Here is a 72,089-nt window from a genome sequence, read left to right as displayed (position 1 = left end):
TCTGTGTCACACATTACAACCATGGACTATCCAGAATAATTTCTTAAATAACCAAAATGATTCTGCATCGATTCTGAATGAGGCTGATGAAATGCATCTTTAGCATTGTTTATACGGATTATTAGTGAAATACCCAATTATCTTATTAACTATCATGTGATAAAGATTTTATAAGTCATTAAAACAAATTATTTCAATTCAGGTGAGATTTTTACCACTGCAGTAAAGAAATAAAACATAAAATACACTGATACCCATCCAATTTAAACCTTTACCATCAAATCGTTGTTTAAACGATTGTAAAATATCTCAATAACCCTAAATGCTAAACGAATGCTACAATGGTGATCATGACTTTCTCGTAAAGAAATCTTGTCTATAGCGCGTTGCAATATACTATAGTGAAGCCCAAATAAGCTTAAGACCAAGATTATACGATAATACGAAAGTAGATCAATTGTACAAGAGGTTTTAAGATAGCATAAGTGTCTAATTGTGGAAGATGTTTACAGTACATATTGTAGTAGTTGTATTAAGATGCTTATATTAAGATTCTGAGATAGTAATAGATTACGCCAATTATGTTAGTACTATGAAAATCTGTATTGAGACCCTTTAATTAGAAGCGCGAATTATGAATTGATAAAGCAATAGTAAATTTAGATATCAACTGTAACTTGATTGCAGTTAGATCGTCATTAGCAGTTGCGAAATGAACCTTTTCCTTTGTTATAAAGTGAAGTTAACAAGAAACTGTAGTTCTTGTTATATTTTTGACAAGACACTTTATCAAATATACATATTATTTTAACCTTATCAGATTAGGACAATTTATCTACTTAAAATACGCTGATATGAGAATATATGCAGTCTTCAGATACCTTTAATCTCCGAATAAGTAACCTTATATCTGTGGCTCGAACTTTAATAATACGAATTTGATGACAAATCAGAATCAACTATCCGCAGTGTAACGGTTAGCAGTAATAATGATTATATGAAAGAAAGTATACAATCTATCGCGATGTTACCTAGGGCATTGGAACAGTTACGCCTGTATTAAAGTAAAAATATATGATAGATATTACCCATTACTGATTAGATTAATATAAACTATTTGACAGCATTCACCTAAGCAGTTATTTTTTGTTAAAAGGCTACATTTAATAGCTCTTGCTGCAAAATTTTTGCACGTAAAGAGATTATTCCAGGAAATAAACAAGGCCATAATATTTTTCTAGATATGCGGTTGTCTCGGATAAACTTAGTGATATACTGATTTCACAGCAAGAGTTTTATTACCATATTCAATCTTACTTCAAACATTTTTATTTGATTCCGGCCTGTTAACAAAGTTTAGTTCTGTGTCATGTATCTGCTTCTGTAGTGAAGTCCCAAATAAGCTTAAGACTAAGATTATGGAAAATAGATAAATTGTACGCCAGGTTGTGAGACTGCATACGTGTCTAATTATGGAAGATGTTTACAGTACGTATTGTAGTAATTGTATTGAGATGCTTATATTAAAAATCTAAGATAATAATAGATAGCGTTAATTATGTGTAAATGAAGTCATTTCTTAAGTAACTCAAAGTACCTTAATATGTCTAATAATGCAACGGTACTGGATCTAAAATGTGGTTGATGTTGGTATTCTAAACTCACAAAAATTTCGTGATCAACCAGCTTATAAGTATCCAAATCTTGTTATCTCAGGAAGTATTACAATAAATATGAGATGTTTAGTATGTTCAAGCGTCCTTTTCTTTGCAATATAAAATTAAAATCTTGTTTTAAATTAATATTAGCCATAATAAAACTTAGAAGAAATAATATTAAGCAGAATAAAAATGTTTACAGTACTGTTTTAGCAGTAATGATGATAAGCGAATTTCACGTGATTTTTAAGACTATTATATGATTATATTAGAAGTAGACGCGTTTATATTGTGAATACAAAATTTTATATTCCAACTTTTTAAACGTTCAAGATATTTGCCCTTCATCAGTAGACCTTTGAATAAACGTATTTCAAGATAAGAAAATATGAATAAAGTTTAAATTTGGGTAAAATGAGCAGATATCATGAAGTAGCTAATCTAATTGTGGGCGTACCTGTAGCGTAGCTACGTTAGATTGATAGTTCAAACATCTAAATACTCTTTTAGCCAGTCTTTTATTCGCTACAACGTATATGAAGGGATTATAAATAGGCGGTAGCAGTATAAGAACACGAAATATTTGTGTTATTCTATTTAATAACAAATAACCTTCTTCTTGATTATTAGATGATGTAGCATTGCCATAAACGATATAACTTAGATTCAGCAGCCAAGGTAGTGAGGAAAACATAAAACATATAGTGCCTAATATTAGCATATTGACAATACGTTTAACGTGATATTGACTCGTAGATACGTTTTTTCCAAACACAGTTGAGGTTTGATGCATTTTTTTGAGGACTACAATAATTCTAGAATAGCAGTAAATCATGATACATAGTGGGATAAGATAAACAACGAAATTTAATATGGATACATATGCAATAATATAGCTCTGTCTATGACTAACTTGGAGCATACATCTATGTCGGTCGTATTCATTGACGTCCGCAATATATATAGCAGGAATGGAGATCAGAATTGCAAATAGCCATAATGGGATCAGTATTGCTCGCAGCTTACGACGACTCAAACTATAAAATCTGGCTCGATTTCGAATGTAACTATATCGTTCCAGACTTATTAGTGTTAACAATTCTATAGACATTGTATAACCAATCAGCCAAAGGAAAAACGTGATTTTGCAAACTTTAATCATGATGGTCTGGGGCCATCCGTGATGCTAAAACTACAATGATAATAATAATGTATTGAATACCCTGAAAAATATCGGATAACACCAGATTTCCAATTAACCATTGTATATTAGATTGTTGTTTACGATACGTTAAAATGAAAATAATGACGAAAATGTTTAACAGTATTCCAAGAATTGACAAAGCCGGAACGGCAATAAGAAATAGTATGTATGAAACGGTATAACGAGCAGTAACACTATGATTGACTCTGGAATCCATGGGAAGTTACGCTGTTATTGTAGAGCATCTAGAGAAATCAATTAAAAAAAATACAAAAATTTTATGGATAAGTTGATAATGTGTATCTCAGGTCATTAATTAATGCACTAATCTTTAATATATAAATTTAAATACCTTAAAACTGTAATAATCTTATAATGGAGTTACATGGTATCTACTTACTGTATGTTGATAGTAATCTTTAATTTCGCTGTCGATAGTTAAGAGAAATTTAAAATTCAGAAATTGCTCTTCTAGTTAGTAAATATTTACGATTTATGGCGCTATGTAAGAATAACCTAGAATTAGCTTTCTAATATTACAGAAAGTAAACACGATTCCTTGATTTATGCAATGTAGTGTGCATTTTAAACATTGCGTGGTACACTCAAGTATACACTGAATTCTTAAAAGCAATATAATAATAAATTGGTGAAGAGCTTACAATAAAAAACGTCAATTTGCAATAAATTTGATATGCAGATAAGTTATTCTGAAACAATTACAAAATTTATAATACAATACGTGATTACACGGTCATAACGAACTTTGATGAAGTAGATACCTTGAAAACAATCCATTCTATTCAGTAGAGTATGTTGATCGTAGAGGTTAAAATTACTAAATCTAAAGCGAAAGCAAAGGGTGGGTACCATGAATTTTTAAATGGATTGTTATTCGATTTCAGTACAGGACGAAATTATGGACTTTGGTAACATCAAACCGGGCTTTTCAAAACTTGGAATGATTAAATACTGAATAGCCTAGACAAAATTTAAAAACATGAATATGCAAAAAAGCTGCATAATCCTTTCGATTATTTTATTCTTTTCTCTGGAAATTGTTAGATAATTAAAAATACTAGATTACGGATTATAAGAAAATTAAACTCGACTTTTTATGCAAAAATCACCTATTAATAATTATGATAATTCTGCTTTCTGTTTAATCAGTAATGTCTGTGATTACGCGAAATTGAGTTAAAATATATACTAAATTCTATAATTCTTAATTAAATAATATGCACTTTTAAATTAGCCTACCAAATATTATGATTCCTATTCTTTTTTAGCCTTTCAGACATTGATAATTAATCTTGTTTATAAATTTAGATTGCATCTAGCGTATTAATTGTGAAGTGAACTTTTCTATGACAAGTAAATTTTTCAATTAGAAAATCCGGACGTTTTTCGTTCTGTCACGTCAGTTTGATTATGACATCGCTTGTTACCATTTATTAAAGCTATAGAACTAAGAACCTAAGCGGTATCTATTCAGTTGTGATATATACCAATCACGAAATTCCAAATTTTAGAAAAATAAGGGCTTTATTGAATCTTATACAAAGATTAACTACACAGCTCTACTCTAGCCGAATACTACTTCTAAAGACTTCTACAACGAACTAACAGAATAATCTAAAGTTGCATGCTTTTATACTTTTCGTAGCATTCGCAGCTACAATCCGCATGGCAACCTTTTACCTTATTTTACAGATAGTTAAATTATTCTTAGTAAGACTATTCTACTGCGGACCATCATTAATCCAATATGGATACGACTACAGTACTTACGTAGACATTATTCACACCAGCCAAAGTACAATGAATTAACCATATCCTAATATATGATTTACAGTTCTATTTCTACCTATAGCCATATTAGTAACTCAACAGCTTACTGTATATAGTCATCTGTACTCTAGCATAGAGTCTCTACCACTACAGTCTATAGTTACAGCTACCAAATATCTCTTAGGATAAATATCTACCGTACATTATACTACACATGGCTAACAGTCTACAATCACAATACTAAGTTACATTACATCAGTAAAGCTTATAATGAACAGATACAAAATTTTAGATAATTTTGTCGAGTTATTCTTAAAAACACTGTTCGTTAATAACGGGGCAATCAATGATAATCATTGAATTAAAAGTTACCGAAATAATAATGCGGCTATGTTATGATAGCATGAGTTTTCCTTACTTAATAATTAATTTATAGTCTTGCATAGCAAAAGATAGAATTAAGCCTACAATAACTATATGTAATGCAAATATTAATTTTGCACAGCATCATCAGCGTAAAAGAGGTTTTGGTAAATTTAAATCGAATCAAATACTAGTCTTAATTATATCAATGATGGCGTTATAAGTAATGGCTCTTAGTTTAAATAGCAAAGTTAATTGATTGCAAGTTCTTGAATCTTGGTACTAATTACCGATTTTTATTACAACTTTTCTTCACTATTCCCAAAATATCTCCATTACATTAGGTCATTTTTAAAATGTTTAGTTTTAAGAACATTTAAGTACGCATAATCATTAGTTTCGTTGAGTTAACCGTTGCAGAATACTGTTTTTAGCTGAATACAAGGACGATATAGAGTATCAAATTTTATTTCAGTTGGATTAATTATAATTATATTAATTGATCGTAAATGTAGGATAATTTAATTGGAAAAAACTTATACGAGAAATCACTCTTGATAAGTTCAACATAATCACGACCAGTCTTACTGATAGAAATATATCAGGCATTAATAAAAAATGGTAACTGTCGTTACACAACAATCATATTTCGGTCATAATTAAAATATGATTATGATAGGGTTATTTATTCACAATGGCAGTTCCAAGAAAAAATTTTTGGGCTTATGGCAGAACCATGGAGATGAAATATTGCCATCTTAGACATCTAGACTATTGTCAAATCTAGTCGTTGATTTATTATCCTTCGATGTCGATATTCGTTTATGTCATTGTACTATAGAACTATGATTGTGAGACGCATTTCATCCACATTTATGTAATTATACAAAATTCAATCGACTTTACCATTATTCTACCAAAACATAAATTGACACAGATATTTTATATAGATATTGGTAGTTTCGTATTTAATAAAATTAAAAAAACAATGAGAATTGCGTATTAAAAATTCCTAAAATATCGCTTTGAGACCCTTAAAAGAGTCAGTACAGGTTTTTTAACAGTGTAAAGACATAAAAAGCGAAATTTGAGGATTTTATTTAGATCGATGAATTTAATTTAATTATTGCATAGGCAAATGAAGTAAAGTTACCAAAACTTCAATATGCGATCTCAGCTTACATCCTTTGCTTCAATTAAATCTAAAAGCAAAGTTATCTTATGACTCCGTTTTATCTTACGGATACGATGTATAGGAAACGCTTACATGCCAGGAAGGAGTCGTTGCAAAAAAATAATGGTTCTTCATTGCCTCTTCACGGAATTTGAGTTTGTAGACTTGAATGCATCTAAATTAGTAAGAAAAAACTGATAATATCTAAGCCTATAACTAGCTTTTGAATCTAGACAAGTTTATTAAACTGAATATGATACTGCGATATATTTTAGTTTGCTCACACTTAGATATATTCACATTAGCTTATTCGTATATGTTTAAGAGTAAACAGGGGTAGATTGATCAAAAAATAGAAACTGTTTATCCATATGATCATTGGTAATATGGCTTTTTGATCTTTGCTGTACTTGCTTTCGTAAATGAAGTTATTCGGTTTCGGTAATCATACCTTCTTTAAAATTCTTTAATAGTAAAAAATTCAAATTGATCCCTTTTTAATATTTTCTTCGGATTTCTATATAAAGCTTTGTCTTTAAATTCTTCATATTTCATTGATGTGGCTTCAATTTTTTTTGACAGAAAATTATGTCTGCTCCATGCATGTGCATGGTTAGAAAATCTAGCATTGCAATTTGGGAGGCTTTTTGTATGACTGAAAGTCTTCATTTTTATCAGATTTTTATTCAGATTTGTAAACTTAATCTGGGTATACAGGTTTATGTTTCTATTTCATTTGCTTGGGATGCAAACAATACCTATACGTATTCGTATCCTTTTAAATTATTCATTTAACTTCTTATCGTATATAACGTATACTTTAATAGCTTAAAAGTGTCTAAACCGACTTATATTGCTAATAATGTTAAATATAATCACGAAATATCCAATCTCCTTGATGATACGGTAATAATTATGATAGATATTTACGTAACAGACAATTACTCAAAATTTATCTTTACTTGTAAATGAATTAAGAGCATGAGATCATTAACATGTCTAAATATGATCAGTTAAAACATGTGATTATTCAGGTAAACTGAATCAATTTTATTAATGAACAATGTGTAATAGAATTAGTCGTAGCTTTGTCCTTAACTAACTACAAGATGAGATAGTGAGATATCAACGCAATCAACATAATGAAATTTTATAAATGGGGAATAAAGTAAATTGATAGAAATTTTTACGTAGATATGTAGCGTAGAATGTAACGAGCACAACGAATAGACCAGTAGACAAACAGTAGAGAAATTCTAAAATATTTTAACAACGGCTAAGCAAAATCATTCGTATTGGATTCCGATAGTTTAATTTAAAATCTACTATTCCGTACTTATCTAAAACACTGCCGTTGACTAATTAGCAGAAAGGATTGGATGAAACTTTCTTTCAATTTATGCTTTACTAAATGAGAATGTAATAAGTTGAAACAATATACGAGTAGGTACGTAATGCTTAATGCTTGCATATACTGTAATGCTTTAGTATTGGGAGTATAGACTACCTTTAAGAAAAAAGATTATATAAAATGAAAGAAATAATGCTGTATAATGATTTTGTAAGCCAAAGCATAAACTTCTAATCCAAAATATGCTCATGCATGTTATACATGACAAGTGGAGATTCGAATACGAGTAGAACGAGAAGGTATACAAGTTTACATTGCAGGCTAATATAAGAGTATCACTGATGAATTATCCAATTTGTTGTACTGTTGAACAGACTTGAAATAATAAAGATCACAGGACATACTCATATTGCTACTAAGATTTATCCGTTAATTTAGAATAATCAAAAAATGGATCATTCATCAATAGACCACTTGCTCTTCCTTTGCCCGGTATTATGTGAATAGATTAACCAAGGGTACATTTATATTCCTACTAAAAATTTGCCCACTAATTTAGAATAATAATAAAATGGACGAATTGTGAACAAAACGAAAATCTCTTTCCATTCCAAGTTGTCATTAGAATCGGTTCGATATATGAAGATTTTAGTTAAACAGGACGAACAAATACTATCTTACGCTTCGTAAACCAACGCTTTAATTCTTGATGAATTGTTGGATTAGTCAAGAAATAGATTAGTGAGTTTGTAACAGGCAATAAAGAGAATAAAACCTTGATGATGATTGCAGCCGCAGCTAAAAGATTATTTTCGCTGTGATAGAAATCATTAGGACTGATGTCGTTATAGGCAATAACCACTAGGCTTACAATCCAAGGTAAGGATGACAACATAAAATTAGCCGTTACTAGAATCAGCATTCGCATAATTTTCTTCTTCAGTAATTGATTCACTGTTAATTTCCGATTAAGCTGAAGAGCTATTTTTGTATCTCGCCTAAATTTTCGTATTATACAAGTATAGCAAATACTTATAATTACTAATGGCAAAAAATACACCGCAACGGTAATGATAGTAAAATAAATGTCCGCAAAGGTAGGATATAGATCTACTTCTACTTGACAATCAAAGTAATAGATTGGATCCACATCGGCTAATAATGTGATAGGCAATGAGATAATAAAGCAAGCTATCCATAAACTTAGAATAATATAATTTAACCGTCTACCAGCTAGTCGTAATTTAATTGGCTGGATAATTGCTCGATAGCGTTCGATACTAATCAGTGTTAGCATGGCAGCAGATAGAGAATAACCCACTAGCCACCAATAAAAGGCAAGTCGACATATCATCATGATCGATTGATGCGGCCAGTTAAGTGGTGCTAAATACATTAAAGCAAATCCAATGACGATAGGTTGGCCAGAAGATAGAATATCGGCTATGGCTAAATGAAGTATCAAAAAACTAGGTGTATTTTTTAATTTAGAGTTTCGATAGACAATCTTAATTACTAAAATGTTAGTAAATAATCCAATAATACCAAGTGTGGTAAAAACACTAACGTGAAAATTATAAAATTCCAGAATATTTTGACTGTCATTTTGAGATAAATTAGCTGATCGTAAATCACGACTGTTAAAAACGGCCGGCATAGCAAAATAAATATTATCAATCCGATTTAAAAAAAAATGGACCTCGTAAGTCAAATAAATTTTCCAGTGAAATAAAAAACAGCACAAGAAAGAATTTCCCAATATTCGACTGCTAAAATTAGTTGCAATAGTTTGTGATGGCTTTCTATTACAATTCAGCCTTATAATGACAGTTTAATTGATTCAGTTACACCTTTTAAGATAGCGTAATGGAAAAATTCTTTTTGCATAAATCAGTTATTTATTTGCTAGTCTTTTCTTAACAGCTAATTTCCTTGGAGTATTTGGATGAGACAACGAAATATACTTGGATAATAAAATAAATTAAAAGTGTATTAGATTATTTCTTAGTACTAATATAAATTGCTTTAATTATGATGTAAGCTAAAGCAGTTACTGAAATGTATAGTAGACGTAGTGTTCTTAAATTTCATTAAATTGAAGCCGGAAAGATAAATTTTTGAACGCATTATTGTATACCTTTAAATAAATTCAATCGATTTAATACGTTCATTAGTCTATTTATTTAACTAAACACAAAATTACCAGATTAAATTGCCTGTGTAACAATAACTTAGAATGCAATGTTCCTTTTGTCTTTCTTATGATATCAACAAAGAATAATGCTGTGAAACGATAGAAATCAAAACACTATCTAACTAGAACATTATTAAATATAAATATATTGGCTAAAGAATTTAAGTAATAAATCTGATTTTCGTTGATATAAGTACTTTTTGGAAGCATTTTATACCCTTGTATATTCTAGAGTCTCTATTTCTTTTCAAGGCCACCAACAGAGATACTAGGTTATGAAAAGACGATATCAGTTATGACATTAAATAATTCCGAGATTTGATGAATCTACTATTTTATATAATAAACATGCTTTAGAAAATATTTATAGGTTTGATTTATTCTAGCAACATTCTTACAATCCCATTCATAACTTTCGTCACGTATATGCGTATAACCAAATATTAACAAAATTGAACTTACATGCTAATTATATGACGTCAGTAACATCTTCTCTTCTTGTTATAATAGAGTTCCTGTATCTATTATACTCCGTACATTAAAAAACGAACTGGATAAAAACGTAGTTTTTAAAATCATTACTTAAAATTGCCATCCTACAATAAGCAAATGAGAAACGTAATTGAAAAGTATATTTTATTCCGAAACTAAAATATGATGTGTTTAATGGCCAGTTTTTTAATACGTAGTCCAGTTTTCATGCACACTTAGTTAAATCTGATCTAGTTTTATCACCTTTTAATAAACTGTAGTAAGATGCACCAAATGCTAAGGTGCTCTTTAAATTTCACCACAAAGAAAAACTATCATATGGTATATAGTTGAAAGTCTATTTTTGCAGCGTTTCCATCATAAACTAAAAAATGATTTTTTTTCAAAGAATTGTTTACAATACAAGGCTAGAGTTGGCAAGGCTTTGCTTTATATCTTTTCTAGCCTCATTCTTCAGTAAAAAAGACTGTAGAAGATATTTACCAGAAAATTTTCTTGCTAAAATTGATCCGATAGGAATACAACTCTAACAGTTATAAGTGAAATTTATTCTCGAAGAATATTTTCTACCGTACGCTAACTTAAGCTTTTTCTCAAGGGTCTATTTCAATATACTGTAAGCTGCAATATTGACATTTTCTTTATTATCTCGAATCTACTATTTTTATGCATTAACATACTGTAAGTAGTGAACCGGTTTATAATGTATTCTTTCGAAGTCATTAGCTAGAACTGCTATCGTATACATGATTGAAAGTATTTTGAAAGATATCTGTTAGTTATAAAGTAATATATCGTCTGTATCAGTCTACTGTTGGCATCTCATTACTTTCTATTTAATCCAGCCTTCTTTAATAGCAGATCGAAAATTAATTTATATTCCTTTTAATTGAATAGTGATCAATCAGACGTGAAATATATCACCTTAGGGGTCACGAGTTATAAATTTTGCCTTTTGTATTTATAGTTATATGTCTAAGAACTACCGAAACTTGAATGCTGCTTTATTAGATCTCATTAGATCCTAACAAAACTTCTATTCTTATAAACTGCCCACGTATGGGCTATGAAGTTTACTCTACGTATCTAGCTTAAACTGAAATTAAATTCTAATTTCGCATTTATCATTTTAAAATAATCTTGCAAGCATCATTTCATCCATCGTAACTGTATCGTGTATTATAATGAGTTTCCTTTATTCTATATCATGCACAACCGAGCAAATACTATTATTTATATAGTATTAGCCTACCTGGTAGGACTCAGACAAATCTCTAAAATTATGCAGCTATCTATAATTGTTCTCTTGGTGTTACAGTGTTATATACTGTATTACAGTAGAAATATCTATGTTAGGATAATTCTATTAGACTATCCTTATTTAGTTGACTTCTAATTTGGATATACTGTGTTTTAATATAGCACTAACTTTTTATGACAGTAACACTTATACACATACTGAAATTAATAGTTATAATAGGGAATGCAAATCATCTACTTACAGTTCGAATCATTGTGATTGTAATTTACTTATGGTAGATTGCAAATTATCGTGGAAATGTTCCGTGATAGGATATATCGTAATCTGACTATTCTGTATTAGTCATTACATGTCTATATTCGTAAATACTGTTGTCTGCATTAAGGGAGCAGTAGCTAAACTTAATATCTAATTCAGTAAATGATTCCGAGGTTAATTGTATTAACTGCGACTCATGAACTATTGAGGAATAGTATATAAATGCAGTATATCGTGAAATAAAGAGAATTCTCCAACTTAGTGTTTAACGTAAAATACGAGGCGTTTAAGTCTTTGTGTAGTCTGCTAGTAGAGCAAAAGTGTTTGTGATAGTGCAGATATCGTTCCTTGATACGTGGTTCAAGGAATTGATTTATTGATCTATATTGCGTTATCTTGTTGCAAAGCTGTTTTCTGACACTTGGGAAGAAATATTTTAATTTATTTTGCAACTACGTCATATTCACGATTTTGTGACTTTTTATCAAAATGAATAATGCATGAAATACATAACCGATATATAAAAATTGCAAATCAATATTGAAGACATAAAATATTCGGATGAAGCCAAGCTGGGATATACTCCATTTATTACATTTGCACACGTTTACTTGCTCGGACTTTCTAATCACAAGTTTTAGAACAATGATATGGCTATAAATTGATGATTTTGCAGTTTCTTTCGAGCCGTAAAACTAATGCTTGTCACACTTGACCTTGCGTTCTAAATGAACACTATGCACTATTATTTTTTACAATTGCGACGTGGCTTTAATTAAACCCAATTTAAAATATAATTTCAAATTTTTAATCATCTGTCGTAAAATATTACATTTAACACTTTATAGATGCGAGCAAATAAATTGAATGTTATTTTAATACCATAATTAATAGACAATAAAAAGTGGTGACCGGTAATAGCTTATTATAGCTTTTTGTTTTATAAGAAAGCTGACTGGCAACACATATCCAGCTGGAACCAATTATCTAAGACTTTATAAAGTTCTTTAGTTGAGTAATTGATGGCAAACAGATGAAAATCTAATTACTTGCGTCAAATTAACGCTGTTACTTCTAGGAATTCAACCAGTCCAAAACTACCCTTCCAGACAACAATTAAATAATACTCAAAGGTTATAGATTACGTTGATTGAATTTATACGTATAATTTCCGGATATTTATAATCGTATAAGTATTTAATACATAAAAATGATTATGCAACAATTTGAAGTACACGTAAAATGGCTGTTTAATAAAATCACAGTATTTGGAAGACAAATCGATTGAAAACAATAGAATTCAAATCTATGCACCTGTTCAGTGTTTTGAAAAGACAGAAAATGTTACAAAATAAATAAAAAGTAATAAACTTGATGCTGAAAAATATTATTATGTCAATATATCAATATGTACACTAAAAAGTGAAGCGATTGTTGCCAATTGCGCTATTGGCTGGTATTAATACTGAGAGGAACTATTGATACTCATGCTGTTGGTGCTATAATCCACAAAAAATCATGCTACGACAGAAGTTAAGTTGATGATTCACTTTATTTAGTGTTTACGATATCACAGCGAAAGTCCAGCCCGATGTAGGACTTCTACGAGAAGTTGAGACTTGGGATGATCGCTAGCAACAAACTTGAGTTCGCCTAGTAAACTCTGACCTCTTTTACACGGAGTCATTGTGGTTTATAAGCTATATTGAATAAATATCTAACCACTGTTCAACCAACATATGACTAGAACCGTATTTAAAATCACAGCAGCCATTTGTTAGCATAAATTGGTCTTCAGTTAATACTATTCCGGATGATTGTAGCTAGAAATTCTGAATCTGCTATCATTTAATGATTTTTACATTGAACTAAAATATTTCTTATCGTAATTCATAATCAATTTTGCCTATCTTGTTGTTTTCAATGCTGCATGTCTCGGTGCTCGCACCGCATCAACTAATGTTATATATGAAGATTGTTAGTAATTATTTACATATCTAATTTATAAATGAGCTAAAAAAACAGATCGTGTTCCAATCATGGCTAATCTTGTGTTCTATAAGTGCTCTAATGTATTTTAAATAGATAAAACGTAAAAGAGCTTATTACTTTTTATAATAAACATAGTTCAATTTGATCTTAGAAACGATTGGTGCCTGCGCTTAACCTCCGTTAAAAGCAGTTTTTGTGTTACAAAAAAGTTAAAACACTAGCGTATTACCATAGATTTTGAATTCTACTTTACTTTTGGTGATCAAGAGTACCATACTTACTGATGTTCATGGTATCCTATAGTCATAAATAGAAAATTTTTACAACACTTTCGAGAAGGTTGATAAAGTAGTTTAACGTTGCTTTTTTATTGATATTTGAAAGAAGTAACGGTCTTTCTCACGTAAAATCAATAAATATTATAGACATGTTACGGCCAAAACCGGAAGTCCGGCCAATACGCGTAATGGCCGGGCAGTATGCAATGGCCAACTTCGGGTTTTGGCCGTAACGACATATTTATAACATGGTATGATTCTGTCCTTAATTTATCAGATTGATTGGCTTTAATTAAACCTACTGTAACCATACTTTATTTTAGACTAAAATGGATTCATGGATGGTACTGATAGTAATCTTGCTTGACCACTATTGTACTAGTTCTATTAAACTAAACGATTTATCGTGTTTTACTTTTGTGACTTAACAAGGATCTTAAGATAAACATTCATTCCTTCATGAATAATTCAAGACAGAAATGTGTTAAAATAAGCTTCACTTTACTTCAACTGTTCCAATAGTAAATATGGTTATCACGCCTATTGTTACGCAATTTGCATGCGTTTATGTTCTGTACTCATGCGGTCTTACCTTACGATTATAGCATATATACCATGGAAATACACGGTACGGTATAAAGTTACTGAGCCTCTGTTAAATGAGCACATTATCGTAAACCGTCAGTAAAGCGACGGGAGTTTGCACTAGTTATATTTCAAATAAATTACCGTCATAAATGATCAAGGACAGTAAAATTTCTAAAAATTTTACAAATGCCGTATGGGACCATGTGAAAATACTGCTATTATGAGCAATTTCTGATCAATTTCAAAAACGAAAAATGAGGTGATCATAATTTGTGCCGAAAGTTTTTTCAAGCAAGGAAGACTTATGATAACTCTGAACTTAGAAAATTATAAAAAAGTATTAGTTTCGACTTATGCTTGGGTTAGTAATAAATACCGGTACCTATGATTATACTTATAAAATTTCATACCTGCAGTTTAGATTGAATAATAGATTTTCAAATATCTAATTTCATTTACACCATTAAACCGACAATCCTTACAAAAACATAAGCAAAAGACGGATCTGTTTGCTTATAACTTACTGTACTGATTGTATTGGTTAAATAGTGGAATTATGGAAATTACAAGAAAGTAATACAAAAAGTACTTTATCAGTTTTTCACTATGCATATCTTGAATCTGTTAGCAGGCTATAATGCAATGAACAATTCATACTTCATATAGCTAGTTACAATATTCATTTACAAATAATTTACAGTAAAAGCAATTATTAACAGTTGTAGAATAAAATGTGTCGCTGTGTCAATCAAAACTTTCAAAACATTTTGATCAGCGTAAATTTGATTGTAAATTATATTGCATTGATATTCACAAGCTAATCTCTCAACTTACGTGCCTACAGTTATTCATCATACTGAATTTTTGAAATTAGATAGCAATGTAGCCATTTTTATCTATTACCAATTTACTGCCATACACAATCTTATTAGCAATTATTACTATCAAGCAATGAAAAGGATTTATTAGTCCATTATAACATTTAGATTATAATTACGGTAGAAACCGATTTATCATCAGTTAAGTAATTGATAAAAAGGTAAAATCTACAATTTAGCAATAAATTCTTAGTATTTTGGATAACACCTATTTATTCACCAAAAATAATAATTACATATTGCTGAGTGAACGATAAATATTATACTTCTTAATGATGACTAGAACTGATTACGTACTCATAAAGTTTTAATCACCCTTTATGTTAAAATTTAAAGCTACTACAAGAACTGTAGTCTTTGGATAAAATCTGCCGCCCTTTTTAATCTTGACTGCATGAAGTTCTCGTCATAAAGCACTTCAGATTGATTAATAATAAATAAACTATGAGATAGATCAATACTTCATTCTACCAAGTATTAAACAAAAACTGATCTATTAAATTACATTATCCTATTTAACCAAATTTCAAATTGCAAATTACCAATCCTTATTAGAATCATATTATAGCTCCCGGTGGCATGATATTTTATTTTTACTATACGCTGAATCAACAGCTATTGCTTTAGGGTACTAAATTGGTATAATTTATATTAAATAAGAACCGTAATAAACTAGTGAATGCATCATATATTAGCTAGTAAAAAAAACGTTATGTTAATTTTTTGTGGTATGAGTATGATCTTAATCCAAGCCAAATGCAGGCGAAGCTTATAGCTTGGAATAAATCTTGAAATTATGACACCAATACCTCATGCTTTGCTACGTGAACATGCTACTGAGTTGATTTATTGTTTTATTGATTACCTTTTCAATTTAAAACTAAACAAATTTGCGATTTAAAGTACATTTGGTATGACTTTTATCGATCTGATTTACCTATAGAGAATATTATAAGCAATAAATAAATTATAAATATGAACAGTAGGAACAGTAAAGTTGCACTTATGCAAGCACGAATTTCCACCAACTTCATCTTTGGCTACTCCTACAAATTTTTCTAGCTAATTAAACCTTCAAGAAGTATAGTAAGACATTAATACACCTTAACATATACACTGAATACAGTAGTTTAGCTGATGTTGGAATTAAGTTTGAAAATCAAAAGTACAGAGGGATAAATAAAACTACGATACTCTAAATAGATGATATTTGTACCAGCAGGAAATCATCTTATTTTAGCTTGGCAATCTAATACCCAGATAGGGTACAAATCAATATTAAAATGATTGTCATTGATTTAAGAAAATATGCAAAATAGGAGTGCCAATAGTCGCCATAATTGATCTAATTAGATCGTGTAAATAAATGAAAATGAACTACAGAGACGTGATACGACGATAAAACAGTAAATTAATAAGATGAGAAATTTTTGTGAAATTATTAAAGCTAGTTCTAACCCATGAAATAGCATAACGAGAAAATTAGAGATTTCACCAAGACAAAACTCATCTATTAACGTAAACACAACGATATTTTCGGTAATAATAATTAGTGACATCAGTTTGACTTACAGAATACATCACTTTCCTGAATATTATATAAGAATTAGAATATTATATTAGAATTAACTTAAATGTTCCTCGGTTCGTTTAACTTTTCACAAAGGATCCAGTGAAATATCCAATGCGAAAAAGTTTTATCATAATTGCTAAATAAAAAGTTATGGACATGATTATTTATTAGAATACATAGAAATTTACGATCATTATGCATAACTTAAATTTTAGTTCAGTCATTAAGCCAGTATTTTTGTATCTTTAATATAGAAGCGTTACAAAAGAGAATATTTTTGATTGTTGCCTAAATTGGCGATATTTGAAATAACAGTAAAATTTTATATCAAACTTCAAATACCATCTCATTCATATTTAATGCCTTGTACACAGGTATTAAATATTTAAATTCATTACTATTTAATTAGATTATTTATGCAATAATACCCAAAGTTATGAATAACTTTCCCTTAATAAGTAAACACGCAAGTTAGATTCCTATCGGCTTCAATATATCAGTATTAATTGATAGAATAGGTAGAATGGAATGCACAAGACTAAAAAAATTTTTTGCGTTCATATTGTACATAACTCTTAAATGCGATAGTTTACTGCAAGTTTGTTATTCTAGAATATATTAGCAATTCTTTTGTCTTTCAAGATTATTATCTTAATATTTAATATGAAGGTCAAATTTTCAGAAACAAAATTTTAAACCCCATTTACAAGTTTTCTGTGCCTACTTGACTTCGGCATAATAAATATGGTATCTTATGCATACCAAAGATATTAATAAAATCCATTAAAAAATCTTTCTTTTACATTTTTAAATATTTTGCGAGACATCCATTACGGATATTACCTAATCATTTTTACTCTTCATGGAGATATAAGCAACTTTTCACCTTAAGTATAAATCGCTTCAAGATATATCTTAGCAACGGATCTTCTACTATGACTGGGTCATGTAATTTTGTTACGAATACTGACCTGACAAAGTAACTGTCATCTCCTTGCATAAATAATTTCAAGACCTATTAACGGAGTTATAATCATTTAAAGTTCTAATTTAGCTATAATTTTGCACATTAAAAATTAACTTTTAAGTAGTCGTTTTCCCTTTGAAAAAACGTTGTATTCAAGTCATGTCTTAGTATTGCATCTACAATCAGTATGAATTTAATTCAGATAAAAATGCTGAATATGGTGATTTCTTCTTGAATTATTTCATTTTGTAGCCATTCTGAAGTTAGTCAAAGCTATCGCAATAAATAGCCTTAAAGTTACTGTTTGAGTTACGATCTAAGTCTAACCTTTCACACCTGAATGGAGTTATTGAAATTAATTGTAGCTATGAAAGTTTTATTCGATCTATTAGCATTCATATCTTTTACTTTAAACATATACTTTTCATAACATCAATTAGGCATAAGCGTTTATCTATCTTTTTTTCCCTATCAATCTGACTATGAATTCGCCTAGCTAATTACTAAGAAAGCTTAGTTGTTTAACAATAAAATTGCCCGCCCAAATCTAGCGCTGCAATGAAAGAGTAAGATATGAAGGAAGTAGAAATTGAAGATTTTAAAATAAGTCGCGAGAGAATCATTCATAATTAAAAGACTATCTACGTATACAGAAATATAAATATCACCTATAAATAAATTACGATATACACATTGGCCGTATGCCATAGGCAGTTCTTTTAATCAATCTGTAATGCTATCACAGTATAATTATACTAGCTAATTCACCCGTTTTAGTATATTTATTCCTACTATGACGTATCGATAGCTGTTTCAAAGTTTAACTATCGCGTTATATATCCACTTCATAGTTCTATTATCTTTCTATTTACTAACAAAAGAAAATTCCATCATAATTGATAGCGATAAATATCTAGAGTCCGAAAGCTGACTAGTTATGCTAAAATTAGTAGGTAGCAGGGAACACTAACTTAAAGGCATCGAAAAAACAGAACGTAATATTTATTTTCCGGTTTTCCTTTGAGGCTATTTACTGCTCAGAGGACAAGAACGTCAATATCGGTTTGATTTCTCTAAAGTAACTTAATAATAGCCGGATTTTAAGCTTTAACCGTAACAAATGCGCATACTTTTCAATAATCTTTGTTCCCGCAACCAAAATCAATATGATGACTGAAGTTGTTATGAAAATGCTGACAAATCTATCATTATCGCTGATCAATTAGAATAAGTATAATAATTGAATATTTACTATTTACGTAGAGAAAGAGACTAATGCGTAGATCACCAATTGCGTAAGTATATTTGTTCTAGATTATTCTCGGGCTAGAATTTTCTTATCAGACTTTTCTTATCCGAAATTTTTTTAATACTTGCTGAGTTCGATGGATTTATTACGATTAAACAATACAATATCTTCAGAAAGACTCGCTGTCCAAAATTTACTTCACATAGTAAGCTATGTTTCAGGAGCTTTAGCGATTTTTGCGAATATATTGGTCATCGCAGTAGTTGCAGCAGAACATCATGTGTCCAAGTACGCCTTAATTATACAATTGGCCATTGCAGATGTTTTAATGGCATTTCCACAATTGATCTCTTTCATTTTCATGATGGCATCGTCATCTTCAATTCATATTCCTTTATCCAAGGCTGTTCTTCTGTGCAAAATCGCCTTAACATGGTGGGGATTCGCTTATATATTGTCCGTCTTTACCTTGACATTAATTAGTATTGAACGCTATCGTATGCTATTACTGAGTGCACCATCCTATTCCGTGGGACGCCGTCTAACAATAGCTATCTGTGCAATATGGGCAATTGATATTCTCCTGATTATTCCACTAATTCCAATGATTAATATTGATCCGGTGTATGGATACAAGTGTAATTTGCGGTTTCAATACGGTCGTCTTTCCGAATCTATTTATTTTACAATTTTAGCCACAATGTGCTATATTTTACCTGGGTTTACCATTGCATTCTGCTACAGTAAATGCATCGCAATATTAAATAAAATTATGCACTTAACTATTTTACAATCTCATTCACTAACTGTACGTCAGGCTGAGATACAAAAAGTTACAAAAATGTTAATTACAATAACCATTTATTTCATTATTATGTCTACCCCATGGATTATCAATTTGATTGTTAACGTCTATCCGGGTTATGACTTAGTACAACCTTTATATACAAGTCCGTCTATTATCGCCACCGTTATGTCTATTTTGTCTACATCACTATTTTCCACAGCTCCACTTGGAAATGCTATAATTTATGCTACGATGAGCCCAGTATTTCGTAGAGTATTTCTGCGCTGGTGCAGTCGAAATAATTTGCGTGTTGGCACCGAAAGGAGAGTAGTTAAAGTTGGTAATTTTAATTAATAATTGTTCTAGATTATGTATATTCTTGACTGGTCCTTTACAGTGTAGGTGGAACTACTACAACATCATAACTTAAACGATTGAATAGGCTAATATATTACATTTTATGAATTTATCACCCTTTTGCTTGATAATAAAATCTACTATTGTTCGCTTCCACTGATACAGCTTGATGCCGGTAAAATTTATACATTTATCTATCAAATAAAACATTAACGATAAATCAATGAAAATGGATCAAACTGAATCTTGTAGATTTTTCTTAAAAAACTCAAATGTTAAAGTAATCAAAAAAAGAATGATTTGATTTAATTATTGAAATGTTTGAATTTCTACTTTTAAATATACCCAAAGGTACTAGAATCGTATCAGTCATTTTTCATCATTTATGGTATGATTTAATTGTGTTCGTAGGTATTTTCTCTCTTCTAGCTAAATGTGTTAGTTCAATCCCTACCCTAAAGCAGTCACTCAATTTGTCTACCAAACGTATTGCCTATAAATAGTTTATTACTTCAATTTATTGTCGAATATTACAGTAACAAATTTAGGGCACGCAATTAAATACAGCTAGATCTCAAAGTGACCTCCCTTCTAAAGACACGTCGTATTCACGTATGGTTACGGCTATCGCCTCTAAAAATTGTCTACTAGTAGCATTTGACTATCCTAGCGCCTAAATATAATCCTTGATACTATTAGTCTGCTTAGGTCTAGCGCCGCCGTCTTACCCTTGATTATCGGATCTCGCTATAAAAACTGTTTTCCCACAAGCTATTAGAATGATTTATTGTCTCAGCTATGTTACCACATAATAAATTCGATAATAAATCTATTGTAATACTACAATTCTTGTTTGTTTCATAAATCTCATCTTTAGTTAATATGGACTAAATTTCGAACGCAATATTAGATTTTACCTAGCTATTACTTTTAAACTCAAATTTAATCTACTCTTACTTTCTCCTTTGTTTTTCAACAAGAAAAAATAATTTTTGCCCGTTAAATAAATGTTTGTTACAGTTTATCTTTATCGATGTATTTGGTAAATATCGAAAAATCGTAGGTTTTGATTTTTTTCTTGTTATAATGATTGTAAACTAAGTATAGGTATGTGATAAAACAATTTTGGCGTATTAAATCTTATAAGATTCGACTGATATTAACTCAGAACTTTTTTTTTCCTTACCACCACTACAGTGATGTACTTGCACTAATCTTTCTTTCAGTTACTTCCGCTTCATACACGGACAAATAAAAAATTTATAATAATTAGTAGCATCCATTGGTAATTCAATTTTAAATTAAAAATAGTCGTTTGCTACCATACACAACCTTGGGCGAAATAGATACAATATCTTCTTCTTAACAAGTAAAAAACGCTTTCGAAGCTTTTCGCTAAATCAGAAGCTAACTTTCTCTATTATGACGACCACACTAAGATTGTTAAATAGGATGAAAGATTTCAAGGAGTGATACATTAGCACCTATACTAGATGTTTACTATACCTTTATACCTATTTTACAGCGATTTTTATGTTCAAAATCAGAAAATGTCATTCACGTGATTCTAATCATTCATAATCTCTTATATTGCTTGATTTTCATCGATATCTTGCACGCAAAAGGGCGTTAAAAGTCATCACTGCCGGATAATAACAGTTCTTTCTATTTTGAATACCGCCAAAACTTATAGCTTGTATAAGGATTTCGGAATGATGAGTGGCAATTGTACTAGACAATGCAAAGATGATTTAAATGAATTTCTAGTTAAAACTGTTTGTTTTCATGACCAAATATAAATGTCAATATTTTCTCTGGTTTACCTCATTCTAAATCTAGAAAAATGTGGAGCAGGTGTTATTACGTTTTGTGAACTCTTCCATTAGGTCATGCTCCTAATTATTTTGATATTGATAATACCGATATTGTAGACAATGATAAAATTCTTACTATTAGAGAACATTTTTTAGATCAGCAATAACATCGATATCCTACCAAGTAGCTGTAAGTTCCACAGTTTCTATGCAAAAATCGAAGTAAATTATTTCAATTCCGTATGGATAGATATCCAAATTGATCTATCAAATATCTTACCTAGAAAATTTTCCATTGGAGCAAGTTTTCAATCAGAGCTGTTAATACTTAGCATCAAATAACCTCAATAACATGACTGTAAATAAAAATTTTAACGCTATAACGAATTGTAGTCCTATCAACCAAACTGTTAGAACTTCTTCCTTTAGTAATTTTGTACAAATCGTACAATGGTTAACTGTAATAGCCGATCTTCTTAGTGTCTTTGGTTGTGCCTTAATTCTTTACATCATCATTTATAAAATTCAAAGGAAATCACCTACCTTTTTCCTTATTGCCAATTTAGCTAGTACGTTTCTAATCTTTTCATGCACCTCTCTCGAATCGCAAGTGGCAACCTTGCTGCTTTACGATTATCAATACAAGAAGCCTGACTTAATCATTTTGACTGTTCATTGCTGCTTAAGTCGATCTTTATTAGCACTTTGTTATACGACTTCCATGGTCCTGTTGCTAATAACATGCTACGAACGTTATCGTGCTATAATTTATCCCACCAAAACAAATTTATCACGTAAAAGACGGCGGCGAACATTCATCATAGCCTGGCTTGTAAGTGCAATTATCACATCTCCTCAATTATTCCTTATTACAGTCCATCCTTTCTATCCTTACTACTGCGAACTAAGATCGGATTATAAATTATTTTACAGCTTTTATTATCCATTTCTAGCCATTACTTGTTATTTTATACCTGATCTAATTTTAATATGCTGTTATGTACGTTTAATCGTTCGCTTAAATTCGATCGTACAAGTTGTTGGTAGTTTATCTATTCCACCTGCTGGCCAATATGAAAAGCGAAAAAGACAAGTCATTAAAATGTTAACAGCAACAACATTAGCTAGTACTCTCCTATCGGTGCTATGGGCAATCGTCTTATTTTTACTCGGTTATTGTGAAGGCAATGTGTATATGACGTTTAATTCGTTCCCGCACTTCGTGGTCTTCTACACTATGGCTCAATTATTTTACGGAATGACTCCTCTAGCTAATGTTATACTTTGGTTTCACTATAATGACGAATTAAATCATCAAATGAACCAACTATTTCAATCTATGGTCAAAATTTGCACTTTACCGACGGAAAATCGAGTTGCGCCTGTGTTGGTACAAAGTAGCCTAGTTACCCGTTCAAGTAATAATAATGATCCATTTACACCGTTGCACGAGCTGTAATAATATTTGTCTGGTTACGTGGATACTCACTTTAACAAATAGCAAAAACAGAAACGTTTACCAATATGCAGTAATTTGCAATTATGGTGCTGGATATAATAGGCTTTTTCTTATCCGATAATCATTTAGTTGGCACAATCTTGTCAGTTTAGCGATTTTCTGCGAGAATAACACTGGAAATAACTTCTCACTCAGTTACTCTGGGTCTCTGACTTAAAGCAAGAAATAGCAGTAGCAATCTTCGTTTCAGTACGGTATAAATGAAATTATCATTTGTGTATGTCTTGGAATCATTAATTGCCTATGATATTGAAATATCGTGAGTTAATTTAATTAGCAAAAGGATTGAAAAACTTCAGACTCTTTTGACAGTGATGGATTTAATATTAGCGTAATGGTTTGTAGGCATGAGTAATCGAATAAGAATAAACCAATATCTATAATAAAAAAAGATTTATGAGGGCAGATTTTTTACGTTAAATCTTAGCTTTTACTTGCTAAAATCATATATTTAGAATTACAGAATATGTTGATCCTCTCTGAGTAGATTTACTCGTATATCACCTTCATTTCTTTTCATAGTAGGATTATGACCATCAAACGTAGTTATATTTACGGTACCTGCAGATAATCACTTCTAAAGTTAAGCCAGTTATGTTTATCCTTGGATTAATTAAAGTTTTCAGGCTTAAGATCGTGTTGTATATGAGATAGGAAAATATTGAGAAAGTCGTTTTCACTAAATGAAATATTTAATGTCATGCATTGCATATTTTAATGTAAAAGATAGAATAAAGTTTTTCTCCTCCTATTTCTAGTTGTCTAAAATAAAAGTTTTATGCACTATTAGTTTCTGTTGCTGACACATAGCTCTATATTCACCAAAAAATCAATCTCTCACTTTTAAAAGATTAAGATACCAAATAAAAATCGAAACTATTACAATTATTAGAAATGTAAATAATAATCGGTTGCCATTTTGAGACTTGAATTAGGTGTTAGAATCAGAATTTATCCAGATTTCGCAATCAATTCGCAGTCGTACTATCGAAAATGTAATAAAGCATCACTTTCATAAATAATACTGATTATCTATAGTATTAGTAGCAGTTATCGCCTTGGATAATAATAAAATAATCATGTTTTCATAATTCTGCCTTATGCACACCTCGGTATAATCGGGGATACAGATATCGATGATGATCATATAGCATTGCCGACCAAGTGTAGGTATAAACTGATATGTTATAGTAAAACGGCATTTTCTACCCTAAGCATATATGAAAGCAAATGGTGAAATGTGAATTTCACTAATAAAATCTGTATGACTGTTATTAAAAAGTAAATATTCATCATTACGAAATGATTAAATTTTATGGGATTGTCGCTCAACAGAAAAATTCTTATGCCACGAACAACCCTACAGTACTTGTCAGTCAAATGATGCATGAAGTACACGGTATAAGTTACTGAACCTCTGACAGGTCTACGACAAATGGTAATATACTATCTGTTAAATGAGCACATTATCGTAAACCGTCAGCAAAGCGACGGGAGTTTGCACTAGTATCATTCTATTTCACTTTCTTGCGTACATATAGTGGCCCAAATTGGCAATAAGTACGCGAAATCGCTGCTGCATTTAGAAATATTTATGGCTCTAGCAAAATTCTTATTTATGACAAATTATACTTTGACGCCAATTTAGGGCCATACTAGAATTATTGCAAATATCTAAAATGTTATTTTAGGAAGCTGCATTTACTAATTAAACTTCTTTCATTCAATTCATATTTTCTCACCATTTATACTAGTATAAACAAAAGTAATAATTCGTAAGATTTCAACATTTATCAGTATCTTGAGTAACAATACCTTCATCTATTTCCTGGTTTGAATGGAGGCATAATGTATTACATAAAGAATGTTTTTAATATCTGTTTTTTCCGGTGCTTTATGAAATCAAAGCTATTATCTTTCAAATCAGCGTCCAATGTTATATATGGTAATGTAAAAACCGGAACTAGTATGACGTGTCATTGATTCGGCAACTTTCCAAAGAAAGAATAGCGCTCATTTTTGGGATTATTTAATCGTGTTTTTGGGTACTCAACTATAGAATGTTGATAAATTCGAATATGCGTAGATAAAGATAACAACCAAAAGATTAGCCAGACACCAGTTTAACAGTAAAATTTCTAGCCTACTCGTCCATAACTATCGTAAGAATACGATGTATGCAGAATGGAATGCGCTGCCATCCATTTACGAAGGCTAAATTGTATATCTATTTATCTTACTATCGACGATAAAGTAGCAAATTGTACAAGAGTTTTCATAATTTTAAATATTTATTACATTGTTGCAGGGCTCTGATAAGATTCACTTACTGTTATTGGCTCGCAAAATAATATCAATACAAGTTAAGATGAGCTATTTTCAGAATTAAGTCTGAAATTAGAGTTACAAGTAGTTGCCTTGCTGAAAGAAATAATCTCATTGTGAAAAATTCAATGATATATCATCGATACATAAAATATATTCATCGGCAACGATTTGCTCGTAACGTATCATAAATCAGCTACAAAATATCGCTTTCTGGGAGACTTAGCGATATATCTGAAGTTTATTATGTAGGTAAACAGATATCGTAGTAATTAATCGTAAATAGTAAGCTAATTCTTTTAAATTTTAAGAAGAAACGTAAGCATTCTGAAAAGATTTCTAAATTATCAGCATAACTCTATTCTATGATCAAAAATTAAGTGAATTATATCTTCTTCGTAGGTCATATGAGAATCATTTGGCAATCTAATAATGTACATTGTTATGTTTCACAAGAACAATCCAAGAGTTCACACGATAGTTACTTACTTAATTCCTTATTTCTAGCTTAGCAAGTTCTTTATATGCTAACTCATAAGTCTCTCATAGCACAGAACTCTTCTAAGAACATAATAATTTCCATTTTATGTACACTAAGCAAGAATGTACTGTATTGCAGATTAATTTATGATAACAGCATAAAACCGCAAGTATGTCAATACTAGATAAGATGATGTCCTTACTTATTATAAGAGTACGTGCTACAGTTGGCTAACAACTATAACATACTATTAACTATGTATGCTCACAGAATCGTGAAACATATAATTATAATTTATGACCGAAATCGGACAAAATCGCAATGTATTTATTAAAAATAGCTACTAAATGGAAATATCTAAGACATCACCAAATCGAGCCTTAAAAATATTGCATTTTTACCGTCAAATGATGGCTTTTTTGTATGAAGTGATACCTGCTGGTTATAGGCATCATCAATACCGTTCCAAATTAATAGCTATCAAATCCATTAGCATCGATGACATTGCTTTATCGCATTTATAACTAATATTCGAAAGCTAATAGTTGTTTCATTCTGAAGTTTCATTTTAACTAGAAATTGATAAATCGTAGCTGCATCTAATATCCTCCTAGAAGTTCCAGTCAACTTACTTTAAATCTGATAGTTAAGGAAGCAATTGAATGATTTCGCAACTGAACATCACATGGAAATGAAAATTGCAATTTTTTGAAGTAGTATTGATACAGTATTGTTTACTATATAGATTGAATTAGATAAATATTATTCCAATCACTAGATAAAAACCGCATAAATCGCAGATTACGATCATCAAGGATTTACTTTTGAGTTGTCTATTTATTGAGCCGTTATTAATTTACAAAGCAAATTTTTATCGTTATCTCATAAAACCGATACTATACAGTATTTCAATGGCTATTTTAGCTAACAAGACACTGGAAAGATGAAAAGATAAATAAGTAACTGGCTCTTTTAATGTAATATAATATTTTTAAGAATACAGGTAATAATCTCCCTTAAATCTTATTAGTTATCATTGATTACTGTTAACTAAAATAATAAAACCTTATTGGTTTAATACACATTTTAAGCTTCTGCCAAATCCAAATAGAATAATGATCTGTTAGTTGCTGGTAAATAATCTTACCTAAACTTACATGAATCAATCAAATTATAGCCTAACAAGTCAATTACCATGTAGGCCGGAGGAAAGCACTAGGAACCAGACCAATTATACCATCTTTCAATCCAATCCACCAATTTTCGTCTAATTTATGGCCAATTGAAATAATTTCGTTCTTAACAAATGTTAATTCAGTATCATCGCGGCCTGCATGGTCATATTCAGCCTTGTATCGATTTTTGGCACCTAATCCTTCTGATAAAAATGTTCCATCTTGATGGAGAGTCGCTAGATTAATGAAATACATAACAGTTTCTGCTTTAAATTAATATGAACCTTTCGAATGGTGTCAACTCATTTTAAATAGTTCTGTACATTTTAGATACACTGAGCTAAATTTTGTGTAAACAGAATTTGATAAATTATTTTACCACTTCATATTTAAAACGTGTAAATAGATCTTAGTAAAATGAACTGATTAATGCTATCTTATGACAGATTTAGCTTTAAATTTCAAATTGAGCATAATATAAATTTGTTAATTTAAAAATAAATTCTGTCACATATTTATGCTAAATTAACTCATTGGTCGACTTTCGATCCTTTCGAATCTGATAAGTGACCATGTATTGTTTTTTTCTTATCGTCGAAATTATATTATATCGCTAATTTTATACGCTAATACTTATAAAGATCTCTTCTATACAGGAGAGATACCAACAATTATTAATTAAACACACAAATCAAGAATTCCATTGCAGCCTCTAAATCGAATATGTTACAATTTGAGTTACCTTGGATGTTGCTAGCATTGGAACTTCTTTGGCTGGATCCGCTATCACGACTTACTAATAGTTATCAGCACATAAATGACACCATCAAATTATGCGTACGTTTTAACGAAGGATATTGCGTTAAATTAAAATTGACTTCATTAAATAGCATAAAATTTACGCTTTGTGTTTTTATTTAAAATAAAAAGAGTGAAAAAATATCATTGATTACTAGCTTAAAGAAAAAAATTCGTTAAAAAGAATAGTAAGCTATTTGAAAAGTAATACATCGATCCATTATCTACTGACTTTTAACGTAAGAGTTTTCTTAGTAGCTATACTTTAGAATAACAGTAGTTCAAATACTGTATTCAAATAGTAATAGTTATGTATTGTCAACTGAATTTTAGCGCAATAACCGTAATGTAGCCAAATATTACTTAGAAACAATTTTCTCAAATAGGGTGATAGTGATTGGTCTTAACTGACTAAATTTTTGCTTTTATTGATACTTAATTACTGGAGGCCATTATCAGTATAAGTTATTAAAATACAACAATCGATAACTGAAGTGATTTTCTCGATCATCTCGTTTCAATCCCTTTTTATATTATAATGATATGTAGTTATCATATACCATACAATGATTGGCTTCTAATAATCAGTATATACCGATACGAAAAATTCTAAAGCTTAGTAACCTTCAATCTCAGTCACATATGTGGTGCTGTGGATACTGTTTAACATTGAATTCATAACGAATACTAAATTAAAGATTTACTTAGAGTATAGCTTTTAAAGATACCGCAGTTAAGCATAGCTCAAAATTTATCCGCTTCCAAAATGTTATTTCCTTTAATTATTGAATATTTTTAATGTTTAATAAAGTTAGCATTACAGCTTTTCTTAGCAAGATTGTTTCGCATTTCTAGCAAAGGGGATAGCTACTTTCGATATTTTTAATACTTACATTGATTAGTACTGTCAGAAGATGAACATGTAATCGTTGGCTATTATATAATGAATAGAAATACAGATATTAACATAATTGAGTTTATAATTTTTAAATTGCAGAGTAGCAACATTTTTAGAAGAGATGACGGCTAAAATCACTTTAAATTAGAAGCAATTTTTAATAAACATGCATATAACCTGTTGTTCTTCGTCATCAATTGAACTATGGTCAGATAAAACATCCTTCAATCTATTGATCAGTTCTAACCGTTTTAAGCTAGCTTGGCCAGCTAGTTGTATATGAAACGGCAATGCACAAGAAAGGAATTGAAAAAGATCTATGAAACATGAAGAAATCAGGAAATGATTTGACGCAATAAATGGGGAATCCAATCTGTGCGAAGGTATTTTCATCTTTACATAAATTGGTTACAGTAGGATTGAATAGGGCACAGTCATAGCTAAGTTAGTGCATTTAGAATGGCACTACTACTCCGTTTTAACTTCCCATAATCCAGGAATATTTATTACCTTCAAGAAGTTTTCTTGTTTGTTGGTTGATCACAGGCTGTTGTGATTCTTGGCTCATGTGGAAAACCTATTTCCCAACGGGTACGTTATATCGATAGAAAATAATATAGTGAATATATCACTGCAAATGGTGTGGCATATAATATTAAAAATAATAAGGGTTACCGCTTCTTACCGTACTTTGCATTAACAACTTCTTCGTTTTTCAATTCAAAATGGAAGCAGTGATCCTTACGTCACTAGTAATTTATACTAGTCTATTAATATAGTCATCATTCTCAGAGGTAGAAGGTCAATCTTACTTACGAATTTTGTTTATATTTATATGCATTCTACTTTGACCTCCCCGTAGGCAATCTCCGGAATATAATATACTACAATGATTATTAATTAAGAAAACAACGACAGCGATCGTAGCCAATATAGCGTACACCTGAAGCTAAGGTGAATTGTTTTGATCGCTATACTCTCGGTTGTCAACTAGCAGAGCGATATCAACTTTGTGTAATATTTCCGTCGTTTTGTCTCAAATCCTGTGAGCATTGTAATAAAGGGACCCAGATATTGAATTAATAGCATTCTGAACAATGTCAATATAGTATTTATGCCAGTAATTAATACAGTCATATGCAAATCTGTTGTACCATTTAGAAGCAACCACTTCGGGTTACTTAGGACAGCAAGACAACATCAATCGTTCAAACCGATCGCAAAATATGTCATTGCTCATTTTATATCTTGATAACAGTATTTTTGAAGTCAACAGCTGGGTAGCGAAAAATGCCATGATTTAATAATTAGTAGCTTTACTTGGTATCTATGAACATATTAAGTTTTTTGCTATTTCAGTCTCTAGTTCGTCATCGGTAACTAATATCCTATAAGTTATAACTGCTTCATTTACAATTGCTATTGGTAACAATATTGCTGATTTAGGCGGCTATATTTTATTTATATAGCTTTAACGCTGCTTTAAGTTCTCAAGATTCTATTTAAATATTACGTTAGAGAATTCTGTAGAGAGAAGTTTAGGATGCAGAAATAGATAACTATGATTGATATCGCTAATGAAATAAATTAATCAAGTCAGAAAATAAAACTAGATGTATAATTTGTAAGGATGCAAAGCTGTACTGTACGATACATAAAAGGCATATCTTTTAGCATGTACGAATCAAACATAGCGTATTGTAATATATAAGAATGGAATACAGGAAGGATTTTCACCTACATTACTATCTTTCAAATGGGACGCTATTGCCGCAAAAATATGCTAATTGATCTAATTTCATAAAAGCAAAAGTTGTCGGTAAGAAATAGTATCTGCTCCTAGACCAGCAGAATATTCAGCCAAGGCAGAAATTACAAGAATCCAAATTTTACTTTAATCATGTTCTCTTAAATAATTTATTGGACATAAACATTGCAGATCCGATAACTATAATTATTGATCGATAAAATATACCATGCAAAACAGGTATATACGTATTCATGATTGTATGGATAGGAAGTTAGAAGATTTATGAGTAATTGCAGTATGGAGACGGTACTAGTATTCCAGAATTAAAAGAATTATTAATCTAGAAATATGTAAGTAGGTCAATTCTCGTATGACACACTAAAAAAGTTGCAGACATTTAGAGCATAAAATATTGACTTCATATAGTAACTAAGCCAATGAGAGTAACCAAGGTAGTAAAACTTGCACTTGCAGTTGATGGAATGGAAACGATTAAATGCGTTCGTTTAGAGTAAAGCACTACTTCCATTCAGACATGCCGCAAATAAAATTTATATTTATTCATTAATGCTTGAGTAAACATAAAATTATAAATTTAAATTAGCGACATCTTTTCACTACGACAATTTCCATCGCTCATTTTTGTTAAACAACATCAGGAAAATTATGAATAGTCAGCTTCCTTTATTATACAGAATATTATAACTTTACAATATCATACAGGTAAAGAAAAAAATAGCTTATTGTACCGAAGCTATTTTGATCTAGTGTCTAAAATCAACAGTTAATGATAATCATGGTTATCTTCAATACATTGTCACGAAAAATGTATTTAGCTAATTACCTGAACGGGTTTCTTACTAACAAAAACTTATACGCCGTGCAGTAATAATAATTATATAATGCAAGAAAATTCTTTAAAAGTTATTTCAATCATAAGTAAATTTACACAATAATATTTAATAGCTATTCAGTAGAAACATGATCACTAGTTGTTCGTCATACCAAGACTGATCAATGATCGATATTGCAATGGACGATTATTACCCTTGCTGTTTTAAGCTTCTTAAAGGCTTATCTAGATGGCGGCAAAGTATTTGTGCCTACAGTAAGATATAAAAACAGTAATGTTAGTAAAACTTACGTCGTAGATATCACGATTACAACTATATGCAACTGTAAATATTCATAGATAATCTTGTTAAATAATTTAGAAATTTAGACCATAAATTTATAATAATAACAATTTCATCAATCTCTTGGTTTAAAAAGGCCTGCATTTCTTAACCTTTGCTTTAATTAAACCCATAGCGGCCGAAGGCTTGGCAAATATGCATAACAACATGTTGGCAGCGTTAGAGATGACAACCTGACCATCCTACAGTTATAACCCATTATTTTAATATCAGAAATAAGTTGGACTGATCATAATGCTATCGGGAAAGATGCATTCGTGGCCATTCTATCATCGTTTAGGTGTAAAACAAATTAAATTAACAATGAAAAATTTTTGTGCTATACCTTTCCATCGATCATAATCATGTCTAAGTCATCAGAATACAATACCATTTGACCTAGGTGTACATAGGAGGACCAAATATTTGATGCAATAGCTGCAGAGGAAGTTGAATCTTCATCTGTATTTCGATTGGTATAAGCAACTAATGATCCTTCTAATGTCATAAGCCTATAAACAGACAGAATATTAATATGTTTCGTGTTATACAGCAATGCCTAATTCATTAACTATACACTATCATTCCTTTTAAACGTGATGGTAATGAACTACCCATGGCTGCAAAAGATTAATATCACAGTTTCAAGATTGAAAATCTCAATCAATAATCAATTTAAAACAAGATTAAAATGAACTCATGAATCAGTATAGGCATTTGAATATCTTAATCAATACTTCATTTTAAACTTGATGAAATGAATTCACAAATCACTATGGCTATCCTATTTCGCCAGAAGTACACATAAGATAAAATAAAAAAGTTGCTGTTGAACAAGACATTTAACCAAGTACAATATTACGCTTACTATGTTCTCGTACTTACACAATTCCAACGATATCAGAACTGTGAGCTTCATTCAAAATTTCGTGTAAAACTTTGGTTTTAAGCATACAAGGCGATGATACTTCATTATCATAATCATTCATAGCTGCTAATCAACTCTAAAATTGTGGAATCCAATGAAAAGATGATCCAAATACGATTTCCACCCAAATAATTTATTAACAGTAAAGGAAAGTTAATGCGGCCTGCAATATCAAGCTTCCCGAATTTTCTAACATACTGTACAGTACACTGTATAGTTGAGAATGTAATGTACTGTACACTGTCAAAATTCATTTTTACTTTGTACTGTAGCAATTCTCGTTCTTTAATGAGTAATTACGAAGAAATGTACTAACGTTGTACAAGTATTTTAATGGCGGATTCATGTAAATCAACTCTTTCTCTATCGACTGATACGAAATCTGTTATAAGATCAAATTTGTAATACAGTATATTTCATTTTCACAAAAATCCATAAATATTAGCCCGTCCACCCTTCCACCCTGCACTGTACTGCAAACTGTGCAATTCATACAGTACAGTATAGCAGAATGATTCCTTTAATGACTACTGACGGTAGTAGGCTGTAATAGTACGTAGCCTATAAAATGGCCAATTTTGTCGAAATAGAGATCGTGTCTTCGACATCAATTTTAATATTATACGTCCAATAAGGGGTTTGTTTGACTCCGTAACTAATCACTAGAGACCTTCTTCTAAGTGTACATATATAATAATCCTCTATTACTGTAAAAAATTCTAATACATTATTTCGCCAAAGTTTTGCCAACAATGAGAATTATTGACCGAGCAGCTACTGCACTGTACCCTGTAGTACAGTACAGTACAGTATACAAAGTAGTACACACAGTCCAGTAGCTTGAGTGCATTACTTTGATGCAGAATTCTCCTCTAGTCATCATCGGGAATTGTTGACTTGCACATAGGGATTCGGCAAGCATTGTGTACCAGCAATCATAAGACAGAAAATAGAATTGAATCATTACGTTAACTCGTTGAGTTATGGTTAGTTACCGAGTACACCATACAGTAATCAAAGTACAAAAAGGGACGCTATACAGCTCGTCAAGCTCACAGGCCCAGCCAGGATTTGCTGTAAGAATTTTCCTCCAAGTATCCCTATTCCTGTGAGGTCGAAAACTGGAATATGTACTGCTTACTGTAGTTAGTTTGAAAGTTTTTTTTATCATATTCACGGAGGAAAGAATGACAACACGGAGTTGACTAGCGACTAATAATTCATCAAAAAGGACAGAGGCATTCATAGCAAGGAATGGGAAAAAAAATTAGGCCCTGTCAGAAGTGGGATTCGAACCCACGCCCACATACGTGGACCAGAATTCTCTCTCGCGCTATATTACGAGAAGACATATTGAGTCTTGAGTCTGGCGCCTTAGACCGCTCGGCCATCCTGACATACCTTAGATAGGATGGGAATTTTTTGTCTTTTAAATCAACCACGTAACAGCTTTCAGCGAAGTACTGTACTATACGGTACAGTGTACAGTAGGGGTGTTACAGTCCAAAGTTCCCATATCAATCAACTGCTTTCCATACCATGGCCGTTAATGAACTCTAAATACAGCTTTCAGTATAGCCAACGATAAACTGAATGGAATAGCATTACTAAAAACCTACAGTACTATAAATATTGTCTACTGTAACAACAACGCACTGTAGTGCAATCGTGGCACTTTTCCATTGCAAGATCGATCGATGGGCAATTGGCAAGTTGGAGAAATTTTCATCGCAAGCCATTCGATTATTCCTTCTGATTGACATTTACAACATCTTCGCTTGCATTCTGAGCTTCATTTATCAATCCATAGCAGCCATGGATATTCTACTAAATCAAACCAATAGGTATTTGTTTTTATACGCTCTAAAACCAAAGGGGAAATTGCTATTTATTATGGTTATGATGGTGACACTATCCAGACATATATTGAAATTGAGACTTGAGAGATTAGATCACTGTATCGCAGTTAAAATGTTTCCTATACCTTATCAGCTATTTCTATACAAATTTGTATAGAATTATCTCTTAAAGTATCGTTTACTTTATGATTCAATACTATAGGTATATTGGTACTACTCCAACAATTCCACTAGTTTTATCTTTGATATAGCTAAGTTGTAAAGTAAATGATTCGTAGGAATGTTTCCGAATAAGTGATTGGACTAACTCTACATTATTATACGTGTCGATCATAGATTAATCCATGAAATTCAAAGTTATCTTCAGCAAATTGCCTACCAAGACGATGAGCAAGCCAAAGGTATCTAGTGATAGTAAACTATTGTATCATGTGTACACAACAATTTTATTGCTATTTCCATGGCTATGTAGCTATCTATAGGAAATTGATTGCGTCGTCAGTTGTCGTACTAAGTGATGTTGCCCTCCTATTTAGTCAAATAATTCCTTATTCGCGTAATGATATTGTTAGCCACATTTAATCAATCGATATACTGTCTTATGATCATACGATTGTGGGTATAAAACTCGATCTCACTCTTGGATTATTAAATCAGTTAGTGAAAATGGCATTACTTGCCGACTCCAGCAATTATCCACAAATTGTGAAAAATTACAAATTCAAGTTTCCAAGTTGCCTGCAGCTCAACGCCAAAATGTAAAATAGTAAGGAATGGATTTGATACAGTAATTCTAATAACTGATTAATAATTATCCTGCACCGATTGTAATAATTGTTACAATGGATAGATTAGCCATCTATATATTAATTGACTATAGCATTTTAGTAAGCCTGTAATAAAGCCAGTTCCGAAGTTTAAAAGTATAATGGCAATCATACAGTATATCCCTATGAGACGAAGTACTATCGCCAATTCTAATTTCCATTACAAACATTACTATACCGCTACTGTCTAACCACATACATAGTTCCAAATTTTAATTACCGTTGCTCTAAAATTTGGGGAACTGGATATCATTTAGAGAGAGTAAAACTTTTGCCTTAATATCTGCTCTGTATATAGTAACTGAATTTATTTAGATACACGTATGCGTCTAGAACATATCCAGTAGGCCGGATCAGATTGCAGAATGTTAAAAAATGTCAATCTTAGACAATTCCATATCTTGCTATATTACTGTCACAAATTTGTCTTTGTGATCCGACTAAACTATTTTACTAGCTACCTAGCGAGCTCCTACCAACTAAGGAGATAAAGTAATACTCTGAATTAGACTGACTACTGTCTCACAAGTACTATAAGTGGCTAGAAGTTTGTTAAGCTTTTTAAGAGTCTTTATTCTAAGTGTATATATACAAATAGTATGAACCTTCGTGTACAACGAAGAGATAGTAACTGAGCAATCAAAACGTTACATTAGCTTGTATACATTTGCCATAAACTAATGGGGCATTGTTGAAATATGCCGGTTCTACAATTTTACTTACATTAGTATTAGAATGAAAGATAAATTTATAATATAACACATTATAGAATCTAACAGTAGACAACCTTAATTAATATAAGTCAATTAACGATCAATTAAGACCTAGAGAATCCGCACTACTAAATCATTTAAGAGACTCAAAATTAATAATAACTCAATAATGAGTAAGGTTGGTGCTAAATTAAATATCATAATAAACATAATCATGTCATAGTCCATTATCACATCCAACTAGAAATTAATTTGCACATAACAAGAATTAATATCGTGACAATTACATTATCATTAGTCCCTCCAAGTTTAAATAACGGTTAAAAACTTAAAGGATTGACGATAGTGTAATATAGGATGATATGGAATTATCTAAGCATGATAATTTTAAATTATGCGCTTTCTGGATTGGCCTAATATCCAGTTATCAATAATTATAATAAAATTGTTAATATTATTCTCGTATTATCTCCAAGTTAGTAATATGCAGACATCTGCAAATAATCGTAGCTTAGTCAAATCGAATCCCTGATAATTTCAACCGTATTAAAGCTATTCTTGATAAGATAATTGTAACCTCAAATTCATCTCTTATGATAGCCGAATAGATCAAGTGGTATATGATTACAAACACTTACAATCTGGATATAATCAATATCTTCAAGCTAAAGAAACAAAGGTAGATCTTCTTTAAGTTAATAGCAATAAAATGAATGGGCCCTGTTCTCAATTTGTCATTTTAATTGCAATAAATGGGTTCTTATAAAATCATTACCATTCTTCTTCAATAATTTTCTAACATCTTTTCTTATTATTATATTTCTAGCAGCGAGAGGCTAGAGAGCGAGAAGAACTCTTATCCCAAGACTATAAAACCAATGTATGTATTTAGCTTAGTTATAATATTTTTTCAACGTAGTCTTTTCATTATTACCGTACATCTCAGTTAGGTAATTAAGTAATAAGCAGATTACATTATCCTTTCTATCCATTTCAGCAAGAGACAGCTATCGATATGGACAATTCTTTATTACATAATCGATCACTGACAAATGCAAATCGACAAATGGACGATTTGCTTACTTCTGGTGCAAATATCATGTCGGATATTAATAACCAAAAAAGCATTCTAAAGGTAGATACAGTAATATTCAATCTGCTGATTTCTCTATTTTCCAAAAATTTATATCACTCTATTTAACTCAATTCTGCGCCCTGAAAATTTAATTAAAAGTAAATAATGCTATCGCGTTATTATTTTACCGCTGTGATAATTGTAACTGTACTTAATTAGCATGATATAAAAGAATGCTTCGCTAAATTCTGATTATGCATCCATCACTACCTACTAGAATACCCATAAAAGGTTATTAGATATCGGCAATACGTTAGGATTATCCACGACCGTCATGAGAATGATCAATAAACGAGCTGCTCAGGTAACGTACAAAACGATACCTTAAAATTCCTCTATTTTTTTAAGTGATGTTGGCATTACCGTTGTATTGTCATTACATCTTATTGGATTCAACGGTAATGGTAAATATTTTTATCTTGGTACTTTTGTTAATGATTAACTATTGCTTTCTACACTATCACCTTTTGAAAGAGTTATGATTACTCTATGACATCTAACACATAAATATTTCGTTTAATTTTCTATTTTAAATTTTTGTATAGGATTACAGGATATTTATCGCTGGAGTTATAGTGTGCTGCTTGTTTATGTATGTGATCATAAAGTATCTAACATAATTTACTTATTGATAACATATATAATATTGTACAGAATTAGGATTCATTTACCTAATAGCAGCATAACGTTGTATGCTTGAGTTTATCCTATAACGTATATTAATTTAATTAGATGAGAATTTATGAATACGTCCTTTAAAAGAAATATCTTATATCTGCTATCTATCTCATCGATTACTATTATACGTATATCTCCTATCATTAAATTTGTTGGTAAATATGTTCGAAAGTTGTGTAAACGCGCATGCATGACTTTTTCGAGTCCTATCTGATGTTACAACCTGTTAACGTAAATTACGATAATTGCAATAGGTAATAATTGCTTATATTTGAGTCACTATATACTCTTCGAAGTTAAATCTATAAAGTATTATTACTATAAACGTATACGTAATCTATTTTTAATTGTAACCCCTGTAAGGTTCATACCTTAGTTATGATTACTTTGATTTAATCCATATCTTTTGCAATATCTTACATTCGTTTTCTGAAAATGTAACAAGATAACTACAGAAATCGTATTACTTATATTATTTTTAAGTATAAATAAAGAATAGGTCTACTTTGCTATTTCATTATGCTTCCTCTTAATAGCCTAATATCTCAGGAATTCAAAATGTGTACGCTGAAGATTGCATATTTGCCAAAGGGAGAATTATGACCAAAACCGTATTGAATGACTATATCATTTGATAGTGTAGATTACACTATGAGCCGTTTCACAAACTTCCTAAATACTTTTATATAACTTCATATTCTAACTTAAATAATTCAGAACTGTTAAAAACATTTCAGTGTACTAACTAAACAAACTGAGCCGATATAGAGCAAGTAAGGAGATCGCGATAAAAATCTAGGCTATTCGCAATCCTCACATAACATCGTATTATACTGTATTAATGTGTCACGGTAAGAACTACCGTGAAGAAATAGCCATCTAAGTTTGGTTAATATAATATAGTGATAATATATTACAACTAGTTACTTACAGTAGGAATTACTTTAATTATAAATGTGTTACAGTAAATTTAATGCTGTGCTGTAATGTGCACTGAAATGATTCTGTGCATGAACATATTGTAGTCCGACTGTGAAAATTAGTTAGTAGATGTTTTCACCTAAGTATTTTTATAAGATGACTCGTGAATGTTAGCTGCTGTAGAAGGGTATATAAGCCCGTCTGATAGTTAAATAAAGTAGTTCTCAATTGTATAGTTGCTTTAACGTAGAAGCAAAGGCGTCTAAATTCTTGTGAGGTAGTTAAGGGATACTGAATCCCAGAGACTATGGTAATTTGGAGATTTGTTTTACGTTATCCTCGTCACGAAGCTGGTTTGTGACATAATGTTACTTTAATATCTAAACATATCGGTATATGTTTGCACTAATACCGGTTATAAAGGCTACTTACCAGTAGCGATTCGTGATAATTATGGTTGGAAATACCTCATCGAGCAGCAAAGAAAATATTAAAGACAGATGACATAGCAAATTTTTATTAATTCTTTTAATGTGATCGCGAATCGCAATAATTTTTACTGCATATCATATGTACAATTGAAGTAATCTCAATTTAAAAAGCATACCATAAAATACCACTTTCTAATATGATGAATATTCTTGAACAATATTAGAATCGTCATCCTAAAAGTAGCAACCATGTAGAACTTTGAGATATCATTAAGTTAGTTTGCTATCGTTAAATTAAAGCATGTCATAACATTTTCTCGTTACAATATCAATATACTATAACTATCACATACTTATCTACAATAAATTGCAGTTCAATTAGCAACACTTTTGCTTACATATGACAGGATTACTAATATAACATAGTACATTTTGTAGCCATGCTATGAAATTATTTGAAGACGGGTATAGCTGAGCATCATTTACAGCTATTATTATGCATAGACTATCGAAAAGGCAATAGTCAATTGCTATAAAAGTTTAAATTAAATATATAAGTAAATAGCTATAATTATATTATATTATTGGCAGAAACAGATTTAATATTACCATAATTAATACAGATTTGGCTTTAAGTTATCAGTCTAACGCTATTATTCAGTTCTAAATAGCGAATCACTTTTCCATACGTAATATTATGGAGAGCATAGTGCCTTTAGTTGAAATAAAGCATTGGGAGACTCGAGATTTTTCAATTGAAGTGGAAATAATATTTTCAAATAGCTTAAAAAGTAATATAATTTCTTAGCTGCTGTAAATGACTAGGCAATATAGATTTATTTAATGATCCATAGATTATGACTTAGAATCAGTAGAGGATATACGAGCATATGGTCTCATTTCGTCCGAAATTGCAATCAAATATGCAAAATTAAAAACTAATGAACTATCCGATGCAATCATTCTATCTACAGTATTAAATGCAATACTGTACGAATTCTTCGATCTTACATGAACAAGATTAGAAAGCGCAATTTCCTGCAGTTCGCATTTTTTTACATCAAATGGTACCACTATACACCCGCAAAAAGGTATCGAAATCACTTTCCGTTAAAATTTTGTATCGAAAGATTGATATGGAATAAATAACATGAGAATTACGACAAAATTTGTTTTGAAGCAATGTACAACTCTTAGACACGTAATCATATTTTCTTAATGATTAACCTACTATAATACAAATTTATCAATGGAGAGTATCCATATTTTAGTTAGTCATCATATTAGAAATAAAATTTGCTATTAGCATGAATATTTTTAAACGAACTTTACAGTATCGATAGCCATAGCATTTTTAATTTAAAATAAAAGGTAAAATTATAGCAAAGCCACTTAGTCATACATATTCTTTCAATATTTTACGACTGTTATTTCATCATTCTGATAGAAATAAAATCATATAATCTAATAACTTAAATAAATTATATTAAAATTTGAAGTTTGATATCTAAAAAATACATAAATACCAAGACTTGTTAAGATTAAAATATTAATCCATAAGAATCTGGGGCGAAACACAACCAGTTTCATGGTCAGTTGTATCATCGTAATCCGTATAGTCAGTTACGCAATTGATATTCTCAATTGCGGAGGGTTTATCTTTTTTATTAAGTAGCCTCCTTAATTCATCAATAGTATTGTTTTTCTAATGAAATATCAATAAAAATTAAAGTTTAAATAATTAAGATAAGATTCGAGATAATTTACATCTAAAGAAATAAGACAGATATATTTATCATTGATGCTGTCAATAATATGAATGGCTCCTTGATTGTGTACGGTAATACTTCTAAATACTTTTTTATGGGTAAATGAAATATATAACTGCAAAAAAATGATATACATCTAACAACATAACTAAACTGCCTATTTACCCGATGCAAAGATGCTTCTAATCGTGTTACTTTGGATAATAAATCAGCTTCTTTAAAACTTGTCATCCGGTGAGGATAAATTGAACTTCCGCACTCGGTGATGGGCATGTTAGGATAAGTTATAGTTTCAGGAACGTTAATTCTCTTCAGCTCTGTAATCTAAAGTATTAAAGTAATATTCTATCAAATAATAACTATATTACATTAAGTATTAAAGCTATCTAAATTATTATATTGTTAACTATTAAATTCCATACAAGCATACCTAGCGGCAATAAGAATGCTTGCTAAACTAACATAATTTATTTACAGCATTTATGTTATAATTAACTTCAGTAATATTACTAAAAGGAAATTTCAAGTTACCTTTGGGATAAAAACCAAGAATAATGTTGCAGTTGTACAAAAAATGATAAATACTGACATTAAAATAAAAGCTGCACTTGGATAATCCTCCAAAACAGTTGATAATGGTATGCAAATTGCACATAAGATAACCACATTATAAACGGATGCACCGATATAACGTGAATCATTTAACGCTGGTATACTGACTTTACGTGTCTCCCAGGCTAAATAAATACCACCAATTAATAGTAAACCCTTGTAAGTATACAAAATCGTCAACCATATGCTAAAGTCACGACTTGCACACAACTCAATAACAGGGATCCGAACCGCATCGGAATCATTTAGGATTGGCTATACAAAAAATAATAAAAATAGCACGTATTTATTCCAATGCTACCATATGTGAAATATCTGATGCAACTGAAATATTTATACTGCTACTTTATTTTGAGAATACTGTAATAAGCTAGTATACAACCTGAAATCAGAATCTGGTACATCTGCTTTCAATAATTGTGCATCAAATTAATAGATTCAGTAATTTTCAACTCAACATGGTAGCTAACCTTTTCTGCTAAATCTTTCGTTACTCGCTGTAAAGGATCGACACCTTGCCATACCGATAATAAAACTATATCAGCTAAGAGGAGGAGACAAACACCTCCGAGCAGATGGGTATCAGTTAAGGCCCAAAGCTATAGTATTTCGTTTAAGGTAAAAGATAAAAAAGATATTGCACAAGTTATATATAGGGTTTAAGCAATTGAAATTAAATTTATAAATTTTAGTATCAATATTTAAGACCTACAGATAACTTTAATTTTTTGTTCTTGAATATCTTATATACGCGATAAGTTTTCGCAAATAGAGCACCAAATCCTAAGGTAAAGCCAAATACTGGTAACCAAGTTTTGACCTGCGTCGAAAAATGAAGATGATATTAATTAAAACTCTGAAACGCGCTACAAATATTGCAGATTGTAATACAGTGTGAAAATATATCAAATACTATCCAACAATTTCAATAATATGAACTAAGACTATACCACTGGAATTTATTATTGTCATTAACTTAGAAAGAAACCGTAAAATTAATATCATACTTACCACGCATACAGTAGAAAATTTAGAACCAGCTTGACTGGTTTTACTTGCATCCCCTGAAGTTAGTCCAAGAACGTAGACTGTAGAATATAGTAAGACCGAGCCAACTAAAATAATGTTGTTCAATCGTGGACTTGAAATTTTAATGAAACTAGAATATGAATACAATGATGAGCTGAGCATTGTACTGATAGATGTTGATTTTAAATTGTGTAATAGTCATTAGTAAAGCGCTTTTATAATTCCTGGCTAGCAGCTAAGTAAATATATACTTTTTACATATAGTGCTTCTCTATTACAGAATACCTGTTCTTGCGGTAGTAATTGTTGATAAAGAGGAAAATCAAGGCAACAACGATGCCAAATGATGTTAATACGCACATGACAATGTATATAGGCGTCGATACATATTCCAGTGAGCGTATCATTACAGTAGAATCTTGCGGCTTTTTTCCATCTAATTTTGAAATTTAGAAATCATTCTAATCGTACGTATATTCATCAAATTATAACACATTTTATCGCTATAGTATAACCATTATCACTTTAAAACTGTACTTACTAGGCCAGCTAATACTGTTGTTACTCCACTGTAATATGGAGGTGGCCGCATAATAAAATCCAATAATGACTTTCTTGGGTTTTCCGTTACTATCTATATTATCCGTATTAAATGTCAGGAATGATATTATTTACAATAAAATTCGTTTCTGTTTGCCTGGTGTTTGTATTCTAATAATTGTATCAAACAAATAGCTTCGAGTTTTATTTGCTAATACTCACATCGCAATTGCGTAATGCTATCAACTCCAATGCGATCACCCTTACTGTCAAATTCCACAGGCCCCTACCGGTAACACAACGCTCATAAGCAATTATAAATATAGTTCATACAACTAGAACATTAGCCTAGTTTAGTAGTGGTGCTAATATATAAACTAACTGACTATATATTACGTTGAAACAATTCATAAAGTCACTTATATTAAATTGTTCTACTATATCAAAATGCCGAATGTAGTACCGAGCATTTATAAATTTAATTACGTCGTATCCAACACTGGTAATGGCTGCATTACCGACTTTGGTTATAACAGTATAACTAGTAGAATATAGAATTGAAGCTAATTTCAAGTAATCTTCTAAGCATTTTAATGTTCTCTATAGATGTCTAACAGGGGGGTATGTGGGATATTAACCTACCGTAATTCCTGTAAAGTTAACTTTGTAACAGTTTCTAATTAATGTCTGAGCCATCTGATGATTATCATAGGAGAAATCTGTCAACCACTGATTTGGCTGCATTTCATTATGAGTTTCATTTAATGCTAATGCCATAGCATAAATCGCATCATATGCGAAATTACTGTAGCCGTAACTTTCATGATCTTCCATCAAGGTAATATTTCTCTCGATCATATATTCTTGAACATTCTGCATAAATGAATAATTATGAGGGTTATTATTATCAATAAATATTATTGCTAAACTTCCGATCAGCAGTTCTTAGTGTATGTATTGGATATATCAATATGGAATAAAATTAATTCGATTGAAAATTCTTGCAAGAAAGTCTACCTTACAATCACTAATAAAATAATTACCTGGCCTTGAATTGGTGATATCCCATTTTCACTCTGAAAAAAGGACACAGTATCTGTTGCTAAATGACCATCAACCATTTCAATCATTTGTTCTCTAGTGCAATTCGATGTGCCAGTGTTGACGTCATGATTCCACCAGTATCCGCTAAGCCATCCCAAAAATATCCAGACATATTTTTGGCCTTTCAAGCCTTGATGATAAGCCTGTAATTCACAGATTTATGAGTAGAAGCCATATGAATAATTTTAAAGCCAAAATTTATTCGTTATTGACGTATTAAAGTCAGAACTCGTTTCAATTTCTGAAGTATTATGATTAATAGAAATTTAAGCTGGTGCTATACTTGAACTGCTAAAAATTTTTAATAGTGGTAGTCATCTGAATTAATCAACAAACTCTCCACCCAATACTTGAACCGAATTATATAATAAAATGAAGACTTAATTGATAATTACTTGGTTTGTAATCAACATACTTCCATCTTTTGTAAAAAATACAAGGGAAATTAAATATTGTAATACAACTACTAACTGAATATTAAAAGTATCGATATACTGACATAAGCTTGGTGGTTAATACAAACAAGAGAATAAATCACCCGCAGTGGTTTTAATCATTTCATCATTAATACAATCTGTAAGCGATGAACCTTTACCTATATCGCTAATCATCGATTAAAATATTTTAAACCGTTCAAAATTTTATGATCTGATTCACAATATTACGATCATTGCAATATTTACCTCACACATAACTTTTCTACCTTCTTTTTCATAAAAGCTTGCAATAATTATTCTAGCGTCACTAGCCTAAAATACATATTTTAAGTAAATCTTAGTGTTACGTAGCATTAAGGTGCTTAATGTACTTAAAATGAATGAATGAATTAAAACGCGATTGTAGCGATGACAACTTTGCTCGCTACATTGACATTTCTAATTTCGTAAATGTAGAACAAATAAGGAATGCATATATACGCTCTGATATCTTTATCGATGCAGGCATATTTTACCTTCAACTGTTCAATCTGGTTTTTAGGATTATTGGTAAATACTGTGGAAGCTAGCACCGAAATACCTTCAATTTTTAGCAATTTAATTAATTCTTCCATAGTCTAGCAAAAATAAATTAATGAAGCTATATGTCATGTTTGCTCAGATCTTCTTAACATCTCTGACGGTCGTACAATGGAAAAACTCGAAATGATATCAATTAAAGATAACAAGACTTACAACAGCAAAAATATTTTCGGACTGGTAAATCAAGCCGACTTTTTTCCACTGAAGGGCTTTTAATAAAGCAACGCGTGGGCCATTCATAGAAGCATCCGAAGGTATTGTACGTAGGAAAAAAGGAAATTTTTTCTTATCGGATAGCGAAGGGGAAGTTGCACCATAGGAAAACTGAAATTGAAATAGATTAATAATTTCAGCTAAGTCTTATCTCATAATTTATTTTGTAGTTTTTAGCGGATAATCCGCAGTGATTAATATTAAGATATTTGTCGCAATTGCTAATACTTAATGCATGTTTTGTTGACAAATGTAACTCTTAGTAGCCTTACGTTAAGATAATCATGCATATATGATTTTAAATAATATATGCTTCACCAAATAAATAAGCTAAATCATGGTCATATGCTGAGCCATTATAATAATTTAACTTTACTGTTAACCAATTGGACAATAAAATATATAGTATATCGAGAGCAACGTGAAACTCAACGATCACTTTATGCTATTTTTGGCGATAGTACAGCTATCTTAGTTAAAAAGTAGCCTTACCTGAACTAGATTCCATAATTTCGATGTCTCGGCGATAGGTTCGGTTACGCTAGAATACCCCGAACCAAGCAACATAATTTTCTTAGGTGCATGGTAGACATATTCATAAAGAATTTTTAAGCCATACGGAACTGAACTCTGCCATGAAATAATTGATACGCAATAAAAAATTTACCATCTTGCGAATGTAATCGGTATTTTGTGTTTATCCGTAATAGATTATAAGAACCATTCAACTTTATATGTGTTCTTTAAATCCGTATCAAAGGGCTAAAATTAATTTCAATTCTGAATCGACATACTAAATCACGAAATATGTAATGCCCTCCCAAATCGATTTAAAACAGTAACAAGCGCAACAATTGCCATGGGTGTGATGAAAATGCAAATTATCAGGGAAAAGCAATATTTCTTTATTTTACGGAATGAACCCTCATTATAACTGATATCGATAGTACCGGTGTGAAATATTATATATTTTGATATACAACTTGAACTTTTAATGGAGACATTTCTAGTTTGTTCATGCCAAAACCTTGTTAATAAGTAAAAGAGAAAGTTCTAAAATTTTTTCCTTATCTAGATGTAACGCATATTTTTGCGACTAGACATGAAGATTTTTACAAAAACTGCCTCAGTTGAAACTCAAGATACTAATAATTGCTTGACTCAATTCAAAACAATATACTGTAAACCTACACATTTAACTAAGGAATATCAATGTTCTGCAAAACTAGGCACAGCTACAGACAAAGCAAATTAATTTTTAGATCTAAAAAATTATTGCAGGGCTATATACTAGTTTGTAAACATTTAGCTCTAAAACATTGCTTTTGTAATCTTTGTACCATGCGTTGATAAATGGATAGATTTGTCTATTAAGTCAAATCTTCTCTAAACGTAATCGTCATTTTAATTTTTCAAAAGTATTACTTCAAGGCTAATTACATTTGCCAAAATCATCTGGTCAGATGTCTACAATTACTTACACGGCGTACGAGTACATTGTATTATTACTTATATTTGCATAATGTTTAAACTGTCTATGAAAGAAGTGAGTTGAAGGAATATAGTTGTTTATCTCTCAATGATGATTGACTAATTACTAATAAATCTCCTATTAAAATGATCTAAACCATTTACATAGACATAAATGATTTCCACATTTAGTGCAGTATAGTCAAAAATACGATATCATATTTTTCTTTATGTTACTTTCTTATAGTCAAATTATAAATTCCTTTCTATCAGTTGTACTTTTTTGCGAGTTAAAACATAAAATAAAAATTTCGATCAATTTCATTAATTTTTTACTTTCCAGTTAACATAATTTCTAACAGAAAAATGTCGACTACGAAAAATTAAAAACGCTTATGCATGAAAGCATTTTCTGCGTCAAATTTTACAAAAACAAAACCTTGTCTCAATATATTTACGACTATGAATGAAGGAACAAAAGCAAAATTTCGTATAAGCAATAATGTAAACGATGCAAACCATTAAGTCTTATGAGTCTAACTACTAGACCCTAGAATCTAACTATACCGTAGAAGTGGTCATCAACTCGTCATGCTTTATTAATTATTACCGAAATAGCATAATTAATGTTACAGAAACAACAACTTGAAAATCTATTTTGAAATGATTACGTAAATTTCTCTTTAAATATATAGCAAAATTTATTATTACGCTAAAGACCGACTATTCGAAAAAATTCTCAACGTGTCTATCAGCAATTAATCCAAATACGAAAAGAATTTAGAGCGATCTCAGATATTTAGGTGTATATCAATAGCATCATCTTATTATCATGATCAGTAATATCATGTTGATTTCTATGTACAGTTAAATTTTCTAGATGTTTAAACTAATTCTAGTTATTTGGTTAATTTTCTATCTGTGAAATATATTTCTATCCGTATTTTACACGTATTGAAGCAAAATAATTTAACTAGACTGAGTATTAAAGTAAAAAAGAAAAATTAAACTGATATTTGCATAAGAAATAAAGGTTCGAATATTTGCTAGGTTATACCGAGAACAGTAGTGAATATTTCATGGCTATGAAATACTGCCAAACATAAGCTACACAGATTATATAAATACTTTTTACAGTACTAATATTTATTCTAACCGAATTTTTCAACCTTCCAATGTATATAAACTAAAGTCTACTAAAACCAGAATGCCACGGTTTATTAGTAACTAGCCGTTGCAAAATAAGTTTACGGCATAGCGAAATAACAATCCTCGCATCTTCAATATGTTTTGCTATTAAACGCATAACTACAATAATTAGGCGACAAAGATCCCTTCTATTTCAAAATCGCTAGCAGCAAGTTTAAATTCGCTTACAATTGTCAAAGCGAGATCCATCCGTCCCGAAAAATAATAAATAGATCCAAAAATACTTAAAGAGCCATGACGGAAGCATTAAAGAAATAAACTGAAATTGAATCTTGAGCAACTGGGCTGAGTACGAGTATATACGTATTATTAACTAATGTCTTCTAGCTAGTAGAAATGTTTCAAATAAAATACTGATGATTAATCATAGCTAATCATGTCATAGTCGAGAATAACCAAAGGTAGATAACTATAGCCTAATTAGAAAAATAGAGATCTTCAAACTCTCATTCAGTAATAATATATTAACGGTATACAACCTATAACAGTAATTCCGTTCTGATATAAGGTAGATTGCATACACATACTTTGAATCTATAGTACAACTAAAGTTACTAAATTACTATTATGAACTGTACAGTAAGCTGACAATTGAAGATTACTCCATTCACCAAAATTAGACCTTAGCTATTATTGCAGATTTTTTTATTTATAAAGTCAGACCCAAGCTCAAATTAGAAGATTTATTTCACTTACTTTAGTTCCATTCCATATCAATTTCAAATTATAATCCGGAAGTAAGGTCGGATCTTCGTTTACATGTTGAATAGCTAGTTGAGTAGCCAATAAAATACGATTTGTGCCAACCCATTCAGAATCATTTAAAGGAAATAGTCCTCCAATGTATAAATCTCTTGCTATATTTTGATTAGCTGATGACCACTGATGCGGAAGGCCAAAAAGTACTATTACGACAGCTATAATAAGATTTGGGTATGTCCTAATCATCACGGTAGCTCCAGATTAATGTATGCTATAAAGATTGACGGATAGAATCTGGATTAAAACATTAATAGGTTTTTACTAATATCAGCTATTTTAAAATATTGATCATTCGCTTCAATAAGTAATATTTTAGATATTTGAACTTTATCACGCATCACTGGTCTAATTGGTTATCTTGCTATAACACAAAGTTAGCGAGATTGCTATTAAAATTATTATATATCAGTCTAATTGTTCGCTTTGAGCCGAAAATGAGTCAGGCTCTAGTACTCCCTAGGCATAAATCATTTCTGCTTGGAAGGCCTTCTTACGAATAAATCTTATTTATGGTTGAATAAGATTTTACAAAAATATTATGCATATAAAACAAAGCTATTAATGAAAAATATATCCCTCAATAATAATTTTTAATTTTTAATCTACCAGAATATTCAGGCATGTTAACAACATTGAAAGCTAGTAATGATATTGCACATAATTATGATATAGACAACCTCCCAACCCCATATCAATATTTCCTGTAGCCTTTGATCCTACTTTTTTTACTGAATCAGTTAATTATTTCGGTCCTTAAGTTTATAATTATAAGAATTATTCATAACAAGATAGATTACAATTTATTTTATTGATACACTCTCAATTCAATATAAAAAATTCTACTTCGATCAAATCAATCAATCGTTAAGAATTTCAATTTCGGCTTTAATGGAGCATGTAATTACTCTATATAATTGAACGAGATCATAGTACATGGATTCCCTACGTACGTGTAGATCACGTAATTGTTATTTCACTATGTGTAAACTTGAATTCAGTTTATCATCAATTCGGTAGCCATGTCTATTTATTAATGAAGGCGCTAACACTATTGTAATTTTTTAGTAATTAGCACACATGGCGCCACATATTACAAGAAATATCATTTTCTGGTATGCATGATATTTTTAAGGCTACAAATGCGTATTATATTATTTTGTAGTGGTCAAAATCATCCTTTAATCCATAATTATAAACGAATTCGAATTATCCATATAGCCTTCACTTTACGAAACCTGCCCTTATTCAAGAAAATGTTTACTTACGAAAATAATATCAACATAACGGTTAGTTTTAGAGGACTTCCACTTTAAGCTCCGTTTATTATTAAAGAATAATATTACGATTAAAGTTCTATGGTAACTAGCAATACTTTAAACAATCGATATATCCTATTTTTGCCGTATTTGCTCTGTTTCAAAATAGATCGCTCGTCTTATTATGAGGATGTAGTGGGTTATAAATAAACAAGTCTGAATGTAGGTTCTAGTATGTGTTTAGCAACCAAAGGTCATATTATAATTGTTCGCATTCATTTATAAAGCATTTTGCTACCCAAAAATTAAAAAGAAACCAAAAAGGACAAACAAAATCCACTTATCTAATATTCTTGATTATATTATCTAAATATCTTACGTGTTTAAAATGACCGATTAAGCTCACGCTTTTTCGAATACAGATCTGAATTTATCTAATGTTTTGATTGGCATGGCTAATAGGATGTAAAGTTCCTTCTCTGAGTTTCTGAGCTCATAACTGCACAAATTCGTTTGCTATCATTATACCAGTATTTCCTTCTGTGTAGTTCTCTTCTGTTAATGACATCAATAATAAATATCAAAATTTTCATTTCTCGAAACTATTCATTGATAAATATTTTTCTCAAATCCAACCAGTTATTGTTATGACAACAATCCCCTAGCGATAAATTTGCCCTTACAAAATTAACGCTTTTCTTCATAGCCTTAGGTCTTTTTAAGTTTTCATAACTTCAGTACTAAAGTTCTTTAAATGATTTTCTAGTATTATAATTTTTAAAATGGTTTCGCGACACTTTTTAACATCAAGTTACATGCCGGAAAGTCCGAGCAATGATAAAATTTTTTAGCGCAGTTTGTTATCATCCATACATAAATACTTTTTTCATGTTTGCGGTATCGTTTATTAATTAATTGTACCTTTGTCCAATCTAGGGAACATCACGTATCAAGTCATAAATACAACAGTAAATTCCTATGTGCATTAAATGATAGGAAATTTTACGTAAATTTTGAAGAATTTTATTCCTTATCCACATCTTCAACCACGCAACTTTAACAATAAGAGTATTATGTAATATTATAATTTAAGTATGGCCAGATGAGTAAACCTGTCCTCTCATACGGCAGAACTAGCCGAGAATTAACATACTATAGAGTTATTAAAATACCAATTAAGGCTAATTTAATTAAAGACTTTAATTAATTGCAAAAATTAAGTAATGGCAGTTGATAGGATGCAGCATACTATTTACTCGTATTCTTACCGAAGCCCCTTCGTGAGCTTCATTAATTATCCTGATGAAATATTGGTATTGTAGCAATTTTAAATTTACTTACTACTCTCTTAAGGCATTTATATTTTCCACTCATGGTGTCTATATTGCAGTTCATCTGAAGTTAGGCAATAAACTATACAATTTTTAGACTTTCTAAGAGAAATACTTAATTATGACTAGACCGAAAATTGCTAGCAGTTGCAATTCTTGGCGTAGTGGTAATCGTTTAGGCTAAAATTTTTAGCTTCAAAAACCATGTCCAGATACCAATTAATAATGAAGTACGACTACAGCTTACTCACAATTAATAGTAAAATGTGAAAGTCAGGATACCACCTCATAACCGTCTTATTAGCAATCCTGGCTATAGAATTTAACACATGAAATGATTAACTTTGATGCAACTTAATCAATCTTTTCATTTCAGACATGATGCATTGTGTAGGTTTATATTTCTTTAATGTTATTATGGATTTACTGCTGGGATATACGTAACTGATATCTTTAAATATTAAAGTTTGTCTAAAAGAATCTCGTGACGACAATCTTTAGACAAAAATGTAAGTAAAAAGTGCAAGTGCACGCAGTATGCAAAGTATAGCGAGTGTGGATTCTAAAGGTATATCATAATATTCATATATCTATAAGGAGATGACTAACAAATGGGTAAACTGTGGCCTTCAATGATAAATTGATTAGCTGATCATGGATTTCGCGATAGAGTTTTACATCAGTTAAATATACGTGATCGCATATCATAAACGGGAAAAAATTGGCTAACATTCTTAAACCCTGCTTAAAGCGCGTAAATTTTAATGTGGAACTAGGGGAAATCCTCGTTGAATAATCAATTGTTCTCCTATAAACGTAACTAAAATAATTAATTTTCTTATTTAAGAATTTAAAACCAATCGTATCAATGATGGCTTATCCTACGTATTTTATTACTGTAATAAATTAAACTACCTTAGTAGAATGAAAAATTCAACTATCGAAAATATCACAGCAGCAAAACGCGACGTATATTTAAATTATTCAATTTAAAGAGATCACGATTTAGCTACGGAAAAAGTTCAAGCAAGCTTAAGTAAGCAATCAGTATCGCTTCGCATCTGTATACAATCTCGAGAACGCTTACTTTTCGGAAGGTGAAATAGGGATCAAAGAAATTAATTTTAAGTTTAGCACCATAGTTTTTCATTCTCAGGGAAATTTATCAGAGTGATTAAAATCTAGCTTCGATAATATTTTGTAAAAGTTTATCAAATTAAATTTCACTAACTTTCCAAAAATGTAAAATTACGTTATTTTCACATTAGACCTAAATGCTTACTTTTTTCAAAATTTCTATGATTTGATACTAACATCTAATACGGTAAATGATTTACTTATGCGCATATCGTTTATTTTTCTTTATGTCCCGATCTAGAAACTTATGCTAATAAAATTCGGCTGATAACCGTGATATCAGCCCAAATTACAGGGTTAGCAGTTTACTTTCATTTCATTCTGAAATATAACTGAGCTAAATGTCCAAACTGCGGAATTTATACTTGTACACCAAATCCAAGCTTCTACTAAATCGCCTTGGTAATATTTTATAGATGATATACAGTGATTCTTCCACCATGCTCTATCTTTCATGCTACGATATACTGATGCGGCGTTTAACATGATATAAAGTTAACTTTTTATTTATCAAATACTATAATATTCATAGGTTTAGACACAGCTGAGGGATCTCTTACATTAAATGGTCTAGTTTATATATTTTTGCTACGCTATGTAAAATCGATTCGCCTCCTATTGAGAAGATTTCTGCTGCGCATTTGAAGAATAATTACGGAGAAACTTTGTTCCTCCGACAGTTCGAAACTAAACGATATTATCACTACCTAGATTCTATTTCTATCTTCTATAATTAAAAGTAGCAGCAAGAACAATTTCTAAACTATGTCAAAATATATTAAATTTGCGGAAATCCCTTAATTTATTCCCCATTTCTATATGTTCATTGTCAAAAATTTTCTCCAAAATTGAAGCGCTTAGAGAAAGTCAAATGCTCCTTTTACCGTGAAAACTAGATTGGTAAAAAACTCCCTAATGTGTTATATCGGAAGTTTATTAACTCATCTCATAAACCGCAAGCAATTTGAAGCTGTACTACTCTGTAAGTTTATATTCAACAAGTTCATGTCTAATATTTTAGCTCAACCACTGAATCTCTGTGATAACATTTCCATCATGAAGATTAAATCATACGATTTCATTCTAATAAAGTAATCAGAAATACGCGATAAAGAACTTTATATTATCCCCTAAGTTTCGATTTTAATTATGATATGAAATGTACGCTAATGAAGAAAACTCTACGTTCGGAGTTCTACTCTATTAAGAATAGAAAAATAGCTCTGACATTCCGTGCACTCTTGCAATGACCAGTAATCTGCATCCGATGATTAATTAAAGAAAATAAAAATACTGTTCCGCCCGTAAGGGTACACATTTAAACTGGGTTCATCTTGATTGAGTTCATTAACTATTTTTTTATACTTTAATTCATAATCATCCTCTTTTGTACTTTATATGATCCTTATATTTAGTTCTGATAAACTTCAGCCTTTGTGATAACGACTAAAGTCAAATGGTATCAACTTTATACATCCTATCATTTTGAGTTTTCCACCATTTCAGTTATTTAAATCAATTACGATAACTTACTAATTGCTATAATTGCTAATTTCAGAACTAAATGTTCTTATTATTTATTATATATTAACTACTGGTCGTTATTGCTTAAATTAATTACGACAGTTACATTATCCCCTGGTCTAAAAATGCATACTAATACTAACCTGCTAATATTATTGGCGTATATAACTCGCTGTCTAAAGCACTCTATTACTAGGAATAAGAATGTTTTATATTTTACTAGATTCACCTCAATCGTACTATAGAAATCAAATTACCGGATTTTTATTCCAGCAATTTAATGTACTATTAACGCCATTTTATATCGCATGTCTGCAAGCTATTACATCAGGGTTAAATTTTTTACATACCTCTGGTCATGAGTTTTTAATCTTAATTTGAGCCAGAAAGTTTAGCTATTACCTTCTCACGCTTCTCCTTCCTAGATAGGTTTTTAAATAATAATTCATCAGCTTTACTACAACTAAGTCTAAATGTAAGGTTTACAACTACGATGAAAGCTATAGCTACGTGAAAAAGACTGCCCGATGCGGAATAAAATGCCGCAATACCTGATCAATTATACCAATATGCAACTGTTAAAAATACATGAAATTTGAATATTATTACCGATCGGTCAGTTACAATCCACGTCTAAAATAAAATAAATTAATCTCGCCAGCGATAGATCAAGAAAAGAGCACCTCCTTGGGGCTATAAATATTGAACTACTAACAAGGGCATAGATTTGATTTTCAAGGCTTACCCTATAAAATTTTCAATGCGCTGGATTAATGAGAAAAATCTACAGTTTATGATTTATTTTGGCTTAAAATAAATTGCTTTGACGTAGGATGATAATAATCGCTGAGTTAAAATTTTTCAAGAATAAAATTATTCGGAATCGATATTAGTTTAAATACTAGCCATTGCTATAGATGGTATTAATTTCAAAAAGTTACTTGCAGAGAGATAAAATTTAACTTTAAAGACATCCGACGGAGAGAAACGGTGAAATTTTACAAGTATAATTAAGCCAAGAAATAAATGATATACAAATGACGATGAGTTATAAAATATTCTTAAATAGGATTTTTCTGGTTAAAGAAGAGTGGATATAGACGCCTTCTATGATGAAATTATATATTGGATAATAGAGAAAATCGCACTTGTACGGCGTAAGCAATAATTTCTAATAACAAGAAATCTATCAATCCTTGACGAAACGCCAAAACGATTTAGCTGAAATGTTGGTAATGACCTTCTCGGCTAAGAATTCAATAAAAAACACCTTAGCTAACAAACGAACAATAATCTTTTTTAGTCAACTAACTTAGTATTGCGTAACAAAAAGGGATGGCACTAAAGGGGTAAATTATTTTATTTTATTTATTATAGTCCAATACCCTCAACAATGACATTGAACATCATCAATGAAGATGCATCATTAACAAGTTGACATTTTGACGTTAATGTTTAATAATGCCAATCAATTAGATAGACTTTATAAATTTTTTTAAGTTTAATGAGTGTAGACAGATTGTCTGTAGTTTATATCTATTGATACCAGATGACGGGAAGTAGCTACTGAAATAGGCGGAGATAGTATTATTGGTCTAATTTTAATTGACAATGACAAAAAGTACTTGGATCATTATTGACTAAGCTGATATTGATCGATTTAATGTCAGCAAGAGCAGGTGTTTAGACTTTAACAATATCAAAATTGATAGATTAGATACAAATGTATTAATGCAACCGTTTACATGTCAACATTATTATTCAATATGATTTATAATTCGTTTCCATGTTATAAGATGGTAGAATAGCAAGGCTTATATTTTTTCTTGGCCTAACTTTACACATTATTATCATTAAAAAATAAAGTACAGTAATTTTAATCACTCCCTTATATTCGATAGTAACTTTTGTCCCTTCTAAGTTTATTTTATCGCATTAATGCGATCTTTTATCTAGGCCTATTTGCTCTTTGATTATTTCCATTATGAGGCTATCATGGAATAGATAAGATATTAAGGAGTATTCTTAAGCATATTCTTGGAACTTTTAGGTCATCACATAAATATTTTAGCTATGTTGCTATCTGGTTGTCAGAGAATGTGTAATTTATATCATATACATATATCACGAATAGACGTTGTAGCTACGCTCCTAAAGTGTGGCATTAAATTCTGTGATCATTAACTATTTAGCAATAATAATCATTTTGCAAATTTTATAATTCCATTTGCTCGATGCAAAAGGAGATATCCATTCAATTTTTAAATTGAATTTTGGATTTCAAATCAGGAGTGAATGAAACTGTTGAGTCAAGAAATAGAAAATAACGTATATTTAGAGTAGCTAAGCATACAAGAATCTCACTTTAAACTTATTTAATATATCTATACTGAATGGCTTAATATTGCTGCAGAAGCAATGAGGCCATTCTGAGTCTTGATTATTCTTACTTATTGCTTTAACTTGTGATGGTTGTTCTTATTAGCTGAATTTCTATCTTTTAGTGATTAAATTATTTAAGAGATATAGTAAAGAATAATAATTAATTATTTGATTAGATAGGCATATTTGTGTACGTATTTTTATACACAAAAATAACATCAGAACTAAACAAGATTACTGTAGGTTGTAATTTCAAACTTTTTTTCGATTTTATGTAATATATTTTTGTTTTTCTGGTATACTTAATCCAATAAACATCAATAATTGGCAAAAATAATGAATAGAANATAAGATTTGCTATTAAGTGCATTCTGAAAACTGACATTGTTTAGTAATCTATCTTTTACGTAAATTTAAGCAACCTCCTATATAACACATTACTTTCGCATATTTCTTCGTCTGTTTCTGTAACTATTACTTGTTCTTAAGTGTCACAAACCAGCTTCGTGACAAGGATAACGTAAAACAAATCTCTAAATTACTATATTCTCCGGGATTCAGTATCCCTTAATTACCTCACAAGAATTTAGACGCCTTTGATTCTACGTTAAACTCAACTAGGCAATTGAGAACTACTTTATTCAACTATCTGACGGGCTTATATACCCTTCTACAGTAGCTAACATTCACAAGTCATCTTATAAAAATGCATAGGTGAGATAACTAGTTTTTCACAGTCGGACTACAATATGCCCATTCACAGAATCACTTCAGTGCACATTACAGCACAGCATTAAATTTACTGTAACACATTTATAATTAGAGTAATTCCTATAGTAAGTAACTAGTTGTAATATAATATCACTATATTATATTAACCAAATTTAGATAGCTATTTCTTCACGGTAGTTCGTACCGTGACATTAAGAAAAATTGCTATCGATATTCTATTAACTAATATTTCTTTCTTAAATCTATATCAATAAAATAGTTGCGCAGGAGTAAGCATTTAGGTATTAGCACCTTTCCATCTGCAGATTATTGCAAATGCGCTAAAAATTTATGTTTGATTACATAAGTAGAGATGCCGTCACTGAAATACTATTTCAATAAATTTCCATCACGATCATAAGTAATTAGTGATAGCATAGCGCAGGATATCGTAATCAAAACGAGCTAGTTTAATCCCTGTTCTCTAATTTCGGTTTATATGAAATTATTATACAGCAAGCGCTATATTGCGTCTAATTTTACTATGATCTGTATCGTATCTCCGGTACATTGTACCATGTGCGTGATAGTTTGATATGATAGGTTAATAAAAGTTATCATACCGTAGCTTATTATGTCACCAATCACAAGGATATTATCGCCTAGATATTGCTAATCCTTGACACATTTCGTACGCAGTTAAGTATTACTTGCAAAGTAGGATTTATGCAAAGCTGAAACTATCAAAGTAATACCGTTACAATCAGAATTGAATAATGGAAGAAAGTATATCTTCACTCGAATGAATATTTATTATATTTTCATATAGAATTTATGAAAACTGAAAGCAAGTAATATGTCATACCATTAAGCTATCAAGGTAATATCCTTAAATGAGGATTATATAACAGTCATACAGTTTTGCTTCATCAGAACAATGGACTTAATATTATTCAACTTTTAAAATCTGATAAGTAGAGGTATCGTGAAAATAAGATAGTTTAACAATTATAGATCCTGATAAATATAACAAAGTGAGTTAACCGAGAAAAAATAAAAATAAAATAATATATTTCTTTATTTTTATATTAAGACGACGAACATTAGAAGCAGTTTATCTCATTAGAGTTAAATAATCATAAATGAGACCGTGAAAGTTGCTGCTTATATTGTAAAAGCTGTTTATCTACTCGTAGTAGCAAGATGCTAAGCTCGATAGAAATCATAGCAATGTATTGGTATTTTTACGTTTCAAAATGAACAAATTTTTGCAAATTTCTGATCTTGTAATTCTATATATGTTATAAGAAACAGTCTTAGTAATCGAAATCAATGGATTACATCCCATTAAAGAAATAATTCAATAAGTAACAACAAAATACGAAAGGAACACCGGAAAGAAACTTTCAAATACTTTCTTCAAGTCCATTGGCAAACTGATTTAAATTTTATGATAACAAAATAAATAGCTTAGGAGTTCTATAACTTGGAAATATTTCAATCTTTCCCGTTAGTTTAATACTTTATAACACAGTGTGATATATACCAATCACGAGATTCCAAATTTTTAGAAAAATAAGGGCTTTATTGAATTTTATACAAAGATTAACTACACACAGCTCTACTCTAGCCGAATACTACTACTAAAGACTTCTAGAACAAACTAACAGCATAATCTAAAGTTGCATGCTTTTATATTTTCCGTAGCATTCGTAGCTACAATATGCATGGCAACCTTTTACCTTATTTTACACATAGTTAAATTATTCTTAGTAAGACTATTCTATTGCGGACCATCATTAATCCAATATGGGTACGACTACTACAGTACTTACGTAGACATTATTCACACCAGCCAAAGTACAATGAATTAACCATATCCTAATATATGATTTACAGTTCTATTTTTACCTATAACCTTATTAGTAACTCAACACCTTACTTTATATAGTCATCTGTACTCTAGCATAGAGTCTCTACCACTACAGTCTATAGTTATAGCTACCAAATATCTCTTAGGATAAATATCTACCGTACATTATACTAAACATGGCTAATAGTCTACAATCACAATACTAGTTACATTACACACAGTAATATAAAAAATGGGAGGAATATTTAAATATATCTGTTACGGCCAATCCCGGGAATGACCAGCAATTTCGGTCAATATCCATTATAATCAATAATGCAAAATTTGAAAATACAGATAAATATTCAAATTTCTTTATTTATACTGGTGTCCTATGATTACATAAACAACTACACAATCAAGATATTGCGTTATGCAATGCCTATCACTTTATCTTTTGATTTGGCTTTAATCCCTCTAGGGAAAATAGTTATATGTATACTGTATAGATAAATACCACATTGCTTGTTAAAAAATTTTCGAATGATTCTGTCTTGGAAGTTGATCACCAGAAAAGTTAGATGACGTGAATGGTTAATACAGGCATTTGGTAGCCGTAAACAAAATCCGATAAATAAAATGCTAGACAAAGCAATTTACGTAACATGAAGCATCGGTCAATTGTTATAAAATTAAGTTCAGACAAAATAGCTTATCTTTAGTATGAAAGTAATGTGCTGTCAGCCTATCTTAATATACGAGCAAATTTCATGAAACAGCTTTAAAAGAGCCTTACTAATTATAGTATCAAAGTCAGTAAACGCAGTAAAGTGCCAACTTCTTCTTAATCACATTTTAGTAGCCGAGGAGTTCTTTTAACTTTAAATTAATGAATTACCGTACACAACAGATTTTGATTTGATTTAGACGCCTCAGGGAGCAATTACTTTCATTAGAATGTAGCATAGTTACATCTTCAAAAATGCTAAGAACGGAGGGGGGGGGTTCCAAGGCTTCAAATATTATCTGATGGTCTTACTAATTTCGGGTTTCGTAAGGAAGGTAAAAGACCATTCTATAAAGCAATTTGATTTAATATTTCCCTTTAGGATATTATTTTGAAGCTCAAACAAAATTATTAAAGACTTCAGTGAAAAACTGCTGTAGAATTCAAAAATTTTACAGTTTCAATTAGCACTAATTATGGTACTTGTCTAATTCATTTAATACGTCTTCATTTTAATAATTGCTTGTGGTTAGTGCAATATGCGGACAAGAGGCATTAGAGGATATCAATCACTAATATTGCAGCTTTAGTCCCTTATTTATTATCATCTATCCTTACTATATGTTTTGTATGTTAAAAGTCATCAGTTACTCACTTCTTTATATTAATCTCTTTAATTATTGTCATGTTTCTTTCATATCTGTCCTGTGTATTATTGCAGTACTTCCTAATCATCCAATTACTGTTTTAAAGCACTATATCGGCCATCAAGTTTCTTTCTAATCTATGATGAAGGAAATAACTGAAATAATAATATAAATTACGGGTAGAATTCATTTATTTTTTAGATAGATCAAAATCAGCAGCATAACTTGCTGACGCAGAATCTGAAAGATTTGCTTGATTCATCTATACTTAAATTTTAATCAAAATTACGAATGCCATAACATCTATATGATATCTTTCGTTCGACGACATCAATTATTTCTATTAATTTTCTAAAATGAAATATTTACAAAAGCCATGATCAGATTTAATAATGTATATTGATAACAACTGCAATCAATAAAAGATAATTATTCTCCACATCTGTCGTCTTCATAAGCATCTTTATCTACAATACTGCTAAATACTTGAAATTTTGATGGATATTAAAATTTAAAAATAAATATAAGCTAATTATAGTTAGGGTTTTATACGTTTTATCTATATAATTCTATCTTGATATTATTAATGCGGATATTACCTAATATATTGATAGTGCACAGCTGGGTGTACGGGTTCGGCTACCTCCGCTATAACCCCATCTTGATATCATTAATGCGGATATTATCTACTAATATAACTATAAAGATAGTAAAAATGTTACATGTAATCTAAGAAATGCAATTATACCTGTGGCACTAAGAACTCTAATTACTAGGTGGAATTAGGAACTACGTAATAGAATTCGTAAACAGATACTGATTCCATAATCCATTATTAGATTTGCTTACTTAGTGCTCTAAATTTCTTTATTAAATTTACACTGCAATAGATTATTTAACTCATAAACTTTTTACCCCTGATAAAATTAGGAAGCACAGACGATATTCAAGGTTTTACAAAAGTAAATAGATGACTAAACGCTACATTTTATCACTAAGTTCGTCATGGCTTGTTTTTATTCGAGTATCCTGAATTATTAGATGGAAGAAATTCAGAGAAATAATTATAATTATAATCAATTGTATGTATAGAACAAAATATTTTACCACGAAAGCATTAATGTCTTTTCGTTTACTATTAGCGGCAAAGTGCATCTAGAGCTGATTAGTTCAATCAATAGCAGCTAAGAATTTCTTGCCACTGGTTAGTGTTAGAACACATGATCGTCATATCTAATCATTATTTCCTCAAAAGAAGATATTGAATTAGAAAATGTAATAGAATTTTCTGATTAATACCAAATAATTATATTAATTAACGTGTTCTAAATAAGGATCCTTTTATTCCTAAGGATTCTTTTCGATATACGCATACTTTGCTACTCTAAATCTTTACGCTGCAATAAAAGTAAACTAAATAGATGTGATGTATTATGATTATTCACCATGTACACAGCACTAAATTTCTACAAATCGCTTCCATACTGCCTTAATTTGATTAATCGCTAGCAATATTTTCCTACTTTACAATATTTTCCACACATGCATCGATAAATTATACTGTAACTGGTTGTGTTCGTATAGCAGGCAATTTTTAATTTCATTTCTACATTAAAGTAATAAATTTTTCCGTATTGTAAATGCATTCTGTTAGATGTTCAAAAATAAATACTGTAGATTAAAACGATGTGATATAGACAGATGCCGCGATGAAACATGCAATGCATCGCTAAACTACCGGTATAGATAATTACTTACAGTTCTATATTCTAATCTTTCTGCAATACACAAGCCATTGGAATAAATTGAAAACACTTCTTCAGAAATTGGTCATGCTCGATAGCCGTTTACTGCCCCCTTGTTAGTAGTATCAGAATACATATTTTAGAACACTTTTCAGTAATTCCACGTACTTTATACTTGTACAGTATTTTCGAACTTGCAAGATTACATATGTGATTATTGCTAACTTAGCCTTATTTACAAAAAATCCTGTCGAAGATCTTGGTATAAGGCGCTTTAACAAAAATCCTTTAATAATTTAGATTATCACTTTTTTCACTCTGTGTGCCAATTGAGTCACTCAATATAGTAGTTCTTACTTATCGTGCTGTATAAAGGCAGGCAATTGACATCTAATTGACGTAATTGAATTATTAGATGATACGATCTCAGAAGTGAGTACTCTAATCTCTAAGATCGCAAAATACCGTACTATTTCTTGCCAGCCTACTATAACCAGGTAAATCTCAGAAACTCAGTATAGTAATGACTGTATGAAAACACATGTAGATAGTAAGCTCGCAATTCCTGATAATTTTTTGTTGTAGATCAGTTTTAATTTGCAAGAAATGTGCTTGTTGTAACCATCACTAAGATTTATACTAAGGATATATATTGAATAAAGAAAAGGCACAGTGTGTACCTCTAATTTAATAATGCCATCTCATAACTTAGTTGATTTTCGTGATATTTGTAGCAAAATAATTTCAAGTTACGCAAGACAGGATAATTTCAATCAAAATTATCTGCCGCAGTGTTTTTAAGCTCTGATATTATGACTTGTCATGGCCGTCAAAAATTGACTATTATTAAGCGTTACACAAGCGTATTATGATTCATAACATGATATAAGAAATACTGACGTCAATTAAGTAATCTATCTTTACCATTGCAAATATCGACAGGCTTTGTAAATAAATGAAATCACTTAAATAAAGTAACTATTTGTATATTGAGCATATTACGGCGTTCATAAAATTACGGGCAAGGATTCCCTCATAAAATGTAAATTACTGTAAAACCTCTGAAGAGTGTAAAGTAGATTTTCGTGATACTGCCGTACTAAAATTTATACGATACCAAATTATCTGCTGCACATATAAGGCGATCTTTACCTGATCTATTTCATGACTAGTCCTTTAAGTAGTCTTTGCTTTTCAATATCAAACCGTCTTTGCAATATTACCTTCTTAGAAGTACTGGTGAAGAACTTTCAATACGAAATTCTACTATACAATATAATAATTCTACAAGCTATAAAAATGCCCTGACACCGATATCATATCATAGAACCCTTCCTAATTTCATAGATAATTTAATCTACGCTAAAGGCTTTAGAGACAACTGTAAGGCGTGAGCAAACGTAGTTTAAAGGATAGGTAAATCCAAGGCATAAGATATCACAACAATGCGACTATAATTGTTACATAGTATCTCATAAGGAATAATTTTGCACCCTTCTGATAAACACTAACGTCGTGTGATAAAATATTAAAACTTACCACGCAATTATCGATCAATGATATAGAAAAATAATTACTAATATATAAAGATATGAAAGCATTAAAATAGCATCAGTTCATCAACAAGTCCAAAAAAAAGAATAAAAATATATCGTCCTTGTCAAATATATGATAAATAATTTAGCCTCTTCCCCTTTGTCTTTTAAATAATTTATTTGTAAATACAGCTATATTGACTAAAAATGTTTATCCAGTATATAGAGAAGATAAATTTCTTACCATGCAACCCAAATATCGTGAACTTTTATTAAAGCTGAAATTTATTACCAGTTAATACAGTAAAGTGAAGGCAAAAATCTACTGTTTCATTCAATATCAAAATAATCTTTCTTATTATCTGCTATACATTCTATTTAGTTGGTAAAGCGGGCGCCATATTAGTTCTCTACAAAATACACCACTGTCCTGCTAAACTGAAAAAGAAAGTAGGCGTAACTAAAAATCTTGTATGAACAATGACCTAAGTATCCTTTCTGAATCAGTAAATCTATAATATCCATTTTATAAAGTACGTACATCGGTACAAATAATGTATTACGATAGATTACAATGAATAAGGTCATATAGAAAAGCATCAATTAAATTTTACGAATAACTTTGTATTCAAAGTCTATCCACTACTGACAATACATAGAGTAGTCTGGAAGATACAGTAATAAAATAAAGAAATTTACCCGGCATAGAGTAATTATTCTAGCTTCACCTTTAACAATTTCTTTAATGTTCTATGTCCCTTTAACTGTTATATAGAACGGGAATAAATTGAATACGTACTATGGCACTATGAATGAATTAATTTCGGCTCCTAGATAAATATTTACCCTTGCACTGAAATAGAGGTATAATAATTGATGAAAGAATAATTTTAGTTACTTCGTAAAATATCGGAAATTATCCCAATAGCTGAAAGCGATCGCAGCTATTTGTAGAATTAATGATTTGGAAAATTAGCCTCTATAAAATCAGCAAGTTACTTTAATAGCCGTTATTAATGTAACACCTATTCTAACTTGAACCAAGTGGATTGATCAACCAGCTCGCATTATTGTATACTTACCCCGAATTATCGGTAATAAACATTCTACGCAAACGCAGCTATATCAAGGCTTCCTTGGCTAAATACAATTTTATACCGCAGCTATTCACTTTGCAATTAGAACCGTACATGGTTCATCTTATGACAAATCGTAATTGCGATATATCCGATTTCTTCTATACGCGTACGCATCGCTTTCCAATTGACGATACTTAGCACTGATTCAATGAGCCAATTTATTTTAGCTCATTGCATTACACAATGAAGATCATCTACACAGATTAACTGCGTGCTACCGCGGTAAATAATTTCTAATCTGCCATTAACTTTCCTTTCAGCTACACAACTTCTGAATTGCAATAAACCCACCAAATATTTCAACAAATAATTAGCTGTAAATAATAGTACTTATCAACTCTGACCGTAAATGTAGTAATACTTTATAGATAGTATCACCAATTTAATAATGTCCAGATATTATGATTAACAATTGTAAAAATGTTAGTCGAGAAAGATAGCAAGATATAATAAGGATTGAACTATTACCACTACTGCATAAAAAATTTTTTTAAATTTAAGATTATCAGTATCTTGATCTGCATAAATGATAAATATTTCGTTAAGAGCAGCACTTTGAGAAGTGATATACAACATATCTGATTATATACTCATGTGAAAGATCATAACAACGGATACAGTATGCGGTATTCCGTTACGTTAGGCATTTATCGTATGAATGCGCTCAATACTGCACAATACAAATTCAATAAGATTTAGTAATTAAGAAGACTATTTTATAATTTTACGAATTTCATAAACGATTTTGGCAAATTTGCATTTCTTTCATTTATTTACTTTTCATTTCTTTTTACTTCTACTAATAGCACTACTTTTCTTTGTTTTTTGGGAGAAATTTCTAAAATAAACAAGGTTAAAAATTATGATGTTGATATATATAAAAGTCCTTCTCATTATCGTATAGAATAGATATCATAATAGCCATATTAAAATATTTATCAACCTTACCTATTGCTCATTTTAGCCCGTTTTCCTTGGCGAAAGTTGCCTTTAGACTTTCTGCCTTTTTTCGATTTTCTAAGAAATATCAAGCCAAAGATACTTTAACGCTTAATAATTCTCGAAAATTCCTCTAACAGGTAATTAATGCTTTGACGAACTAATCAAATTTCGATATAGCATGGATAACATACTTTCCGTCTTCCTCAACTGGATTCATGCTTACAGCCTAATACGAAAATAAATAAGTGGCAAGTTATGAAGGGTATCGAAGAATCTTACATTTTATATATACAATATTGTCATTGAATAAGGCAATAATAGGCTAAATGTCGCATACATTTTTTACTCTTTAGAATTTAATTAACGGAATTAATTAGCGACCCATTTATAGCTAATTTCGTAGGATTAGCTTAACGAAATTATAATTTACAAATTCACGTAATCAAATCATAAAAGTAAAAGCTAGGCTATGTCCAATGCGTAATAAAATACCTTAAAAAGCTGAGATACCATCATTGTCTAATATGATACTATACAGTGTAATTGACATTGTCAATATGGCAACAATTTACGATACTTAGACTTATAAAATGCGTTTTAAGATTAGGTTCCTTCTACAGTACTAGAAATTGCAGTATAAAATTTGAAATATCGAAAAGAATGACGTGAGCAACTCAACAGTTGTATAATCACATTCACAAAATTATCCAGTTTGCTGCTGAAGTTACAGCTTCACTCAGTAATAAAATAGCTATAAAAGTACTTTGACCTTTATGCTCTAAACAGAACTTTAATAACCGGAGGCATAATTTAATGATATTAAACTGTAGTACGTTTACGCAGGAGATAGGATTATCATATCATCTAAATTATTGCTACTCATTGTTTGCAACAGAATAACTTTCTATGGCGAAATCGTCATTTACCACTATAAATACGCTGAGCAGCACCAATTAATTGTGAGAAAATGGTATAATCAAGCTTTCGACTTTATAATTAAGTACATTACAACCTTCGGTATGTTCAATATTGGAGCCTTCCTAAGTTTATCAGCAATTTCTAATCCCGCACCGCGCTCAGATTTAACATCTCCTAAATTGGGTGGTAACTAAACAAAAATGTAATTATTAAAACAATAACAGAAGACTTTATAAAGACGATGAATAATATCTCATCGATTGATTGCTGATTTACATTTCGCGCTCAAAAGTGTTAATTCTATTCAAAAATATCTATGCCTATCTTTTAACTGGATACGTATCTATATTACACTGTGTTTAATGAAAATTTAATACAAAAGTACGTCATTTAATTCATTCTACGAAGACCATACAAAGCTAACCTTTCTTCTAACTCCAGCTTTTCGTAAACGTTTTTCTTGAGGCTAGTACCAAATGAGAATTAATCAAATCATGTAATACATTAGCTACAATGGCTGTAAGACTGAATCGAATGCAAACTTCCAAAAATGGGCACAATTCAACCATTATGTAAGATACGTACCAATATTTTGGTAAATACACCGTGAGATGCCGTCGATGACTGAGCGTCTTTGATGGCCTTTGTTACCTAGAATGAAAATGAAGTCATATTAATTTAATGTTTTCGAATTATACCGAATGCAATGCGATTTAATAGCATTAATCCTACTAACTAACCTCTTCCTGTGCTGCTTTCGTTTTCGTACTCTTACCTTTAATACAAGAAGATATATAAAATTAGCCTTTTTTATAAATGTTGCATTCATGTGCTATAGTAAAATAGCATACTTTTAACATTAATCGATAACTTTTAATGTACAATTTATACCTTTGGAGGCTTCAAACTTGTTAAAAAATCCTACATAAATAATAAACAGAAACAAATTTATTACCTTTTTGTCGTCTCTCAATATTTCTTAATCGTTGCAATTCATTCTTTGCAATGCGTTCCTTTTTAGCCTCCCTGGCTACTTCAAACTGATCTTCATAAGGATCTATGAATGAGAAAGTGCCCGAATCCAATATAAAAACCACATTTACCAGTGCATAAAGCCTATATCTCGATATAAACATATCTGGCAATGTAGCTATTGTAAATAGACCACAGACCTGCATTTTCTGGGACCTCTTTAACCCAATCATTACTGTCATCTGTAACACTTTTATAACCCCACCTTCTTTTATAAGTCTAAAAAGATAGTTAGATAACCATAGCAATAGACTAATCAGTACTTCAAACAATAATTTCAAATCAATTGCAGGGGTACCTGTGTTTTTTCGTCAAAGGTCATTTTGCCCCTTTTGCGTTTTTGTATTCCCTACGTATTTAATACACTATTATTATTGCAGATTACGACCAGCTAGTGCATGTAAATAAAGGTGCAGAAATTTACCTTGGCTTTTGCATATTGCTCCCATTTTGTTGGCGGCTTAGGTTTAGGTATCTATGAAGACAGAATGGCTGTATAATAATTTTGCAATTTGCTATGCAATTACATTGACAAAAACAACCATAAAATGATCCTTATTAATGCTACGATTTTAGTAAAATATGTAAGATTAAAAGTGTATTCACCCGATGGGACTGTAATGAATAAGCATTACGGAATCAATTAATGCTAATATCATGCTAATTTCCATGTACTGAATGACATTGAAAAATTGTAATAATACCTCAATTACTGAACATGCCATTACATCAAAGGGGCACTAACAATTTAGTATTAATATCTTTAACATTATCATTATACGCGCAATCATAAAGCAACGCACGTCCTTAAACGTAATAAGACATTTAGCAGATATATACAAACTCTATTATTACAGATATGCTAACATGAATCAACATTGCAACGATTGCATCAAGTTTGCAAGTGGACTCGTCATAAGACTTAAACTTGACAGCACGACATAAACGTATCGCGGACTTAATAATTACATTGATACAATTGGCCAGCACTAAGCAAAGCGTAACCAAGTACAGTATAATTTTTCCGTAGATTTATTCATTCCGGATTTGAAATTTCAGGACTTACCGGTTTCTCTCGGGCAACTATAGTCGTAGGCTCCGGTAGCTGTTTGTATCAATCAAAATACAGTATAAAAAAATTGGCTATGACCATTTAAATCAATATGACAATTCATTAGCCAAGAACAACAAAATCTAATGTTGGAAATAAAATTGCAATCTCAAGTAATCAGTTTTAACAGTAACGTACACTGCATACATAAGGTATTAACTAATGTGCAGTAGTGAGCTTGCCATGTATATGATATGAGACAGAGTATGATCGTACGCTACAATACAAATTACTTTTGGTCATTTAATAGTGGGACTCATTAAGATAGATATCCGCTTAGCAGTCGTTATAGGTAGCTTATTATTATTAAATATGAAATATGATTATCATTAGCATACAGTAAAGATTACGAATACAAGTAAGCAAGATTCACGTAACTTTAAAAATTTGTTACATATTTTATGTGTCAATACTGTATAGTGTGAGATATCGAGCTATCTAACTTGATATTCAGTAAATTCTATCTACCTGTATCATGATTATACATGTAATAAGATAAGACAGTTATGTCAGTCAACTGAAAACTATCTCTGGTATTTAATTTACATAATATCATTATTGTCGAGTAAGGAATAATGTAGCATCTGAACGCCGATTTCTTTCATTGCACACATTATTAATTGATTACATGGCTTGCACTATATCCACATAACCACATATTGTATACCGTAGCCACAGGAATTACAGAATTGATCAAGTACTAGATAATTCTGTCAATCACCATGAAAAAGTTGCAAATGATATCATTGTCTAAGTTACAGAATATCAGAAACCTGTTCTTTGTGCATGCTACCTTTTGATGAAAGAGGTTTCAAATTGATATCATGACCTAATTTACTGTACAGAATGATATTAGATCAGAAACCTGTTCTTTGCGTAGGCAACTTTGATGAAAAGGTTTCAAATGATATCATTACCTAATTTGCAGAATAATATTAGATCAAAACTTGATGTTTGTGTGTGCAATTTTTTCTATATCTAAAGTAAAGTATAGCTCTATTCTCATAGATTTAAGGATTGAACGTGATTCATTAACACTGTAACAGTATACACCTACTTGCTAGCAACGAATTTATTATGTCTGTGCATACACTCTGAAACTATAGTACTGTCTGTGCATTATAATAATAATATAAAAGACGGTCCAATAATTACATAACGCAGACTTTACTATATCGCTAGCGAGGCAATTAAATATACGAACCTGTACCAGTAGTGCATCCTCCATTTGTTGGGTTGGAAGCTAAAATAATCAAGAATATGCAAGATTTGCAATCAGTAAATTAGATCAAAAAATTACAAGACCAGTTCAGCATCATTATTATTACTGAAGCTAGATTCAATCATGTTATAGCTGATTTTGAACATAAGTGATGTGGATGGACTTTTGCAACTAACCTTCCAAATTTCATTGATTAACCACTGAGTATTGTCACGCGCAAGCTGCTGTAGAGAGATTTCTATATCAGACCTGTGTTACAGTATACCAAGGAATAATTGAGGGGTAAGCAATACGTATTCAAGATCGATTCTGAATAAGACAATTATACCGATTCCCCAAAAAATAAATCCATCAATGTCATGCATGGTTCCTCGTTGGGGGAGTGTACACTTAAGTATATATCAATCATCTACTGCAATGCATGAGTTTTATATATTACAGTATGATTGTTGAAGTAGAACCAGTACACTAAAAATAGTTCAGTATAGACTGTACAGCTCGTCGATCCTTCCTTCATTGGTGCACCTACACGCTGAGCTTGATGTCATGTACTGCAGAGCTATTAATATATTGCACACGCTAGAATTGAGCACCAACATTGTATCATTTGTACTTTTTGGCTCAGTTTGTATATTATAACAACCTATATCAAAAGCATAGAGATCAAGTATCAACGTATGCATCAACATTGGCTTACTGAAGTTCTTGTGGATCCACCGGTTGTCGATCGATTAACAGTAAGTTGCCAAGGTCAACCTCTGGCAAGATATTCTTGCTGACTTCAGTGCTCTTATATCGACGAGACTGGGCTTGAAGAATGCTATCCACATTAATGACCGTCTTTCGATCTTGGTTGGTATGCAATGTACTTGATTCCATCAGTTGCTTCACTATTTAAACTATGCACGATAACAATAATAATGAATTTCTAAGATCGATATACAATACAGGAAGAAATTCAAGCGATTTTAATGCTGTCTTGCATTGGATGCATGAACTATTTCTGCTATGCCCATGCTGTAAGCTAGCAAAACCACGAGTACAGTGGAGAATGGAGTGACTTCTGTCCGTCCGAAACTTGACAGGACTAACATGACGCTGTACAGTACAGTACGTACTGTAAACTGCGTTTAACATACTGTACAGTACAGTACAGTACTGTACAGTACAGTATTGTACTGTAGAGATACTACAGTATTGAGTACAGTACAGTACAGTACTGTACTGTACAGTATCTCTACAGTACATTTCTATATTTCTTGCAATTACTGTACTGTACTGTACATATGGCGCAAGTACAGTACTGTAC

At 30.7% G+C, this 72,089-nt stretch overlaps 6 protein-coding genes across 6 annotated transcripts; 1 reads left to right on the top strand and 5 right to left on the bottom strand.

The window, feature by feature from the left end:
- Nucleotides 1-8,526: 8,526 nt before the first annotated feature.
- Nucleotides 8,527-9,108, bottom strand: TRIADDRAFT_5465 (uncharacterized protein; the record flags this gene model as incomplete). Its single annotated transcript, XM_002109169.1, has 1 exon — nt 8,527-9,108. A coding segment is annotated over one exon (582 nt), but the record flags the coding sequence as incomplete, so codon positions are not given.
- Nucleotides 9,109-27,744: 18,636 nt separating this feature from the next.
- TRIADDRAFT_52986 (uncharacterized protein) lies at nt 27,745-29,993 on the bottom strand (the record flags this gene model as incomplete). The annotated part of the gene is made up of 5 exons (XM_002109168.1): nt 27,745-27,965; nt 28,472-28,525; nt 29,421-29,460; nt 29,603-29,742; nt 29,936-29,993. The coding sequence occupies 5 exons, from the start codon at nt 29,991-29,993 to the stop codon at nt 27,745-27,747; spliced, it is 513 nt and encodes a 170-aa protein (XP_002109204.1).
- Nucleotides 29,994-32,218: 2,225 nt separating this feature from the next.
- On the bottom strand, nt 32,219-33,339 carry TRIADDRAFT_52985 (uncharacterized protein; the record flags this gene model as incomplete). Its single annotated transcript, XM_002109167.1, has 4 exons — nt 32,219-32,278; nt 32,464-32,553; nt 32,697-32,862; nt 33,236-33,339. 4 exons carry the CDS (start codon nt 33,337-33,339, stop codon nt 32,219-32,221), a joined length of 420 nt encoding a protein of 139 aa, XP_002109203.1.
- A 1,754-nt stretch (nt 33,340-35,093) lies between these two features.
- TRIADDRAFT_63610 (expressed hypothetical protein) lies at nt 35,094-38,554 on the top strand (the record flags this gene model as incomplete). The annotated part of the gene is made up of 8 exons (XM_002109730.1): nt 35,094-35,122; nt 35,474-35,538; nt 35,795-35,903; nt 37,278-37,356; nt 37,504-37,557; nt 37,675-37,812; nt 38,030-38,116; nt 38,358-38,554. The coding sequence occupies 8 exons, from the start codon at nt 35,094-35,096 to the stop codon at nt 38,430-38,432; spliced, it is 636 nt and encodes a 211-aa protein (XP_002109766.1). The 3' UTR covers nt 38,433-38,554.
- Nucleotides 38,555-41,391: 2,837 nt separating this feature from the next.
- On the bottom strand, nt 41,392-49,755 carry TRIADDRAFT_52983 (uncharacterized protein; the record flags this gene model as incomplete). The annotated part of the gene is made up of 16 exons (XM_002109166.1): nt 41,392-41,547; nt 41,777-41,935; nt 42,143-42,478; nt 42,694-42,822; nt 42,936-43,043; nt 43,235-43,382; nt 43,538-43,688; nt 43,794-43,886; nt 44,015-44,078; nt 44,435-44,665; nt 44,836-45,039; nt 45,580-45,645; nt 45,849-45,950; nt 46,069-46,239; nt 46,621-46,758; nt 49,504-49,755. The coding sequence occupies 16 exons, from the start codon at nt 49,753-49,755 to the stop codon at nt 41,392-41,394; spliced, it is 2,508 nt and encodes an 835-aa protein (XP_002109202.1).
- Nucleotides 49,756-66,335: 16,580 nt separating this feature from the next.
- TRIADDRAFT_52982 (uncharacterized protein) lies at nt 66,336-71,659 on the bottom strand (the record flags this gene model as incomplete). The annotated part of the gene is made up of 16 exons (XM_002109165.1): nt 66,336-66,393; nt 66,504-66,572; nt 66,689-66,723; nt 67,510-67,605; nt 67,840-67,881; nt 68,001-68,066; nt 68,156-68,190; nt 68,307-68,336; nt 68,371-68,472; nt 68,588-68,666; nt 68,746-68,796; nt 68,872-68,922; nt 69,514-69,552; nt 70,763-70,801; nt 70,957-71,029; nt 71,478-71,659. 16 exons carry the CDS (start codon nt 71,657-71,659, stop codon nt 66,336-66,338), a joined length of 1,047 nt encoding a protein of 348 aa, XP_002109201.1.
- Nucleotides 71,660-72,089: the final 430 nt, after the last annotated feature.

Source organism: Trichoplax adhaerens, genomic scaffold, assembly GCF_000150275.1.
Source record: "Trichoplax adhaerens TRIADscaffold_2 genomic scaffold, whole genome shotgun sequence".
Taxonomy (NCBI): domain Eukaryota; kingdom Metazoa; phylum Placozoa; class Uniplacotomia; order Trichoplacea; family Trichoplacidae; genus Trichoplax; species Trichoplax adhaerens.
Note: the sequence above shows the minus strand (reverse complement) of the source record. Positions and strands in the feature narration are given on the sequence as shown.